The following is a 68229-nucleotide window of genomic DNA, read 5'->3' on the forward strand; positions in this document are numbered from 1 at the left end:
AAAAATCACCCTTTTCACTCCAAGAGTCTTACGGACGAGACACAGTGTTGCTCCTGGAGCGACGAGACTTTTCTTCATGCTCTCTTCAGTGACACAGTAACTGGTGACACAGTAACCACTGACCTCTGGTAGAAGAACCAGCACTTGTCTGATTAGTGGACGGAAACCAGTGGCAAGCTGGTCGTCGTACTGGCAATTTGGCGCTGAGTCAGCTTATGGGAAGCCGTAGCAACAAGTACATAGAATGAAAACTCTCCACACACTTAAACCACTGTGGTGATTTGGTCATTTTGGCATCCTTCAGCCTCGATATCCCACGTCTCTGTGGATGAGTTGTTATTTCGGCTAAAAACACCAAAATCAATGCACACATTTCTGTGAGACCTAATTCTATTGTGTTTTTAAGCTCTGATCTGTACATCAGATTGAACCCTCACCGTAAATCTAACTGTGGGGAGTCAAGGCCGTACCGTCAGAGCTCGAGTTTGTTGGTCTTAATAACACAGTTTCTCTCTGAACTGAACTTTTCCTTAAATGGCTCAGAGAACTCACATCGTGCAGTTCAACTCTGCTCAACACAAATTATTTTCCAAACCTTTGAAGAACACATCGTGTCTACAAAACAAAAAGTCATGAGCGGGCGCTTGGATCTTGCGAGACTGTTAAAAGGAAGCACAACAGAGATCAAAATGTCTGTTTCACCCTGATGTACTCCCAGGAACAAGTCACAACTGGATTTTATTTTGTGTGTCTGTGTGTGTGTCTGTGTGTAATGTTCAAACACAGACATGCGTCTGTTAGGGCCTGTCAGCAGCCACGTAATGAAAATAGCAACTGGAAAGTGACTCCAAATTAAGAAACTGGGCTGAGAAAAAGAGGGAAAACTAACAAGACCTCACAACCCTGCGGTCACCCCCAAGGGATGTCACCACCATCTCTGGAGACTGATGTTTGTTCGGGGTTTTACTTGCTCATGTCACACAGAGGATTGTTTTACAATTGATCCGTTGCATCGGAAACCAAGGTTTTCATCATCGTCATCATCATCATCATCATCATCATCATCATCATCGTCATCAAGCATATTCACAATACTGCTTCATCTACATGCAAATAAACCACATGAGCAAAAACTTTATTTTATTTGCACAACTTCATATATGTTATACATATTTTGCATACAATATGTTCTGATGATCTGTTACCACCTCAAACACTGCTCTGTTTTTCCTTCTGGTTTATTGGCATGTTTGTTTGTTTGTTTGTTTGATTTTGTTGTTTGGTTGATGTTAACGTTTTCCTTTCCAAATTCCTCCAGATCAGTGTGTAGCCTAATGTCAGCAGTTTCAATAAAAAGAAAAACAGATGTCAGACAGTGATACTGAGCACATATACACTATACAGTATTACCAAAAGTATTTGCTCACCTGCCTTGACTCACATATGAACTTAAGTGCCATCCCATTCCTAACCCATAGGGTTCAATATGATGTCGGTCCACCTTTTGCAGCTATTACAGCTTCAACTCTTCTGGGAAGGCTGTCCACAAGGTTGAGGAGTGCGTTTATGGTAATATTTGACCATTCTTCCAAAAGCGCATTGGTGAGGTCACACACTGATGTTGGTGGAGAAGGCCTGGCTCTCAGTCTCCGCTCTAATTCATCCCAAAGGTGTTCTATTGGGTTCAGGTCAGGACTCTGTGCAGGCCAGTCAAGTTCATCCACACCAGACTCTGTCATCCGTGTCTTTATGGACCTTGCTTTGTGCACTGTTGCACAGTCATGTTGGAAGAGGAAGGGGTCCGCTCCAAACTGTTCCCACAAGGTCGGGAGCATGGAATTGTCCAAAATGTTTTGGTATCCTGAAGCATTCAAAGTTTCTTTCACTGGAACTAAGGGGCCAAGCCCGACTCCTGAAAAACAACCCCACACCATAGTTCCTCCTACACCAAATTTCACACTTGGCACCATACAGTCCGAAATGTACCGTTCTCCTGGCAACCTCCAAACCCAGACTCGTCCATCAGATTGCCAGATGGAAAAGCATGATTCATCACTCCAGAGAACGCGTCTCCACTGCTCTATAGTCCAGTGGCGGCGTGCTTTACACCACTGTATCCGGCGCTTCGCATTGAACTTGGTGATGTATGGCTTGGATGCTGCTGCTCTGCCATGGAAACCCATTCCATGAAGCTCTCTGCGTACTGTACTTGGGCTGATCTGAAGGCCACATGAAGTTTGGAGCTCTGCAGCAATTGACTGTGCAGAAAGTTGGCGACCTCTTTGCACGATGCGCCTGAGCATCCGCTGAGCCCTCTCCGTCAGTTTACGTGGCCTACCACTTCGTGGCTGAGTTACTGTTGTTCCCAAACTCTTCCATTTTCTTATAATAAAGCTGACAGTTGACTGTGGAATATTTAGGAGCGAGGAAATTTCACGACTGGATCTGTTGCACAGGTGGCATCCTATGACAGTTCCACGCTGGAATTCACTGAGCTCCTGAGAGCGACCCATTCTTTCACAAATGTTTGTCAAAACAGTCTGCATGCCCAGGTGCTTGATTTTATACACATGTGGCCAGGCCAAGTGATTAGGACACCTGATTCTGATCATTTGGATGGGTGAGCAAATACTTTTGGTAATATAGTGTAGCTCCTCAAGCCCGACCCTGTTCACGGGTGCACCACAGGGCTGTGTGCTTAGTCCTGGACTGACCCTGTCAGTTTAACATATTTATTGACAGTGAATCTGTATTTATCAATGTAGTACTAATATTTATTCATTTTTCTTTGATCTATTGTTTAGTTCGGCTGTCAGTGATGCCACCCAAGACTGGCTTTGTAATGATGAAGTGGATGAGCTCAGCTCTCTGTCTGCCGGTGGCGCCGCTTTTAATCCGGTGACTCAAGAAAAGGTCTCCAGATTTTGTTTCTGCCTTTTCATCTCAGTTGCTTGTGGTCATAATAACGCTCCCGTTTTTGGAAGCGAGGCTTGTGGGTGTGTCAGACATGCCACGACTTTGTGTGTAAAAAGCTGCAAACGGAAGCTGCAAACGGAAGCTTCAAACTCAGCGAAATCTGAGTTGTCGCTTCGGCTGATCCGCGTCAAGACACACTGCCTTCAAGACGTTAAAACAGAACCTGTAAAACCTGTAACCTGTAAAACAGAACCACAGACATATGCACACCTTAACCACATTTCCATTTCTTATCAGACGTCTGGTCACATAAATCTTCCAAGTATTTGGAAAGTTTGCCAAAAGCTCAAAAATTCTTTATGGGAGTTTTTTTTTTTTTTTTTTTTTAACTCATCAGTAGTGAACTTCACCCAACACTCCACCACCTCCCAAACCAAACCTAAGATAAATTACTTCAATAAACAGACTTAAACCTTTAGCAAAGGACGTTCCTTAGAATTTTGCACTGATTTCTTTCTTTCTTTTTTCTTTTTTTAGCAATTATATTCCGGCCATGAAGTTACATTAACTTCATGGCCGAATATGATTAATTTCCAAGCTCCAGCTGAACATTTGCACTATACCTCCAACAAAATGATTTTTTTTTTTTCACTAGCAAGTTGTCCCTTCGAGGTTTTCTTGACAAGGAGCTGGCACACCTATGTTGATTTAATTAAACCCTTCATCCACTGCTTCCTTTTTCACAGCTGTAGCATTTAAGGATTGTTTCTATCTGGTGCTGAAACAATTGACGGCGTGAATGGAACACTCCCCTCCCCCTCCCCCATCCTCACCCCCTTACTGTTTTCTTCCCATGAAGTTACCATAGTCTCCAAACATTGTCCAAATAATCTGCTGTTTGTTTGCTGCTTAGCAACTGGCAGAGTGCAAAAGTGGCCCGTTCACACTTGAATCTCGTCCGTGGTCTCGATGTCGGACCGGTCTGAATTCCTGCACCTGCGTGCAGATGAATTCAGCCTCTTGCTACCAGGTTCCTCACCCTCAGCCTCATGTTTTCCACTCACTGCTCTCCTCTCTGATAAATGGTTGGTTGTCATAGGCAGCTTCATCATTCTCTCACGCAAATGTCATTTTAAAAAAACACTACATAAATAAATAGATGATGCACATGAAGTTCAGCTCATTAGACTTCAACAACAGCAAATTTTGCTATCCAGAGAGTGATCTGAAACTGCAATGGCCACATCATATCTGTTTTATCATTGTTTTGCCTGTTCAGTGTTCGCTATGGACGTGCAGAGAGACGGTTTGTTTTGGTGCGCATGCAGGACAAATGTGGATGAAATTCAAATTAAAGGTTGGTGTGTGTGACAGTTCTGAACCCATAGCCCCAGTTGGAAAAAGGCCCTTAAACATCACAGACTACTGGATACCTTCCTGCACCTGTGATTGATAAATGAAGGCCAACGGTAAATTTAGTGATAGGATAACTAGTGGCAATAAAAAACAACTATGTCATAATGTAACGAGATCTACTCAAGAGAATATTAATTCTGGGTTTGATCTGGATGTTCTGTGTTCTGTGTGAGTATTTAGAAATAAATGTACACTTAATTTGGTCTCAGCGGTGGTGTGTTTAATGTCAACTTTGGCAGTGAGAGATAAAAATGTTATTTCAAAGAAAAGCAAAAGGAAACTGCATGTGGAAAAAGTTCATCGGGTGGTGGCATTATTTTAAGAACACTTTTTGCAGAGATTAACAGTGTTTTTCTACTGGATTCAAATAGACTTTATGTGTGTTCCAGGAAATTGGTAGTAATAATCAAGATTAGACAGCACAGTTCAGTTTAATTCATTATGAATAGGAACCTTGAAAAACTTTTTCATATTTTAATTAGAAATCTGTTGTTATGGCTCCGGCTCTGTGGAAAAACAGTATTGTTAGGGAGAGGAAACACGTCTCTTTCTGTGGCACAGTGTTGCTGTTGGCTGCCAAAACTCAAACAAGAACAATGAGTAACGTGTTTTCACTGATAAAACCTTAAAAAAAAAAAGAGGCGTCCCAAACGTTTGATTAACTTTAGTGAGTGGAAAAACAAATGAAAACCTTGACAGCTTTTGTAGCAGGTCTTTGAGGAGTCGCCACTAGGCAAGCTAATGACAACAAACAAGCAACATCGAAGTGCGTTTGCATTCCAGCTGAACATGTCACCTTATATACAGCAGCTACGTCAGCAGACTGCCATTGGTTTCGGATGCCGAAACAATTGGCTAGAATTCGAAAAGCTACATAACAATCTTGCGAATTCTGACTTTGAGCCTCAGTCCACCGCTCAGACCATGACCGGGACAATCAGAATCTTTTGAAGAGAAAGAGACGGGATCGGCTGCCCTGGTACAAGCTACAGTGTCATTGCAGCTGGTCAATATTCCCACGTTTGAAGAATATGAAAGAGCTGTACTCAAGACTTTCGACTGGAGTTAAGCTAGCTAAGACGACACATGCCAACCTCCAGAACAGAGATCTGATTGGCTGGCTTGGATGTGACACATGGATGGCTTGTTCAGTCACCTTTTGCCAATATTTCACAAGGTGCTCGTTCCTAGATTGATTGATATGTGAAATAATTCACCAATCCGAGGAAAGCGTCAAATTTCATATTGAACAATGGCCGAACTCTGCCACCCTACATTCCTTCCCCGGTCCCTCGAACCAGGGCTCGTCCCCCTCTGATAATCTTCTGTCAATCAGTCCCGACTTTATACGACATTTCCATGCAGTTTAAAAGGAGGACAATCAAACAAAAAAGTTAATGAGTTCTTTCTTGCTCAACAGCTGACCTGTTCAATAAAGTCTTCGGTCCAGTCTCAAGGAGATTTTTCTCCCTCGCCCTCCTTGTCATGTTGCAGGGAATGAATCACAGATGTGAGTCTCTGCAGAGCAGCACAGACCTGCGAGGCTCCACGGCCACCACACCCTTCCACAGGCATTAGCTCATCCTGCTGCCGCAAGTGCAAGTGTGTGTGTGTGTGTGTGCGTGCGTGCGTGCGTGCGTGTGTGTATATTAAATACTCATCATACATAGCTGTAGGCATCAGCTGAATGCAGACTCCCTGCGACACTTGAATGTCTTTGAAGCAGTTTAAAGGAACAAAGACTTGTTGTATCAAACACTTCCTTATTCTGCATTTTCAATGAGTCAGGATCAGGATGTGTTACAGGTATTCCAACTGTGTGTGTAACAACAAGGGCGTGATAAGTGAATAACTGGCGCACACCTGGAATATTTCCGTGCGCGACTCTCTTCAACACAAGCAGGCGGCGCCAGTGCGGCTTTTATCTCATTTTGTAGCCAGTGCAGGTAAATGTTTAAAACATTTGAAAGTACACAATGTTGCCAACCCACACATTTTTTTTACTGGCTGATACCTCCCTCAGTCCACCGGACAAGTGTTTCGCATTATCACGGCCGCGCCCTCCCGCACGGTGGCCTTCTGTCGAGCCCAGAATCACAGCTGCAGTGCGCCATCTAGCGGGACGTTGCAGAAAAGATGTTGAGATACAGCACAAGGCGGGGAAGAAAGAGTGAGCCAGCAGACCACGCCCGCCCGAGAGAGCAGAGACCAGTCATGAGTTCAGCAAATATTATTTTTTTATTATTAGTGGATATGTAAGGAAATAAACCCAGAGGTGTGAAACATATGACCTTGATTGCCATTGCAAATTCATGAAATGAAACTTTTTTTTTTTGCTTTTTTTTTTGCTTTACCGAAGTAGCATCTGAGCCGTGAGCCTTTAGACTGGTTTTGTTAACCAAGGTTCCATTGCCCTCAAATCAGTTTTTATTGACTTTCAGATTATCTGAGATAGATTTTTGTTTTTTTTTAATGGAAATATAGGGCCAAACAGCTTGTTGAATGGTTAGAAAGGGTTATAACTACTTTTTTAAATTAAACTGGAATGGAAATGAGATTAATGAGATTGCTGTGAACTATGAAAATAGAAACTCTCTTCAAATAAGAATAACATTGTGCATGGTTGTATATTAATATCCCAATCATATCTGATTTACACTAAGAAACTACCAACATACAAATGAAGCGATCCATAAAAAAAAAAAAAAAAAAAGAATCACTGGAACTCAACCAGATTGAGAATTTCATTGCACCGACTTCTACTTTTACTTTTCCAGCTCTGCCTGCTGGTTGTTGTCAGCTTCATTCGTCCGTGCAGTCGCTGCACGTTGACAGCAGGCGACAGCGGAACAGCTGCAGAATGCATCTTGCATTGGCGGCTGACAGGATGTGGAGTGACGCAGCGAGTCGGCCACCGAAGAGGATGAAATGCTGTCGGCCCTGTTCCGCCGCCACTGTTTTTATCCAGGGTCATGCTTGGGGCGGGGCCCGGCAGTGGGAGGCGGCTCGGGTAGCCTATTAAAACTCGCCGACCAATGTTCGGCGGCTCTCACACGGCCACCTGCGCCTGTTGGTTGTCGTGTCACAGTCAAACTGGGTGTTGTTTGAGTCTCTTTGGACAACTTTTTGTTGGTTGACTTTCTTATCTTATTTTCACTGTGAAGTAAAAACTCCCTGAGAACATACTATGGATAAAGAAATTACCTGTGGACCTGTTGTCAACCTGTATCCTGGCAGTACACTCTCACCAACACATGGATGCATATTTCTGTTTTTCATCACAGATGCAGCAAAATAGGGATAATTGTTTTGAATAAGTAAAACAAAATAAATATATATAGAAATCTCTAAGGATCTCTTGAAATCAGATCATATTTTAAAGCATCTGTTAACCTGCAAAAAGAGGAAGCAGGAAGCCGAAACTGACGTTTGGAAGACGTGTTCTGCCCTGTTAGTGTTACGTATGGATCTTTGTATCGAATGTTTTAAAAACAAATAAGCCATCTTAAGAAAACATGTTTTCACATATCAATTCATTCCCATTTGTTATTAGCCCACTGTTTAATGTCTGAAAATGTTTAACCTGCATGGGCATCAATAATGTAAAATATTTATCACATATCTCTCTTTCAACCAGAAGGGATGTGTGCCTTACGAAACAAATTCACAACATAACAAAATTGAAAATTAAATTTTTAATCCCGCTATTTAGGGTTAGGCGGATTATTTTTTTTTTTTAGCAGTACTTTGACGTGGCATCGCCGTTAACGGTTAATAACTGTCAATAGCTGTTATCAACTGTTATTATCATTCAATGTGAGGCTTTTTTTTAAAAGCTGAACCAAGCAGCCACCATCCCATCCCTGCAGGTTGGCCCATAAAAACTCTTTATCGAGTGCTGAAGCATGCTGCTCGAGGGAGTGTCGCTGCGCAGGACATTCCTCGCAGCAATGCAAACATGCCACCAACTTGATTATTATCTATACTGACAGAAAAGTGTTTGTAGTAGACCAAAGGGTGTCGGTGTGGCAGGGAGACGGCGGGCGGATCTGCATTTTTGCATGCAGGTTGTGTGCGAGAGAACAAGAGACACTTTGCAATGGAGATGGGGGTGTGGAAGGTTGGGGGTGGAAGGTGGGGATGGGGGGGGGCATTCAAGTAAAAGCTGTTTTATGGGTCCTGTCGCACTGGTCGATCCATAGGGGCCAGTAGAAAACCTATTGCGAATAATGAGGCCGAACACAAAATGTTTTGAGGTATTTTGTAATTATCTGAAGTTAAAAGTTGCAATTGTAGTCTACGCCACAAGCATACTATTAATGACACTGCACCTTCTTTTTCCAACCTAAGGGGCTCCACCCACCTGACTCATTATGACAAGCAAATATAAAGTGCTTGTGAGGCGCCTCCCCTATTATTTGAGTTCTTATGTTGTGTATTAAGGGCAATTTGGGAACACCTCACCCAAAGTGACAGCAGGATTTAGCATAATGAGAAAATAAGGAGAATTAATAGAAAGACAAGATGTGGCATGGCAAACAGGGAGTCTCACAGCTAAAAAAATAATAATAAATCAAAAAAAACAATCAAGGCACTTCAAAAGGAAAAAAGAAACCATTAAAAAAAAAAAAAAATGTCTGATGTTTTACTTGTGTGACAATAAGGGCTGATTTTTTTTTCATCTTCACTTTTGTTTTATTACAGAAAATTCCTCTTTGTTAGTAAAACTTCTGTGTGTGTGTGTGTGCGTGTGTGCGTGCATGCGTGTGTGTGTGTGTTGTTATCTATCTATTTTCCCTCCAAATATATTTGTATGTAGAACACACACAAGCACATATACACACAGGGTCAATCTAGATGTTGGCTAGAAGTCGACCAAATCATAGCTCCTGTTTTGTTATATTTCATTCAAGGAACAGCTCAAGGAATGATGTTACCTATCATTCCTTGATCTGTTTCGACGGAATGCTTGTTTTCCATAGAACTTTTGGAGGAAGACCGAGGCATTGCATCGAAACAGGTCACGGTGTGATAGGTAACATCTCACAATCTACTTGTCTGTGATAAAAGAAAAACACAAACAATGTTATTAAAAGTGAAGAGATATTCTCAATCAAATGCTGTTTCTCATGAGAAATGTTTTCTTTAAACACAGGTTTGAATTGGCTCTTGCTGGTCCTGTTCGAGAGAGCTACAGTATGGCACTGGAGCTATAGAATGTGTGGCCTCCAGGGGAGAGGACAAGCCCTTCAATCAGATAAGAGTCACTCGGCCAGAGGAGACTCGCTGCCTGTTGCGCAAGTAAATTGCATCCAGTTTATCAGCGGCGCGTCAGGTTTGTGTTGAAAAGCAGAAACCGCCCGTTGAATTCATCCAGTGTACTTCTCACAACACCTGATTGTGATTGCTGTTTTGTTGGCGTACATTTTCATGCCACTTACATATTTACAAGTTTTGACATAAAATTCCTGAAGTAGCACATCAGCCATTCCACCAGCGACTAAAGACATGTTGCGCTGTGGAAATGAAGCTTTTTATGCAACTATGTAATTACCTTGTAATGCAGCGTTTCTGATGTTACATTAAAATGTCTATGGAGACACAAAAGGGGCAAACCTGGCGTTAGTCAGAGGACTTTTGTTTGCGCTGTGCGAGGCGCTTCTGTCAAACAGGAAACGGCACCTGTGTGATTTAGCAGGTGCCAATGAAAAATTCTTCCGCTCATTCCAGCGTTCATTCTCTGTGTTTAAGCCGTCGCGACTGACACGGAGGATGACAAAATGTGTTTACGCACAATGTGTTTGACACTTTTTTTTTCCCCCAGGCTTTTTATCCGAGTATCAGTGAAAAAGAACTCAGGTGTCTCAGTGCAGAGTGATGCGTCGCTGCCGGTTCTGCAAGTGACCTCTGGCCAGTCACTCGCTCGCTGGCTTGGTGTACGCAGGGCAGTGGCTCAAATAAAGCCCTTCAAATCTGAACGCAGTCATAAACTTGAAGTCCAGCGATGTTAAAAATTAAAATAACCTTGACCATCTGAAAAAATTCCCCTCATTCAACTTTTGGCCTCTGCTGTCATTAAAGTTGAACTGTCACTGCCGTGTGTAATTTCTGTCCCTCCTGCGAGTCATTTGACATGGCAGTTACACATAGCAGCTCCTTCTATAGCCTCATATTTCCCCTAAAGGGTTCACATTTGGCTTCCTAAAGCCTGTTTTTTGGGTTGTTTTGTTTTTAGCAACCAAACAAGTCAACACAACGTCACAAAGTGCAAACAGACATGGAAAAACAATTAAAAGCAGGCGGTTGCAAAGAATGTCTTGTTGTTCCTGTCGAGGCAATGAAATGTGGAATCACAAGTTTAACCTGAAAAAAAAAGAAAAGGGCAGATAACGGCCGCCCACCACTCACCACACCCGTGTTGATGGAGAGATTGCAGAAGTACCCTGTCACATCCATTCTTCTTTTGAAAGCGGCCCCGCCCACGCGGCAGCCTCCGCTGCCTATATAACCCCCAAGGAAGTCAAGGTGAAGCACTCAACTGCAGATCTACCTGCCCTGGTACTCATCCCAGACCTTGCCAGCATGTCTCTCCGCAGCAGATCCTACAGCCAGAAGACCATGAGCGTCTACGGAGGAGCAGGGGGCAGCGGCACCCGCATCTCCACCGCCTACGCCCCGGGCTCCGGAGGCTTCAACCTGGCCGACGGCCTGGACCTCCACGTCGGTGCCAACGAGAAGGCCACCATGCAGAACCTGAACGACCGCCTGGCCTCCTACCTGGAGAAGGTTCGCAATCTTGAGAAGGAAAACGACCGCCTGGACAAGCAGATCAGAGAGTGGTACCAGAGCAGGGTGATCACCACCCACGACTACACCCACTACTTCGCCATCATCGACGACCTGAAGGACAAGGTGAGAGGAAGAGGGTCTCTCCAGCTACAGGGTTGATTCAGAGCCTTCTGGAAGGATTTTTAAATTCACAGGTGATTAAGTGAGGGAAGGTTAAAGGTACTGTTAACAGTGTGCGTCCACTGGAGGCCTTAAAGATCCTTCACCATGCGCGTGTGTGCTGATCACTGGAGTCCAGTGTGATGACACAAACCCTCACTTAGGCTCCACCTCTTGAAGGCAACTATGAGGAAGTTTGATGTGTTTTAGATTATTTTGGGATTTCCTGGAGCAGCAAACAGGACCGTCAGCAGGATGCCTACTATTTTTTATATTGTCAGACTGAATGTCTGTGGTTTGGTTGGAATCCCCACAAACTCACCATGAACAGCTCAAGACACCATTTTGCACGGAGAAAGCCAACAGCAAGAGGTTTCCTTTGGGGAAGTCTGTATATCACTCCCTTTTTGCTACCAAATCATGTCAAATATGGCGACTTAGTCTGACTTAGCATATTTAGGAGTTGTTGGTCATTTCAGCTTGACCCTGCAAATCAGAATGTCAGGTATGTCTGACATGGTTAGTCTCCTCATGAAGCCTGTTCACCAAGTTACCTTTTATGAGTACTGCTTTTGTCCAAAGTCCCTCTTGCAATCCAATATGTTTGTGTGCGTGCATGTGCTCAACACCATGCAGATACTAAAATATAAAACACAATGCGGAAAAACAACCGACCAGATGATCAAGAAGAGCATAGAACATGTCTGAGATGGTCCCGACTGCAGAGTGTTACTGCTTTATTCACTGGTGCACACTGCAAAGTCTCATAGCCGTCATAGCAGGCTCACACACACCGCTGAGCAGCAACAGCGCTGCATCACACTGGTTGTTGCAGCAACCTCTAAGATAGCTACACAATAAGTATTGGTCAGTATTAGTTGTCCCGTACAGCCCTTCTGAGCAGACACAAACAACAAAAATCAAACAAACTCAAGCTCCTAACATTGCATTTTCTGACCCCCTGGACCTCTTTGATTCCCCCACGCAGATCCGCGTGGCATCCAGGCTCAATGCCAAGACAGTGCTGGATATCGACAACGCCAAGCTGGCTGCTGACGACTTCAAGATGAAGTGAGTGCACACCCTCTCTCCATGCCACTCTGACACGTTGGTGACACTTCGCATGCACCTCCGAAGCAGGAGCTCCAACTGCCGCGCCGTGCTAACCGCCCTTTGACGCCCCTCCCCTCCAGGTACGAGAACGAGCTGGCCATGAGGATGGCAGTGGAGGCCGACATTGCTGGGCTGAAGAGGGTGCTGGATGAGATGAACCTGGCCCGGATGGACCTTGAAGGCCAGTACGAGAGCCTGAAGGATGAGATCATCATGCTCAAGAGGAACCATGAGGAGGTGAGAGGTCACCTCAACGCTCTGCGTTTGTGTCTCGCAGGCGTGCCTGCTGTGTTAATGCACGTCGGCCATCCATCTCTCAGTTGGTTTCCATTCACTATGGGACTAAGCAGTCAACATCTGTCAAAGCCGGCTATTGTGGTCGCCTGAGCTTCACACATGACCTGCGTTTCACCCCTGCTAATAATAAGGACATGCCAGATGGAGTCCTTCCAACTCTTTACTTTCCCCACGGCACCCCCTGCCCCCTCCTCATACTTCCAAGTATTCTTCTCTGCCTCTGTCGGCTCCTGGCTACTGTTTATCTACAACACAAACACACCAACAATGACTAGGATACGCCTGTTTAACAAAATCTAATGATAAATCCTTTTGCGAGTCAAGTCACTTGGCTGATGGCGCTGTGCCTTGTTACCCTGTCCAGGAGTTGGCGCTGCTCAGGAGTCAGATGAGCGGCCAGATCAACGTGGCTGTGGACGCAGGTCCATCCACCGACCTCAACCAGGTGATGACCGACATCAGGGAGCACTACGAGGTCGCCATCAGCAAGAACCGCAAGGATCTGGAGTCGTGGTACCAGAACAAGGTGAGGAGGTCGCAAACGACTCGCGAGTTCGGGAGTCATTGGTTTCGGACCGTCGGCCTAAGTGTCTCACTTCTGTTGTTTGTCCGTTGGCCCCAGATGACAGCCGTGGAGCAGGACGTCAAGACACACACAGAAACTCTTGTTACAAGCCACACAGAGATCAAGGAGCTGAAGAGCACCCTCCAGAGGCTCCAGATTGAACTGCAGTCCCACCTGAGCATGGTATGGATCAGCTGGATAGTAACGTCTTGCGAAACGTCGCGCTGAGTTGTAATCGCTCCCTCGCACCTCCCTCAACAGAAAGCGTCTTTGGAGGGCACTCTGGCGGAGACCCAGGCCCGCTACGCTGCTCAGCTGGCATCTCTGCAGAACATGGTGACGAGCCTGGAGGCCCAGCTGTCGCAGCTGCACGCCAACATTGCCCACAACAAGCAGGAGTACGACATGCTGCTGGACCTCAAGACTCGCCTGGAGCTGGAGATCGCCGAGTACAGGAGGCTGCTGGATGGGGAGGACGAGAGGTGAGGCCCAAAAGTGGAAGGACAAACGGAGGAAGGGGAGAAGAACATGATGTTATGGATAAATGGAATTACCATGTAAGGATTGAACTTGAGACTAACGTTTTATCTTGTGTTTTTCCCCCTCTTACCAGCACAAAACAAGGTAAACATAGTTTTTTTTGGAAAAATACAATATCTGTTTCAGCACTGAATTAGCTTTAAGAAACTTTGTGTTTTTGGCTCATCATTGTCTCATTTTCTACTCCCTCAGTGGTCACAAAGGTCATCACAGTGGTGGAGACGGTCGTCGACGGAAAGGTGGTCGAGAGCAGCAAGACCGTGGATGTGGACGTGGATGAAATTGAGTCATAAATTGGAAAGCTTGGCAAAGATTAATAAAAAAATCAAGCAGTTGAATTAAACTTTTTTTCTTTTTTTTTCCCTTGTTCTGTCTGGCCATAATGACAAGCAGAAGTGTCTCTGAATTTCTATGATGGCTGACAGATTTTATTCTCAGAGGTCGGTCTTGAGAGTGTGAGCCACACGGGTCGTTTCAGGAGCGTCCTCTTGAGTGGTTTTATTCTATTCTTGTGGAAAGGTGACATTCTGGCCATGACCGGACTGAGGAGGGATAGGGGGGTGAGAAGAAAGTAGAAAGGGGAAATGAGTGGGTGGGGGGGATGATGAGAGGGATAGAGAGAGGAGTAGCGGAGGCAACTGGCAACAATATACAACTATTGTGTTAAAAGAGAACAAAAATCGTAAATTTGCATAGCTAATTGTCAGATAGTGGGCTTATTCAAATGATAAACTGATTAATCTAAAGAGAGAAAAGAAAGAGAAAAAATAAATATATATATACACATATACACATATATATATACATATACATACATACACATATACATGCATATACACACACATATACACATGTTCACATACATACAAATGCATATATACCCATATATAAACATACATGCGAGTACATATAATAATAATAATAATAATAATAATAATAGTGATGATAATAATAACAGTGTTAATAGTAATAATAATAACAATAATAATAATAATAATAATAATAATAATAATAATAATAATAATAATATACTCATGGATAAATAAGGCAATAAGTTATGCAACAATGTGCAACAGTGTACCCGCGCTTGTGTATAACTGTGTGTGTGTGTGTGTGTATACTTGCATGTGTGTATACTTGCATGTGTGTGTGTGTGTGTGTGTGTGTGTGTGTATGGATGTGGTGCTGTGTGTACCTGAATGTGGGAGTGGGTGTGTTTGAGTGTGTCTGGAAGTAGGCTGCTACTTAGTGCGGCCTCCGAGGTTGCAAACGCCCCACGCCAGCGACGGGCTGGGGGCGATCCCGGACACAGCACACCCGCTGCAAAGCCGGCTAGGAAGAGGCCCGGAGTAGGCCCCCGGGCCTGAGGGCACCCGCCCCACGAGGAGCCAGGGATGACAGGAAGGCAGATACCCCAAGAAGAAGGGACACCACTCGGGGCGGACAGGCAGCAGAACCCGGCCTCCGGATGGGGGCCCTGAAATAAAATTTTCTATGTGATGGGTTTTTTTCCTGTGTCTGCAGTGGCAACATTCTGTACTTGCACTAAAACCTGCAAAAACTTCCTTGTTTGAACACGCTTCTTAAAAATGTCCAGAGGATTAGGATGAAGTTATACATCTACAGCTATGATTTTATTCTATGTGACATTGCAATGTTACACAACAAACAATAAAACCTGTATAGACCAGTACCTATCAAAAGCTAGATCCGATTCTACATCATAGAACCATTTGCGTCACTATGCAGATGAGTCAACTGCGCTGACAGTTTTGAAACAATGATTGTGGTTTGGTTGAAGGAGACAGTTTTATAAGTGAAGACACTATTTAAACTAGCTGCTGTGTCACTTTACAAAGGTACAGCGTTAAAGCTGCATGTGATTGGTTTTTCAAGCATTAGTTGATGGTTTTTAAAAGTCAGTTTTCAGTTTTTATTTAATGACAAAGGGCATTAAAGCACCAAGCCATTGACATGGTGCCTCCAGCTGGTCTGCTGCAATATTATATAACTTTGGTTGCCTGACCAGCACCCTATCATGAGAACACACTAATATGGTAACTTGCTCCCTTACTATTTTTTTTTTTTTGTGTGTGTACGTGGCCTCTGGGTTTGACATGACAATAACTCCATAAGCATAGTTATGAAACCATTAAATCATTTCAATACTGTGCATCATAAAAGTTGCACCGCTACAGAATTTCAAGACCCATCTGAATTACATTATTTTAGCTTGTAGAAGGCAAAACAAGGCACAGTCACTGTGTGAGTTATGTATCTATTTGGAAACATATTGACAGATAATTCAATTTATTGATTGGCAGAACTAACTGTTGTCAGAATAATGATGACTTAAATCTGAATGTAAGTGAAGCAAAGACAAACAAACAAAAAAACAGCAGGACCAAACAGTCTTTAGCAAGCCAAGACGCCTTTATTGATTTTAAGGTGTGCAGACATCCTGGGTTCAAATCCTGTCCCCTGAGGAGGACAAAGAATCAGAGGTGCTGCAAAGGGAGAAAGAAACATACTGTTTAAATTAAGTCAGACTGCAGGTGAAAGACATAGAGTTCCAGAGCGGGTTGCGTTTAGAAGAATGACGTTTCAAGGTCATTTACCTCCTGTCCGTCCAACAGCCTCTTTCCTGCACGTTATGTAGTGGAGGTAGTGGTGGACATCACCCTGCCGTTTTCAAGGCTCTCTGTGACCACATACACTCTGGACGTGGAGGAGGACGAGGATGAGGAAGTTGCGCTGCTGAAGAAGGGAGACAAGTGCATTGGTTGAAATTGTAAAAAGTCACAGAAGATGACAGTTGCAAATCGACATAGCGGCTTGTGATTTGATTTTTTTTTTTTTTTTTCTGAAGGTGATTCACCTCCCCTGTCCATCCAACAGCCTCTTGTACTCTGCGATCTCCATCTCGAGACGGGTCTTAATGTCCAGCAGCATTTTGTACTCGTGGCCCTGTTGCTCGATTTGTGCGCGCAGGCACATCAGTTGCTCCTCTAGGTTTGTGACTTGCGTTTGGAGGCCCTGGAGCATCATGCTGTACCGCGCTTTGGTGTCTACCAGTGTGCCTTCCAGGGTGGATTTCTGCAAATAGGAATGTAAACAAGGGAAGAGACTGGGTGTGTTATCTGGTTTTGAACCATGAAAATTGCATCTTCTGAATAGTGGGGAGGTGGGCAAAGAAAATCTAGATATTTCCACAGAAAAAAATATTCACTCACCATGCTGAGTTGGGACTGCAGTTCGATCTCCAGGCCTTGCAATATCGTACGCAGCTCATTGATCTCGGACTTGGATGTTTGGAGGGTCTCAGTGCTCACAATCACCTCCTTGTTCAATTCCTCTGTCTGTATTTTTTTCAAAAATGAAAATAAGTGTCTCATTATTGGATATGACACACAAGTATTGTGCAAAAAGTATATCAGGAAATAATCCACCCTGCCTACGCCCTATGACAGCTGGGAGAGGGTCCAGCAGAACCCCACCGCCCTAAATGCAGGAAGAAGCTAGTACTGAAAATGCATGGATGGACCAATGGATTTTGGTCAACTCTCACCTTTTGTTTGTACCAGTCTTCAAGTTGCTTGTTGTTCTTCTTAGCAATGCCCTCATACTCCTCACGGATCTCCGCCATAATTTCGGCAAGATTGACCTGTGGAGCAGCGTCCACCTCCACACTGATCTGTCCAGACATCTGACTTCTGAGAGCTGCCATTTCCTATGGAAAAAGAGGAGATTGATTACAAGCTCACCTTGACCAAAAAGTTTAAATTATTTACTACAAGTGAGATTTAATTCTTAGGGCAATGCTCAGATTGGTGGCAGGCGCCACAAATCACTGGTTCATGCACACCTCTTCGTGGTTCTTCTTGAGGTATACAAGCTCCTCCTTGAGACCTTCAACCTGCATCTCCAGGTCTGCTTTGCCCAGTGTCAACTCATCCAACATTCTCTTCAGAGCTGCGATGTCTGACTCCACTGACAGGCGTATGGCAAGCTCATTCTCATACCTGCATGGCACCAAGCGGTTAGAAAAGAGATTAGACTTTCACACATCATCCACAATCAGCTCTCCTATTTTGAGCACCTACTTTGCCTTGAAGTCGTCTGCTGCCAGTCCTGCATTATCTATGGCTAGACAGATCATTCCATTGGCTTTTCTGGCATCCTGGATCTGCAATCACACATCGATACAATGTCTACAGTCCAAGGTTTCTACAGTACCACATGCATCACTGAGGAACAAAGTGTGTATTTTACCTTTCCCTGGAGCTCAGCGATGGTGACAAAGTAAGCTGAGTAGTCACGAGCAGCAGGGGAGGTCTTGCTGTCCAGGAATTGGCGGATCTTCAGCTCCAGCTCAGCGTTGGCCTTCTCCAGGTTGTGCACTTTCTCCAAGTAAGCGGCCAGACGATCGTTCAGGTTCTGCATGGTGTACTTTTCATTGGCTGCAATATCGACGCAGCCAACAATGCTTGAACCAGAGCCTCCGCATGCTGCTCCTCCGTATCCTCCACCAAATCCTCCGCCGTAACCTACACCGCAGCCTGCACCACCTGCAGCGCCGTAAGTGTAGGTGCGGCAACCTGAACCAATTCCATAACCACTTCCACCGGCCACTGAGATTTTTGATCCCATGCCACCTCCAACGCCACACACACTGGAGGCGTATTTCCTGCCTGCCGGCAAGGTTCCAGCCCTAAAGCTTCCGCCGGAACGGGACTGAACGCTGTAGCTGGAGACCGATGCCATTGTGAAAGCTGCAGTTGATGAGTTTGCCTTCTGCAGACAGATTGAGATGGACTGAGATGAGGAGATTGTGCCTCCGTCCCCTTTTTATCCTGCACTGTTTCAGCCTCCAGTGTGGGTGGAGGCGAAGTGAGGTGAGGTAAAGAGCTCAAAGGGTGGAACATTATCCCAAATGCTTGCCCCGCCTCACGCACCATACACTCTGTTCTTAGTTTTGAGAAAGTGGGATTAAAATGAATTACACATTCATCAACCGTTAACGCCCTTAAAGTAGCAGGTGTGCTGGAACCTCCCCTTGCATTAGGCCTGGAGTAAAGCTGAGACTAGTCACTGCTTCATCACTAATCCAACGTGTTGAGACAAATCGGAACATTCAGCATTCATCAACGATCAACTTGGGAGTCATTGGTCAAAACAAAGTACCATTGTTTGGTCACTTTAAACTGTACTGCTTACATAACCCCAGCAGTTAGTTCACTCATTTATAGCAACAAACTGTTTATTTGAGTTTAGATTAGTTTGCAATATTTTTTTTAGATATATACTTTATCTCTATCTTTATTGTCCCCATGCAGGGACATTGTTTTCACATTTACAATACGTTTCACAATTGCCGTTCTATGAAGTGTTGTAAACAGCTTAGTTTTATCAAACAAATATACAGTCTCCACACAACTGTTATTTAGGTCAATGTTGACAGGGTTCAACCCCACTTGTTACACTGAAATCTGTTGCCAAACATTTGGTGGATCCCCTGAAGCATCCCAGGAGAGATTGACAAGACTGACGCTTTCAGTGAAGTGTGCAAAGGTTTTTGGTGTTAAAGGAGCTGTACTATTTATTTTTTTATTGGTCTTGATATTTATATTTGTATTTTGAAATAGTGCTGTTGTGATAATGTAAATATTTTTAGCCGATGTCAGACATCATAATACTGTAGTAAATGAGTACTGGCTGAAAGAGCCCCCTAGGAATCTTTGCTTGGGGTCCCACCTAGTTTTCTCTTTTTTCTACACATTAGTATCTGCCTTGTATTCATTTTTACAAGAATGATGTTTCTATACTAACAAATATCGTGACATGTTGTTTTAAAGGAGCTTTATCTGTCATTGTTAAACTCAGCTGAATCATCTGGTCAATTCCCACGGGTTTTCAGCTTTGCCAGTGTTCTGACATGTGAGTTGTTGGTACTGAATCAGAGCCATAACTCTTGAGAAACACTACCAAACCCTGCAGCGGTGATCAGGCGCATTACCAAGACAACAGGCATAGCAAATACTGCAAAATCCACAGGTTAAACTGGTTTTTTGCTTCTTCTTTTTTTCCCTTAAGCTAACATTGCTTTCTCTGAAACATGTTTGTATTTTCTTCAACGTGTTTGTTCATTGTTAAAGTCTTTGCTTATTGACATTATCATTCTTCTTCTTCTTTTTCTTCTTCTTCTTCTTCTTTTTCTTAAAATTCGAAATATAACATATATTCATCTTATTGGTGGTCATAAAAATGGCTGTGTCAAAAAAGCTGGTGCGCAAATGTGGAATTTTTAACGTGGCATTTATGGAAACATTAATTGACGCAACTTTATTTCTTGATGTTGTGGTGCCTTCCTTATACACATTTTTAGTGAGTGTTTAGTTCACAACTGGCACTCTATTAAAATACATTTGAAGAAAAAACATTTTTTCCTAAATGTTTACTAAAGCCCTAGACGACCGCAAGGCCCAAAAAGAAGAAAAAACAACCAACTTTGTTTTGTTTTTTTGCAGCTAATGAAAATGCTCAGTAAATGTTCACAGTTCTGCACTGTAAATTCACACAGTAGCATATGTTAAGGGCATCTGTACAGTATCCCCACCCACCCTCCCTCCCCAAAAAAAAAACACAAAACAAAACTAAAACTGTTTATGTTAAATTGTTCAATTTAATTGTTAAATTAAACAAGCAAACAGAGTAGGCACCTTGGTAAAATTACTCCATAGAGGACCCTCAAGACAGAACACAAATGAAGGGTCATAATAATCATTCCCCGGGCCTCCCCCACAAGGGGGCGCAACACCCCACCAGGAGATGGTGCCACCCTCTCTCACCTATGGCACGATCCAGCCCTGCACTAGAGTAAAGTCACTCCAGGCTGTGCTACACTCATGCTGCTGGCAGTCCCACAGAGTAGTGCAGGTGAAGTAAATCGAAGTGAAAGGGGGAATAGGAAACCTTGCAGCACCTCCTGTAATTCAATGCAAGATATGCAACCTAGCGATGTGGTCACACACTGTTCTTGCTTGAGTCGATGGCAGGTTGGCAGCTATTCAAAACTGAGAGGGAAGTGAAACCGAAGTCATCCCACCTTACAAGTTTTCACTTTTTTGTAAACATTTATTGCCGCTGGATTCTCAAGTAGCACGGCTAACTAGTTTTCTGTTAATTATATTTTTATAGACAACAAAAGAAGGTTAACTTGGCCAAGGATAAAACTCATGACCTTCCAGTCTCAGGGCACTCTCATACTAGGCCATTTAACTGGTTTATTTGGGACAAAGACACACAAAAAAACGTACACAATCTGATAAGAGGCTTTAATTGCTTGCTGTTTGTTACAGACAAAGTTGCACTTGCTCCATTTTTTAGCTTTATTATATGCGCTGTACACTGCGGGTGGAGGACATAAACACTTTGGAGGTGGAGGCGGCGGAGGTGGAGGAGGCGGAGGTGGAGGAGGAGGAGAAGCCCGCAGTGCCGACACTGGAGGAGGGAAGACAAATAGATGGGTTGACATTTAAGAAAAAAGAACAATTTTTAGATGGACGTATCAGCTTGTGGTTTATTGTGGTTGTTTACCTCCCCTGTCCGTCCAGCAACCTCTTGTACTCTGTAATCTCCATCTCAAGACGAGTCTTAACGTCCAGCAGTATTTTGTACTCCTGGCTCTGCTTTTCAATGTCAGAGCGCAGGCACATCAGTTGCTCCTCCAGCTGCGTCACTTGCACTTGGAGGCCATGGAGCATCGTGGCGTACCGAGTTTCTGTGTCTGCTAGTGTGATTTCCAGGCCTGATTTCTGCAATCGAAATAGAAATGAAAGGGAGCGTTAAGTAAATTTTTCTTTTTCAAAATTTGAAAGTTGTATATTTTGAATAGTGGGGGCCAAATGAACTTAAAAAAAATGTCCACAATAATCATTTTACCAAGCTGAGTTGGGACTGCAGCTCAATCTCCATCCCTTGCACTCTGGAACTGAGCACAGTGATCTCGGACCTGGATGTTTGGAGGGTCTCAGTGCTGACAACCACTTCCTTGCTCAGTTCCACTGTCTGCATTTAAAAAAAAAAGAAAAAAAAAGAAGATGAAAATGATGTCATGTAATGGATCTTACATACAAGTGCTGGGCAAAAGTAATTTCAATTCTGTCAGGAAACGACCAGGTTTTTGGTCAACTCTCACCTTTTGATTGTACCATTCTTCAAGATGCTTGTTGTTCCTCTTGACAATGCTCTCATACTCCTCGCGGATCTCAGCCATAACTGCAGCAAGATCAACCTGAGGAGTAGCGTCCACCTCCACACTGATCTGTCCAGTCACCTGGCTCCTCAGAGCTGCCATTTCCTATTGAAAATGAGGGGATTGATAAGAAATAATATTTATTTAACTTCAAATTGGATTGAATTAAAAGGCAAATGCTCAGATTGGTGGCAGGTGTCCTATGCATACCGCCACATGGTTCTTCTTGAGGAAGATAAGCTCCTCCTTGAGACCTTCAACCTGCATCTCCAGGTCTGACCTGCACATTGTCAAGTCATCCAGCAGTCTCCTCAAAGCTAAGATATCAGCTTCCACTGACTGGCGCATGGTAAACTCGTTCTCGTACCTGCATGGCAAAAAAGAGGTTAGACTCTCAGGCATCATCCACAATCAGCTCTCCTACTTTGGGCACCTACTTTGCCTTGAAGTCGTCTGCTGCCAGTCTTGCATTATCAATGGACAGACAGATCAATCCATTGGTTTTTCTGGCATCATGCATCTGTAATCACAGAAAGGTCAGGTTGAAGGTTTCTACAGAACCACACAAATCACTGTGGACTGAAATGTATATTACCTTTTTCTTGAGCTCAACAATGGTGGCAAAGAATGCTGAGTAGTCACGAGTAGTAGTGGTGGTCTTGTTCTGCAAGAACAGCCGGATCTTCTGCTCCAGATCAGCATTGGCATTCTCAAGGTTGCGCACTTTCTCCAAGTAGGTGGCCAGACGATCATTCAGATTCTGCATTGTGTACTTCTCATTGGTTGAAATACCAACGCAGCCTCCAAAAATTGAACCAGAGCCTGCAGAGATGGCTCCTCCATATCCCCCTCCATATCCTCCACCGTAACTTACACCACAGCCTGCACCACCTACAGATTTGTAGCTATAGCTGTTGTAACCTGAACCAAGTCCATAGCCACAACTTCCACCTGCTACAGAGATTTTTGATCCCACACCACCTGCACCACCATACACGCTGGAGGCGTATCTCGGTCCTGCTGACATGGTTCCGCACCTAAACCCTCCTGAACTGGAGCGAGCGCTGTAGCTGAAGGCCGATGCCATTGCTGCTGCTGACGAGTTTGCCTGCTGCGGATAGATCAAGATGGAGTGAGGTGAAGAGATTTGCCTCCGACCCCTTTTTATCCTGCCCTGTTCCAGCCTCCAGTGTGGGTGGAGGTGAGGTGAGATAAAGAATTTAAAGGTTGAAACATTATCCCAAAACAGTCACCTTGCCTCACCCACCACACACTCTCCTCAAGTCTGTTTTTATTTTTGGGAAGGTTGGATTAAAATGAATTACGAGTTCATCAACCGTTAATGCCTTTAAAGCAGCAGGTGTGCTAAAAGCTGCCCTGTTCATCACTAATCCAACATGTTGAGACAAATTGGGCAAATTTCGCATCAGTCATCAAAGGTCAGTTTGGATTCATCAGTTGACCTAATTAGCATGTCTTTGTTCAATAGAGGAAAGTGCAGAACCCAGGGGAAAGATGTGACCTTCTATAAGGGCTTGCACTCTCAACACAGATTAGCCCCAAACCAAATCAAACCATTTTAACTGGGACAAAAACAAACAACCCATTTTGTCAAAGGCCACGGGGAGCTTAGGAGGAAGATGCGGTTGCGCTCTGGAAAAGTCAAACAACTGGAGTTGCCCATCAACCTACCAAGATGTCGTGGTTCTTTTGGAGGAAGTCGAGTGCATGGAGAGAACGTGCAAAGCCACTCAGAAAGCACCATGTCAAAATTCAACCTGCAAACTGCTCAGCTTCAGCCTTCTTCAGGTTGTGCACTTTCTCCAGGTAGGTGGGCAGACAATCATTTAATTCTAATTCTTATTTAATAAGTAACTGCTGACTATAATTCATGCAAAAACTAATTTTAAAAAGTTTAGTTAAGTTTAGATTAGTTGAGTTAAGTTTAGTTTGAATCAGAGATTCCCATTATCTGCGTCAATGGCAGCAGAAAATCTCTACAGTATGTGTATGAAGTATCAAGGTTGTCTTTATTGTCCCTGAGTGTCTCACAGATGTTAAAAAAAAAAAAAAGAGTATGAATATTAAACAAAAAAATCACATCAAAAACAACAATTTACAATCTTAACAACTGTGCTTTACAACAGTTTTATTAACATATATATATATATGTATATATACATAATATATATACATAAATGTTTTATATGTGTGTACATATATATATATATATATATATATATATATATGTGTGTATATATATATATATATATACATATATATATACATATATATATGTATATATATATGTATATACATATATATATACATATATACATATATATACATATATATATACATATATATACATATATATATGTATATATATATATATATGTATATATACACATACATATATATATATATATATATATATGTATTATATATATATATACATATATATATATACACACACACAAGGAAAAACCCACAACGCTACCTCAGCAACACCATTTGTCCTAATATTACACGTGGTTGCTCTTTACTGAGCACATTTAATACGAACTGTTACAGCCACTTTTCATTCTCTCCTCCAAAATCAATATCAGCACTGTACATAAATGTTTAGATGCATAGAATTGATATTTTTGTGACATTGTCTCAAACCCTAATGTTTGAGTGACTCACACATTAGGGTTGGGCTCAGGTGAATCACCAGGCCAAATCCCACGTGTTTTCAGCTTTACCAGTATTCTGACATGTGAGTTGTTGGTACTGAATCAGAGCCAAAGTATAAGAAATACTGCCAAACCCTGCAGCAGCCATGTTCAGTCACATTACATATGTATAATATACATCACATAATAAAATGTAAAATATGCTTAAAATAGACAACTGTCTTCCTTAAAATCAAAATATATTACAAAATCGACTGATAATTCCGTGATCAGACAAATATTAGACAAATATTATATATTCCTACATAAAAGTGTTTGTCAGATAATTCCCTATTGTTCGTTGTTGGAATGTGTCATACAGCTAAAATGAAAATTATCCAATATCATGTCAATATGAGGTCAGTCTTATTGGCCAGTAACCCAACATCTACAGCGAAACTTGTCTGGGCATATAAGCAGCTTGTGAACTTTCATGAAAAAGTAAAGTAACTCCAGACTGTGCTCTGCTTCTGCTGGCACTATGACAGAGGAGAGCATGTGAAAAAGGAGGAAGTGAAAATCTTGCTCCCCCTGTCTTTCAATGCAAGATATGCAACAGAGCAGTGTTGGCACACATTGTCTGTTCTTGTTTGTTTTTTTGTTTGTTTTTTTGTTTTTTTAATTTTGTGAACTGGACCTTGAGTCTGTTAATAAATAAATCTAATCTAATCTAATCTTGTCTGAAACAAGCTGCATTTAAAACCTGAGGAGGAAATGAAATTGATCGATGCCACCACATACTGCAAGCCCCAACCCTGCTCACCAAAGTAAACAAAGGACTGATCTACCAAGACTGCCTGATTGCCTGAAAGACTGAAATTAGCTTTAAACTTTCTAGTTTACTTTACATTTTGTGCCAGTGATGACAAATACGACATGAAATACATGTTACTGCCCTTGCTTCAATATCTTTCCCAACCAAGACAAACAGAAAGTACAGGAATGGTCTGATTAAGTTCTAAAATAAAACGCCCTGTCTCTCACATATATACAGTATATATGCTTCACAAACACATTAATTGTGTATGTGAGGGACTTTGATGATATTTGTAAGAGGTTATAATAATATAAACAATAACATGTATGAGACTATAATTATATATGTCAAAGACAGTGATTGTGCAAGAGAGAGAATGACAGTGTGTGTGAGAGAGAATGATAGCGAGCAATCGAGCTCAGATACACAGGACTCCTCTTCGGCCAATCAGCACTTACTTTTGTACACATACGTTGATGGACCGGTGTAGGTACAGAATTTCAACTCACTACTATGTTAACTGGCTACCTTTGTTTACTCGCATCTGTCGTTGTCCTAGCTACAGCGGATGTTAGAACCAGGAAGTGATTTCACTTGTTGCCCTTGCCACTGCTGGTATGTAAATTATTTCTTCAAAGTCGCTTATTTCACGCACTTGTCCCGTTTTCGTAGCATATATCACCCTAAATAAATGTCACGTAACGTAGTCGTGCTTGGAACCTTGTGTAGGCTCATTCCAATAGCGTCAGTACCTGGTACCCACGTTTGTTCTGATAATAAAAATGATAATAATAAAAAAAAAACAATATGTGTGTTCCATTTAATGGCAAGCCGATCACCAAACGACAGTAATAATAAACTTCACACGCGTAAGAAGAGCAAAGAACACACGGACGATAACAATAATATATGTATTTTATTTATTTTTTTACTAAAAAAAAAAAAACAAAGCTGAGGACCCGACAAAGGCGGGGCTTGAACCCGCGTCGCAATGACGAAAACTAATAAATCTAGCATTTTAGCCACTACTCCACCGACGTCGTCTCGATGAACTTGCTACTCTGTGTTATGTTGTTTTATGGGGTTGTTACGTCCACCTGGTGAACCCAGTTGGTGGACAAACACGAGACAATCAGGAAATCAAACGAGTCTCAATGAAACTGAACAAAGGATTTATTATTATAAATGAACACAAGGTGGGGGAGGATGGGGCAGGGTGACTGTGCCTAAATAAATGAAATCAATATAACAAAAGTAGGCCTGCCTGGCTGAACTCTAAAGAAAAACAAATAAACAAGATGCCTCACTGGCTTATCTAAAAAAAGGTCTCTAAAAACATACAAGTGTGGCACAACCAATAAACCTAGTGGGATAACAACAAATCAACTACGTGCGTGCAAAGTGTATAGGGTACCCCAACTTACCTACTCCCTCAAACCTCCCACCACGAGTCAGACAAAGAAAAAGCATGTGTCTGAGCAAACAAATCAAACAGCAGGAGCAAGAGGACTGGAAGGCCGCAGACCTCCATTTTATCAGGTAGCCTCCGTCCTGATAGGCCAGCTCGAAAGACAGGCCAATAGGAGGCGTGGCCAGGCAAGCACCTGAAAGGAAAAACACAAAGGGGCGGGGTGGGGGGACAAAAAAACGCACGCTGCCTGCTTGACACGTAACACCCCCACCCATATAAGTCCAAACATAATGTTTGGAACAGCATGATATACAACTACAACGCACGTGACATGGCATCAGCCAGAACATTCTCAGATCCCTTTTTATGGTGAATCTCAAGGTTGTGGTTCTGAATGATCAGGGACCAACGCATGAGACGTTGGTTTTGATTATGCATCCTATGGAGGAACACAATGGGGTTATGATCTGTGAAGTGCAAGGACTTTCCTGGTGTGAAAACGCCCCAATTCGCTTTCTTTGGTCCGGACCAAAATACAATGTATCTTTTTGGTTTGGTGTGGTTCCTTTTCACATTGCAATTTTCGCAAGAGTCCCAGGATTTGACAACAAACCCACATGTGTGCAAAGATCGTGCAAATCATTGGACAAAACTGTCCGGGGTGGGGTAACACGGTAAAATACGGAAATTAAACAATCATGGATCTCCAGCGTGCTGTACTCGTTGTGCTCATTATGTTTGTTTTTTTCCACACAAACATAAGTGTTAGCAGGTAATTTGGAGCATCAGAGGCTTTTGATGCAACGTCGATTTTATGAGGAGATGTTTACCATTTTGTGACAACAAAGACGTTTGGCAAGAACCGCCTCCTCATTGCTACACGTTGAACCACGACTCATGTTAGCCTGACGGTCCGACGACATGCTACTAAACTTTCTACTATGCTAACCAAAACATCATTTCCCATAATGGTTGTGGCTACGGAAGCCTGTGACGTGTAAAATAGTGTGTGATTTCACAACTGGTTCAAGCCACGGTGCGGTCGATCTCACACATCAACCAATGGTTCGTTTGGAAGCGAACCGAGACCACCTCTCCGGCGAGGTCTTGGACCGGCTGTTTGCTCCGGACCAGAGTTCACTGGTTTGTATTCACACCAGCCCAAAAGGTCCACAAAAGGGACTTTTTTGGTTTAGTCTGAACCAAACAGGGCAGGTGTGAATACGCCCTAAGTGTGTATCTAAAGATTTAAAGATGTTTATTATGACTGTGTATGATACTGTGAATATGGATACTGTGAAAATGTATAGTGTATTCGGTAGTTTTGTCGGAGACGGAGCGAGTTAAAAGAGTATGCTCCGCCGCCATGTTGAGCCCAAACACTGTAGCTGTAAAGTCTGAAACAGGGACAAGAGATTGAAGCCATTCATTTGTGTAATCCGAAGATTTAATAACATTTATTTTGTTTATGACTTGCTAAGCAGGTCAGGGTTTTTTTTCTTGGTTGGAAACTTGGAGCATGGCGTGCACACACGTGCAATTTGTTTAAACATATTCATGTCAATGATTATATGATTATGCATATTTATATCAGTGAGTATGTAATTAGGCACAAGCATCTATTATCTGTAAAATTACCTTCAAAATTACTATATCTTTTTTGAACCGAACTGAGAACTGAGAAATTTGAATTTTGAACTTCAATCATAACTGGTTGAATTATTTTGAGCTGAGTCGCACTGAATCTTTTTCTATTGAATTGAACTATTGAACTCACATTTTGGCTTGAAATACTTGAGTTGTTTTAAAGAGTCAAACTTTTTATTTTTGTTCATGCTTTAAATGTCCTTGGAGTTATTGTGGTCCACCGAAGAAGAAAAAGAAGAAGAAGAAGAAGCAGGAGGAGAAGCAGAAGAAAAAATGAAGGAGAGAAAGAAGAAAAAGAAGCCTCGAGGTTCTTGCTCTTTCCCTTAAATATCATCCCAGACCAGAGACACGTATAAATTACATATTCAACAGATTCATTGAGATGCTCTTCTTATTTGGAAACCTTTTGGCCATCAGGGGTTATTTTCCGTGATAACAGTAACATTAGATCACCTAGACCTTCGTACTTCTCACACTGAGAAACACAACATTTCAACAGGAAGTCAGGTAAACAAAAGGCAGAGACAGTCCCCAAAGGCATACCAAACAAACTCAAGGCCATGCCTTTTGACCCCCAGGGTTTCCTTTCCCGTGACATGTAAATCGCGTTAGTTAATTACAAATAACAAGTGACACACAGCAAGTCTGGGGCGACAGTACAAACCGTGGCTGTTGTGTGCAAAACTGGCCAGCTGAGTGAAAACCTCACATTTCATTGTTGTTGTTGTTTTTTATTATTTGGGAAAAGTATCCCGCTGGATTCCAAAGGTTTTTACTTGTCAGAGTTGTTTTGAACCTTGCACAAAATTTAGACTTGGTCAAATCACATTACAGGTTCGCCTGGATAAATTAACTTTCCTAAACTGAAGTTCATTGCTACCACAACCATACTGACTGCAAAATCCCCACGCAAAGATATTGGTTCGGTGGGGGATTTGAACCCAGAACCTTCTTGTCGTAAGGCCACAGCGCTAACTGCTGCACCACTGCATAAATATGTTTTCTTATTATTTATTGCCTCCTTCACTTGTTCACACGCATGCCCGCAAGACTTTGCTTCGGCCCTTGTTGAAAGAATCAAACAAGTCCAGCCAAAGTCCACTGGACCAAACCAGCCACAGAGGGCCCTCTAATCTCGAGGGAACAGGAAGTAGGAAATGGAGGGGAGTACAGGTGGAGACACGCTGGGACTGACACGGATCACGGCTCAGACTCCTGCCCAATTTTTTGTGATATTTTCTGCAGGTCCAACCAGTAAAAACAGGTAATGTGTTTATTTAGAGGGATATGTATGGCATGACAGGAAGTGATTTGGCATTAAAATATTGATAATATTATTAAAATTATTAAAGTAATATGATTTATTTTAAAAAAGACTGTAGGAGTTTGTTTTTTCAACAATGGCCAACAGATGTACAGCTCAAAGAGCATTTTAATTTGCACCGATGCACACTAGCACCTCAATTTTGACCAGGTACATTAATTGCACCCTGTCCCCAATTAGCCAGGTGAACTCAATCAATGAATAAAAGCTGCAAGCAGCGTTTGTGGGACTGAGCATATGTGGCGGCTGCTTGCCGACGACGTCCACCATCGGCCTACTCCCCCTAATTCCTGCTGATTCCCCCCACACCTGCCGATGCCCCCTGACAGATGCCGATGCTTGCTGATGACCCCTGACGCCTGCCAGCGCCCCCAACACCTGCCAACCACTTCCGACGCCTACAGTCCCCTTCAGAATCCTGCCAAGCCTTGCCAATGCCTGCTGATGCTTGCCGACCTGTGCCGACCCTTCCCTGTCGACTCTTCCCAGAGTTTTGAAGCGTGTTTAGTGGGTGAAATGAGAACTTGAAGAGGTCTTACTAATCATACATGTAAGAAAATTATGCACAGTATTTTTTTTTTTTTGAAAGGCTGTTGAATGTAAACTATAGGCCTTGATGAGACAAACACGTGGGTTTTTGAATGATGGCAGTACCACCTTCCAAACAGCAACAGCAGCCATTTATGTGTGCGTTGCTTAAAAAAAAGAGGAATAAATAAAAAGGCAGAGGGAACTGCAGCAGCTGAGTCATGTCTTTCCCCCACAGAGCTCTGTGGACACAAGATCCTTGCTTCTGGCCTGCAAGCACCAAAATGAAATCATGTGTGGTGAATTCTTCCAAGTGGATCCGAGATGTGTAGATGTTGAAGGAGTCTCCGTTGACACCGACTTGGTTGTATAAAAACAGGTTTATTACAAAGAAGTCAGAAAGGGGGGGAGGTCTCGTAGTCGGTGTGAACAACTCCAATGATCTAATGTTAACATCACCTTTTATACCCTGTAATACAAGATAAGCGGAAACGGATGTTGGGGAGGGGAGTATGCATCTTATGGAAAGCCCCTCGCTACCCCGAAAGGGGCCTCAACGTTTCTTGGCACAGGAATTACAACAGTGGGAATGTACTGGACTGGTACGATGCGTTGCCTCTGTTTCACTCACACCAGAGCAGAGTGCATTTTTTTCTGTCCGTGGGTCTACCCCACACATTTCACTTTCCAAGGGTCCAGGCGATAGGTGGAAGGACGTAGGTCCGTTTTTGACAAAATGCCTGTCGACCAAAGACTGGCAACGAAAGGAGCGGGGACATTTTTACTCCCTCTCCCTGAATGTGCATAAGACTGATTTTCGACTGGAAGCACGGGCTCTTCGCTGTCTGCACCTGACGGAGACACGCGACAGCGACCGCCACGACACGAGTTTTGCATGTTTCACTGACACATCGCAGCTGCCCGAGGAACTGAGTGAGGTTCCCTCCTCACTGTGGGCTGCTCACAAATACGATGTGGGACTGATCAAAGGTGCCGAACCGGTGAAGATCACACCCAAAAGTGATATTCAGCCCAACCAGCCGCAATACCTCTGAAGCCAGAAGCTGTTGAAGGGATCACTCCTGTTTTTGATTCTCTTCTCGAAGCAGGTGTCCCATGCCCAGACTCGCCAGTGCGCACGCCCTTGTTCCCTGTCAAAAAGGCCAGAGTTCCTCCTGAACGTGATGACTGGAGGTTTGTTCAAGATTTGAGAGCAGTTAACGCTGCTGTCCACGCCAGGGCACCGAACGTGCCCAACCCACACACGATTTTATTGCAAATTCCGACTGATGCAACGTGGTTCACAGTTGTTGACCTGTCCAATGTTTTTTTCAGCATTCCTATTGACCCGGATAGCCAGTTTTGGTTTGTTTTTTTTTGCCTGGTCAGAAGCGGCTGAACACGCATTTACAGCCGTGAAAAAGGCCCTGCAGTCGCCACCCACTTTAGGCGTCCCCGACCCCACGAAACCGTTCGTTCAGGCTGTTGATGAGAGAGACGGATGCATGACTTCTGTTCTTTTGCAGAAACACAGCACTGACCTCAGACCTGTTGGTTATTTTTCAGCTAAGCTCGATCCGGTTGCAGCGGGCCTGCCAAAGTGTCTGCGCGCCACAGCTGCCGCTGAAGAAGCCCTGTCAGCATCCCGCAACATCGTGGGATACGCGCAGCTCACGTTGTTGGTACCGCACGCCGTGTCCCTGATTCTAGCAGAGCAGCGCACGTCACATCTCTCTGCCGCACGGTACCTGCGTTATCAGACCTGTTTGCTCGAAATGCCGAATGTGACTGTGAAGAGATGCAACACATTTAACCCAGCATCTCTCATGCCTCTCCCCACCGACGGAGAGCCACGCGACTGTATAGCAGAGCTAGAGACAATTTGCTCCCCTCAACCCCTTGCTAATGCTGATTCTGTTTTCTACGCAGATGGTTCAGCGTTCCGGGATGACAAAGGCGCCAACAGAGTTGGTTACGCAGCTGTCTCCGACTCGGAGGTCATCTGTTCTGACTCCCTTCCATGTCACCTCTCAGCACAAGGGGCAGAGCTGGTCGCGCTAACTGAAGCATGCAAATGTGCTGCGGGCAAGTCTGTCACAATCTACACAGACTCCCGTTATGCGTTTGGTGTCGTTCATGACTTTGGGGCACTGTGGAAATGCAGGAACTTCCTCAAGTCAGACGGGAAGCCGGTGTTAAATCATGTGCTTATTGCTGACCTCTTGCAAGCCGTACTTTTGCCCTCCCAAATAGCAGTATGTAAATGTTCTGCTCACACTAACCTACGTGACCCTGTCTCCCAGGGCAACGCTAGAGCTGACGCAGCAGCGAAGTCAGCTGCAAGGCTGCCCGCACCCTCGTCAGCAGCAGCACCGACGATGACAGCCTCAGTTGAGGAGGCTGATGCATCACTGGCTGAGATGCAGTCCCGTATAAAGGAGAAGGCCGCTTGGCGTTCCGCCGGCGCACGCTGGGACCGCGTTACTGACATTTGGGTAGGACCAAACAGTAACCCGTGTCTGCCAAAACATTTGTTCCCGCATTTTGCTAAATTGACACATGGGTTAGACCATGTGTCAAAGGGGGGGATATTGGAGTTAATCAATCAATTTTGGTTCACTAGAGGGTTTTCAGTCGTAGCACAAAAGCATTGTGAAGCGTGTTTAATCTGCCTCTCGCAAAATGCAGGCCGACCAGTCAAGATGGCAGCAATAGCAGCACACCCGGCTCCAACCAGACCGTTTGAACACGTCATGATGGACTTTATCGAATTGACACCGTCAGCAGGGAAAAAGTATTGTCTGGTCATGGTTGATATGTGGTCGAAATGGGTCGAAGCGTTCCCCAGCGCCACACAATCAGCCAACGACGTGGCCAAGGCCTTGCTGACTGAGATAATTCCTAGATAGGGAATTCCAAACAAAATCTCCAGCGATAATGGGACACATTTCAAGAACAAGGCGCTTAATCAAATCGGGAAACTGTTTGGCATTGACCTCAGAAAACATTGTGCTTATCACCCTGCCAGTGGTGGGGCGGTGGAGCGTGAAAACTAGCAACACACTAGCAAATTAGCCAAGTGTTGTGCCGCCACTGGCCTGCCGTGGCCAAAAGCTCTTCCCATTGTCCTGATGTACACGAGAATGAGGAGACGCGCACGCGCTAATCTCAGTCTTTTTGAAGTTTTGTTTGCAGCTCCTCCCCAGATTGGGATGACTACAGGAGGAAAGGCACTCCCCTCAACGGCCTTGTGTGAAGATACAATACTAACCTATTGTTCCAACCTTGCATCCGCTCTAGCAGACGTAAGGCGTCAAGTGTCCGCTGCTTTACCCCAGGTTGCGATGGGACCGCTGCACTGCCTGAAGCCTGGCGACTACGTCCTGGTGAAGGACCTCCAGAGAAAGAGCTGGAGAGCGAGTCGCTGGCTAGGGCCATTCCAGGTGCTCCTGGTGACACAGACCGCCGTCAAAGTCGCTGAGAGGGCCACCTGGATCCACGCGAGCCACTGCAAGCGAGTCGTCGCCGGGGAGCGGACAAAGGCACTTCAGAGGGAGGAGGAGAGCCACGGGCCGGATCATCACCTGTCGCTGTAGGACGCCGAGGACGCCGGGAGCTGACGAGTGAAAGGTGAATCAAAACGCTTCACTCCAACGAAAGCAGCAAGATGGCACCCATTCCGCCGGCCAGGCTTTTGCGGCGTACGGGGCACGCTGGTCTGTCTGGCCCTCATCAGCTGGATCATCGTTTTCACAATCTGGTGCTTTGAACGCACGGAGAGTGCACCACACTTTACACTACACCCCACATAAACCTCAGTGTAGGTCAACCAGGACGGGCTGACCGACACAAAAGATGGGCCACAACTGACATGCCCACTCATTCCCTGAAGACTCCTGCACACGCGTATGCAACCAACCTCTGGTGGCATTACGACAACTCTGCGGCACGAGCTCAAGGACATGTGAATTGTTTTTTCTGTTCACGCATGCCGCACTCGACTGTTCAACCATCGTTCGGAGCTATTGCTCTCGGGAGAAGAACTACACTGTGTATGCATTGAAAATGATGCTACGCTGTAAAATGTAGTACAGGTGCAATTTCAGTTTTCAGGAGTGTTTTTAGCATACGCATAACAGTAGCTTAGAGGTTAATGTTTAATGAGTGTTATTTTTAGTACAACTGTAAGTTTGTATTACCATGTGCCTTGCAGATTCCTGCCTTTGCGATCACGGGAAGTATAACAGTCCGAGTTATGATGTTTGTGTCTGAAGCCAATGGTGGACATGAATTGATGTTTGTGTGGATATTTTCACTTGTGTGTCCTGTGATCAAGAATGATCAAAAAGCGGGAATGTAATGGAAAATAAGTATTCTTGGCATCCCCTGTGTAATCTGTCATGTCTCACTGTATAACCGTCTCGAGACATTCTCCTCGTGGCCCACCAGGGTGACGTCACTGTATGTCTCCTCGAGACATTCTCCTCGTCGCCAGCCAGGGTGATGTATTCATTGTTTTGTCTCCTCTCATCCTCCCCTCCTCTTTCCTTATCTTATCCTCTCCCGGTCCACTGTATACGAGACCTTCTCTTTCCTTTCCTCTTTGCACTTGCACTCGCATTCATTTGAGCTGTTGCACTTGTTGCATCTGTTCTGTTGGTTGTACTGTGTTTGTGCCTCGGAGCTCCAATCCCTTTTATTTGTCTGTTCATTAAATTACTTATTCTCCCAGTATTCCTGCATCGGCATCTTCGCTCTTTTCCACAACACCTTTTATACCCTGTAATACAAGATAAGCGGAAACGGATGTTGGGGAAGGGAGTATGCATCTTATGGAAAGCCCCTCTCTACCCCGAAAGGGGCCTCAACGTTTCTTGGCACAGGAATTACAACAGTGGGAATGTACTGTACTGGTCACGTCCGCACCAGACTCTGTAAAGGAACAATAACGCCTTATGTGGAGAGATACAGCAAGGTCATCAGTAGTTCAGATACTACGCATGCATTTAAGTTCAAGTGAGCCAGAGACACAAGGAGTGTGTGTTGGAGCACCCTACCCCTCCCTCCCCCCTTGTTAATCGCTGCAGCCTCAGGCTGCACTTTGAGCTGAGATCGAGAGTAAAGGTTTACGTTAGCTCCGTTTTTGAAACCTGGGAAACAAACGCTTCTAACTCGGCCAGTTCTACTTTTACAGTAAAGATATCGGCATCATCGTTTAGCTAACGTTTTCAGGAATCTAACTGTGTAACCAGATCGACAAGAACGGTGTAGGTGTGGCCAGTGAGTGAATGGACAGTCCGATTTTGGGGGGGGTTCAAACAAGTTGAAATATCTCACTTCCTGTTTGTCGAACAAAAAAGTTAGCACATATGGGATGTAGAGATTGACCAGAGGAATGCATAGGTTTTTGTTTGACGTCGATTCGACGTTCCTAGGTGAAGCTAGGAGCATTTTAGTTTCCGGGGGGATGATTTTGAGTGTACTGTGACTATAGGGGGCCGTAAAATGAAAATGGTTGGGATCTCAAAAACTTACTTGATCAACTTTTTTTCATGAAGGTCTTGTCTGTGTCATACTCCATTTTCAAGCCAAAAACACTTACGGTATATTCGCAGAGGGCGCAAACACCGGTCTGCAGCCAGACCCCTCTCGTCCGGTCGGCAACGGGAGTGAGACGGGCTCGACTCGGCCGGTGAACGACGAGAGAATAGTCAGCCACGGCAATATTTGAAAACATGTATGAGGACTGTGAGTGTACTGTGACCTCAAGCAACATTAGTTTTAAGACTATTTGCAACGTACAACCGCTGAATCGTGTTGATGAACTGTTAGCAACCACCGCTAACTCCGTGCTCTGCATGTTATGTGTGTTGTGTTCGCTGGCAGCCAAACTGAAGAGGCAGCGATTTTGACTCGCAAGTTTCACTCCTTATAGCGATGTTCACGCTGCCAGCATGGTAACATCGGTTGTATAGAGCTCTTCCTGCTTTGTGCTTGGTGTGGGCTTAAGTTGTGCAGATATTCTTGTCTAATAATAAACGACTCTATGACTGAAGTGATCGTTTCAGCGTACATATTTTCTCTGCTAGGACAGTGTTTTGATACAAGTCAACAGTATGAAACGAAATCATTCTAAGCCCTATTAAAATGTCTTGCAAAAATACAAAACAAAAACACGGTCAGTACACAAAGTAAAATATATTTCCGGGGACACGGAAGGCACAAAAAACGTCCAGGGACCTTCGGTCCGCCTTGCGGCCGTAACTCAGCCCCCGCTGGGTCCGTACGAAGCTGGATTAGCCGCTAAACAGCTGCTAAAGAGTGAAGCCTTCGTGACGGTAAGTGTTTAAATTGTGCCTGTTTCGTAAAGTTTGCCGTTTCCTCTTCACTCCCGCACCGGCAAACTGAGGAAGTGAGGCTCAGCAGCAACGAAGAGTGTGACCCCGGGCGGGGGCGTACACCGGCAAGGCTGGGGGTGGAGTGAAGTGAAATACTTGTTCATACTCGTGTTACTACTCACCTCGTGGCCTCTCGCCTCGATGTCCTCAATCTATGCCGAGGATCAGGAGCAGCTTGTCTGCGCCCTGGAGTCATCTCAAAGCCCCGAAACCGAAGCTGGCATGTGCAATGACGGCGCTCCTTCCCTTCGCCAGAGCTCCCGGATTGTAGAGAAAAGATCTCCGGTCCCTTCCATCAAAGTATGGCCAATCCCGAAGATCCTCGAGTTTCTTTTTGCCAACAACGTCGCCGCTCCAAACGGCGCGGCACATGAAGAGTTGTCGCTCTTCTCCTGAGTTGCTCCGGGCTGCCGCAACCTCCAAGCGATCATCCTTCCGTCGCTCGAAAGGCATCAGCGAAACGTAAGAACACCTCCAACCTCAACCCGTCGGGATCTAGCGTGACCCAGCTATCCAAGAAGGCGAAAGCCCCCGATACAGCGACCAGTTCCGCAGTCTCGAACAGCTCCATCTTGGCTGCGCTGTCTTCTATCCAAACTTCTCTCTCTGGTATGGACACAAGAATCCAGTCCCTAGAAGCGTCAGCTGCGGCTTCATCCCGACCACCGTTCGTTTAAAGGAATTTCGTACCAACTGCAGGTCCTCCCTCGCGTGTCGATGACGTCAGCACCGTCCCACCCAACGAAATCCCAATCCCACGCAGGACCTTGGGAAGTGCAGTTTCCTTTCCTACCGGCGTTCCCTTCTATCCGCCTGCTGCCGCCATCTCAGCTAACCTCAGGAGCCAAATTTTCGCAGGTAATGACATCAACCTCGTGAAAATCCTCCTGTGTTCGGATTTTAGCGACAAACATGTCGGAGAATGCGGAGACATTTCTGTACTATTAAAAGACAGTGACCCTAGGCTCTCCAAGACTCTGACCTTGGCAGAATTTATGGTTGCCTTCGACGTTTTTAGAGACGTCATCTGTGAGGTCCACCCATCGCGCAGAGCTGAACTGGACACCTACATTGCTATCATTGCTGATCTCGCCATGACCTACGGCGGGATCCTGTTCTATGAATATCATAAATCATTTTCGGCTAAATCCACCATGTTTATCCAGAGGTTTAACCAAAGGCTGGACTGGTCCGTGGTCGACCTGGCTCTGATTAGCCTGCACTGCACTGGCCATCAAGCACTTTCGTGCTCTATTTGCGCTTCCTTTGCACATTCTTCTAATTTCTGCCCTAAATCGGTGGCTGCCGTTGCTAAATCAGAAACGGAAAAGAAGGTGACACCTTTCTCTTCTGCCATATGCTTTCATTTTAATGAGAATGTGTGCAGATTTGTGAAGTGTAAATATATTCATGCTTGCAGCTTTTGCGGGGACGGACACCCCAAATGCGTGTGCCCAAGACGAGCACACCTCGGAATGCAGAGAAAATAAAGCCTTCTACTCCTGTGAACGTGCCAGCATTGAAGAAGACTTTGAGAAATCCTCCCAATCGCTGCTTCGTCAGTTACTTAATAACTGGACTCTTTTTTAGCTGGTCTGTCTTGGCTTCCCAAAACTTATTTTATTTGTAAAAATTCACTATCAGCATTTATGGAGCTGGAGATAGTTGACTCACTGCTAGAAAAAGAAGTGAGGAAGGGTTTTCTGACCGGGCCATTTGATGCTTCTCCTTTTTCTGTCATTCGCGTCAACCCCTTAGGCGTCGCTACTCGTAAATACTCAGGTAAAAAAATGTCTTATCATCGATTGACACAACGATAAAGCCAATAGTATTAATAGTCTGATGCCATTAGCACCATTCTCTCGGTGCTACACTTCCATTGATGACGCTATTCATCTCATTAAAAAAGCAGGTCGAGGCGCATGGTTATCAAAAGCAGACATCACCGACGCTTTTAAAGTCATGCCTTTACACCCCTCTCAGTGGCGTCTCTTCGGCGTTGAATGGAGGGATAAGCTGTACTTCGCAGTTCGGCTAACCTTCGGGTGTGGCAGTAGCCCCGAAATCTTCGACACTCTTTCCAAGGCTCTTTGCTGGATACTTTTAAATGACTGTGAGTTACCATTCATGCTTCACCTTCTAGACGATTTTTTGCTAATTGATTGTCCTGATTCCAGGCCGAATCACGCAATCGATATGCTTAAAAAGACTTTTACTACCTTAAGGGTTCCCCTAGCTGAAGAGAAAACATGCAGTCCAATTAAAAACATTGAATTTTTAGGAATCGTGCTAGATAGCAACCTGATGCGGGCATCTCTGCCACTTTCACCATATTCTCGATGCCCAAAAAGCTATGTGCCTTTAGGAACTTCAGTCTCCTATGTTTATCTACATGTATAGGTATAACTATGCGTAATTCGTGATGCTATGATAATTCTGTTTATTATTATTATTATTATTATTATTGTTATTATCATTATTATTATTATTACTGTTTTATTGTTATGCGACTTATTAAACTAAATTTATTAGAATATTGCTATATTATATTCCACTCCGACTGTATCTCTTTCACCAAGCTGGTTGTACCGCACCAGCTTTAACTGTCTTTACTTCTTACCTTATAGCTTTATTTAGTTGCTCGCTGTCGACAATGGCCTGATTTTGCCGGTACAGCTGGTTGGGGGGTTCGTAGTAGCTGCCGCTGGGCTCCCTGCATCGCCTTTCACGATGGCTCGTGAAGGGCGGGAAGCTGCCCTTCCTGCCTCGGGCTTTCCACGCTTGCGTGGAAAGGGTGGGGGGACCCCAAGCATAACCATACTGCCAAACCTAACGTGTTGATTAAACCTAACGTGTTGATTGTGTAATAATATAGTTTATTTTTGACAAAGTGACCCTGTCTGAATTGTAGTTTTTAATAAAAATCAACTCGCGGGCCCGAAAAACACAGTTCGCGGGCCTGATCCGGCCGGTGGGCCGTATGTTTGACACCCCTGATCTATGGCATTTTTTAGGGGTAACAGTGTGCTATACTCATAAAACAAACAACCTCTTACAGCTTAAGGAGCGCTATAAAAATATGTTATCGACACACACACATATCTGTATATTCATATGTAAATTTATGAAAATACAGTATGTATGTATGCATAATAAAAAATAAAGTCTTGACCAATCAAATACTTTGACAAATGGAAAAGGTCTACTTAGCTGGCAGCTGGTGTCATCGGGCAATCGGCTGGAAACCAGCCATGTGTGCAGCTGGCACACCGATGTGCAGTTGATTGTGTGTTGTTGTTTTTTTGTTTTTTTTTTACAGCAAACGTGAAATGTTTCAGCATCGCTGTTTATGACACACGGTATGTAACGGGAATGCTTCACAGGATGGCATTTTTACATTGATTTTTATTTCCTCACATTCACAAGATAAACGTTAACATTTGCCTCAGCCTCACTCTCTGTTCCGTGCAGATACTCAAGATGGCAGCAAGCTGGCTGGGACTGCTGTGCATGGGAGTGTTTTACCTGGCGGTGCTGGCAACTGGCATCTGGGCGTCCAGGAAGGCCAAGCTGGAAGAGAGGAGATGCCCAGGGAGATCCAGCGAAGTTACAATGGTTGGAGGGCGGAACCTGAACATCTGGGTCAGCATCCTTACGATGACAGGTAGAACTAAAAAAGAAAGGGCAGAAAAAAGGATAGTCCTGTTTAGAAATCATCATTGCACTACTGGCCTTCAAAGAAACCTTTGAAATAATGTGACTTGTTTGAATATTTTACAGCCACTTGGGTTGGAGGGGGTTATATATTGGGCTGTGCTGAAATTATGTACAATCCCACCAAGGGCCTGGTGTGGCTCATTGCTCCAGCTGGCTACTCAATGAACATGGTCTTAGGTAAGTTGGGCATTGAAAAAAAAAAAAAATATATATATATATATATATAATGCAACACAATTTTTCACTGCAAATGGTTTCCAAGTTTTGTTTTTGTTTTTAAAATGTTCCTACCTGCTATTGTTTGTTGTTGTGTGTCTCCAGGGGCGCTCTTCTTTGTCAAACCCATTCGCTCCAAGAACTACGTGACCCTCATGGACCCTTTCCAGAACAAGTACGGCAACACCGTGGCTGCCATCATCTTCATCCCCTGCATCATCGCTGACCTCATGTGGATAGCGTGTATCCTCGGTGTTCTGGGTAAGTCAGTTCTCTCGCTCTCCATCCATCCATCCATCCATCTGTCCATCCATCCTACTCGTCACATCCACTTGTTTCATTCTAATAGGAGGGACTATAAGTGTTGTCATGGAAATCCCCTCAAACCTGGCCGTGGTTGTGTCTGCTGCCGTGGCGATCGTCTACACGCTGATGGGAGGACTCTACTCTGTGGCCTACACTGATGTCATCCAGCTCTCCTTCATGTTCTTTGGCCTGGTACAGAGATTAAGTCTTGACAAATTACCCACATTTATCAGAGAAGTGGCAGATTTATTAATTTATTGTCTCTGTTGGTCTATTGTTATTGGGACTGGTACTCCTTTACTTCCTCCTTCTCCCTGTTCTTCTTCTCCACAGTGGTTTTGTGTGCCTTTTATTTTGACGAGCCCCGCCTCTGCTAATGCCACTGTTGCCACAGTGACTGAGATCCATCGTGAGCCGTGGATCGGCAAGTTGGAGACAGAGGATGTAGGACGCTGGATCGACGAGTTACTACTCCTGGTAAAGGACTAAAGGTTTGACTATATATTTGCACTTCCCGCGCTCTCACTTCACAATTTTCCTCAAAGGGCGTTGGAGGGATCTGCTACCAGGCGTTCTACCAGAGAGTTCTGTCCATGGCCACTGACACCCAGGCAAAGATCACGTGCTACACTGCAGCAATGTTGTATCCAATCTTTGGCATCCCGTCAGCCATCGTTGGAGCTGTAGCTGCATCCACAAGTACCAAGACTCACTCACTGAACATCCTTTTATTCACCACTATTGTTACATTTTTTCACATTTTAGACACATTTCAACTGACATTTGCTTTTAATTTGCCAGACTGGAACCAAACCACCTTTGGGTCTCCCAGCCCCTATGAACAGAGCAAAGCAGGAATAATCTTGCCAATTGCCCTGCAGCATTTTTGTCCGTTCTACGTGTCAATGGTGGGAGTGGGAGCCCTGGCCGCCGCTGTGATGTCATCAGTGGACTCTGTTCTTCTGTCTGCCTCCTCACAACTGGGAAGAAATTTCTTCAAGAACGTCATCTGCAAAGAGGTGCAGCTCAGATAACGGCATTTGTCAGCCGGCAGCGTCTCAGCACGAACCCTGCATTCTGACCCTGAAGTGTCATGCATTTCTGTGTGTAATGACTGTACAGCTCAGCATCAGGTGCAAAGCTTATTCAACTAAATTGCCCAACATTAACTTTTTATGTCAGTTACCAAATTTATATGGATAGAAAAAAAAATCAGCAACGATCTTTTACGACGTTACAGGTTCTCACCCTAAAAAGCATCTGATTTGAACTGTTAGATTCAAACAACACAGGATGAGGTGTAAATTTCCTTGTGCGCACATGTATGGAAAACTGGTAGATGTTGGGTGGTATATTGTGTAATAATTAAGAAACAAAAGTAGTTAGGTGCCTCCACTTAGCAGAATAATATAAGACTGTAAATTCTACTAAGAATAATAAAAAACATAGACCGATAGAAGATTTTCCAATACAACTTAAATGTATTATTTTCCTTCAAATCACACACATTCCAGGTAGGCACAATAACAGTTTGTGTAATTCAAAAAAAATAATAAACACTCAGGGCAAGAAACAAAAACAAGGAAGATGTAAGAAAGTGAAGAAAAGAGATGAGAAAGTGATGAAAGATGAAAGATGAATGATGGCTCTGGTTGAAGACGAGATGACTGAGGGAATTGAGTTCGCTGAGGAGATGCACACGTGGCCCGACACAGCGTCAACACGCACCATTTTCCACCACGGTAGTTGCTATAAATACAAAAAGGTCCAAGGAACACGCCAGTTCCCTGCAGTATGCTGCTGTTACTCACACCCGATCGATAGACTCTGCATTCATGTTGATACGATGAAACGCCAGTATACACTTTTTCTTTTTCGCTCTCCACGTTCTTCTCCCGTCTCAGTCTCTGTCTATTCACCTTGCTCACCGGAAATCCCACCCCAATCTCATTCTCCCGATTGGATGACAGTAACAGTGCAGCACAAATAACCAATAGAAAGACTTGAATCAAATAACAGACAGGTAAATTAAAAAGCAATCGCTCTACACTGAAACCAAACTTATAAAAAGCGTGGTACATTAACAAACATATATACCTTTTAACATCAATTGACTATCTTTTTTTTATAATCGTGTCATCACACTCAAATGAATTACATTCACATGAACATATTTTAACAACTTATTTACCTTTTTATCTATTTATTCATCTATTTATATTTGACCTATTTATTAATAATGAATTCTGCAATTACTGCACACAGTAAAAAATGACTTGATTCTTGAACTGTGAACGTCTTCCTCTTGCAGGCCTCGGAGAAAGCCATCATCCTGGCGGTCAAGGTGTCGGTCCTGGTTTGCGGCGTGCTGTCAACGGGGCTGGCCATGTCGACAGACTACGTTTCTCTGCTGTGGATCATCAGCTCGGACGTCTTGTACTCCATGATGGTGCCTCAGGTGATATGCGTCTTCTACTTGCAAGAGAGGGTGAACAGATTCGGCGCCTGCTTCGGCTGCACTTCGGCCCTGCTGCTGAGGATCCTGGTTGGCGAGCCGATGATTGGTCTACCGAATGTGCTGCACCTCCCGTGGGACAAGATCCTGGAGGACGGTCAGCGGCAACACTTGTTCCCTTTCCGCACAGCCATCATGCTGATCACCATCGTCATTATTGTGGTGGTGTCACGCCTTGCTGCGTGCCTCTGTGATAAGAGGCGTTCGAGAGGCACGGTCACGGCTGACCATGAAGACATATACCACTTGGAACCATTTGGACCAGTCATGGAGGAAGAGAACGATCTCAATGTAGAGATGTCTGAGCTGCCCCTCCAAGAAGCAACACAGAAGGAACCCACGACACTGTAGCTGCTTTGACTTTGAGTTTTGAGCCAATTTAATTTTTACTTACCGTTGCTTTGACCAAATCAGTAGAGTCAAGGAACGCGGCCCACCTATGGAGCATCTGGACAGAATCAAATCAAATCAAATAGAATTTTTATAGCACTTTTCATACAAGAAAATGCAACCCAATGTGCTAAACAACAATTAAAATAAAATAAGAATAAAGATCAAAAAGAGCAAATAAAATCTACCCGCCTCCTCCCAAAACACATACAGGTTATCAACCCCCTCACTCCCACCCCACATCCCAGAGAACAGTCAGTAAATTAAAAATCAATCAATCAATCAATCAATCAATACATTTAAAAATAAAATGGCAGGGCACTGAGGGACCGTAAGAGGAAACAGCCACCCTGGGGGATCATCCACACTGAAAGGGTCCCCAGAACGATGACACCCCTCTCAGTGAGGAGGCCCCCTCGCGAGGAGGAAGCACTGGCGCTATATATATATATATATATATGTATGTATATATATATACATATATATACATATGTATATATGTGTGTGTGTGTGTGTGTGTGTGTGTGTGTGTGTGTGTGTGTGTGTACATATATATATATATATACACATATATAGCTGAGTGTGTGGTCTTTTCCCGTCGTACTTGCTGCCACGTTTTGGGACTGCGTGTGTGTGTTTGTGTGTGTGTGCTTGTGAGCATGTATTTTCTTTTTTTAGTGATCATCCTGGTTGCCTTTGGTTTAGGTTTATGATTATTATTCATTGATTGATTGATTTTTTTGTTTAACCAAACTACTTTCTACTAGTTCAACATTTTGATTTGATTTGTTTGTAAATCTTAAGTTTTTGTTTCTTCGGGTTTTCTGGGTGTTGTTTTCAATTAGGATTGCTTTTCCATTTTTCTGAGCTCTAAATACTGTTCCAATGTTGAATCCTACTGTCAAACGATGTGAAATAGTCAAATAATGAGGTTCATGCATTTGGACGTGAGCCCTGCAGGTTGTTGGGCATGGTTCTGAACGCTCTGTTTCACCAGTGTTTTTTCGATGTGAGGGAAATTAAATTTAAAAAAATACAGAGCGACTGCCGAGCGACTACTGAAGCACCTGAGACCACAACCGTTGGAGTGGAACGAACAGAGAAAATGTTGGAGGTTTGTTCAGCCTAGTGCAGATGCGATGGAACACCGGCCAGGTGGGCAACCGGAGGGAGACGGGCTCGACTCGGCTGGTGAACGACGAGAGAATATTTGACAACATGTCTGAGGATTGTGAGTGTATTGTGACCTCAAGAAAGTTTAGTTTTAAGACAATTTGCAAAGTACAACTGTTTAATTGTGTTGATAAACTGTTAGCCACCACCACTAACTCCGTGCTCTGCTTGTTTGCTGTGTTCGCTGGCAGCGATTCTGACTCACAAGTTTTGCTCCTTATAGCGATTTTCGCGCTGAGAGCATGTTAACATTGGTTGTATAGAGCTCTTCCTGCTTTGTGTGGACTTAAATTGTGCAGATATTCTTGTCTAATAATAAACAACTCTGTGACTCAAGTGATTGTTTCAGCGTCCATATTTTCTCTGCTCGGACAGTGTTTTGATACAAGTCAACAGTATGAAACCAAATCATTCTAAGCCCTATTAAAATGCCTCGCAAAAATACAAAACAAAAACACGGTCAGTACAAAAAGTAAAATATATTTCCGGGGACACGGAAGGCCTTAACCAGTACGAAGCTGGATTAGCAAGCCTTCCCAATTAAATGACTTAAAAGAGACGAAAGGTAATTTGGTGAAACTGGAAGACAAATCCCCAGGTCCTTGCTTATTCACTTCCAGCCCGCCCTCTCTTAAGCATGTACGACAGTTTGACTAATTATGTGTGAGCCTTTGACTATGTATGTAAAACAGTTCGAATTATGGCCCATGTGGCAATGGGCAAATCATTTTGAACCAACTCTTGGCGTTGCCCAAACAAACAGCCTCGGGCGCCATCTGCTGGACGAAGTTACTACTCGTGACATTTCGTCGTGTTCCGCCTTGAAACTGAAAAGAAAGAAAGAAAACTCGACAAGTGCGACATATCATCTCTCATTATTCTACAGACCTGTCTCTGAACCTGTCCTGCGCCGTGCACTGTAGAAGAGGGGAATGAGATTCATTTTGATTTGTATCTCAGATAGCGGAAGCGTATAATACATTTACTGTCATACGGCTTTCAACGCCGCTGGAGATGGTGTGCGCGCGCACGGCACCATCCAACGTACTACCGAAATGGCCGGAGAACTTTCCGTGTCATTCCATGGATGCGCCAATGTGCTGCTCCCTAGTGGCCAAAAAAGTTTTTACGGAGCGCTCCTCCAGGGTTTGATCCATCGCGGAGAGTATACCTCTGGCCTCCGCCTCCTGTGAAGACTGCTGGGAGGCATTTTAAGCTGCTCTGCTGCAATCAAGAAAAAGCTCCCGTCAGAGATCATATATGACGAAGGTCTGTTGACCGACACGTTGCTCGATTATTATAAGGAAGAGAGTTGAGCAGTGTGCGGGAGCTTTTCCTTGATATTGTCTGACTCCTGGGTGTCGCCTCTCTCCGACGCACCTGTTCCTTTGGAAGTGCTGAGATTCCGTTATGATTTTTGGAAGCTGCTCTGCTACAGAATTTAGAGACATTCCAACATACGTATCTTTTTTTCTGTTTTGTTTTGTTTCTGTTTTTACTTTGTTTTGTTTTTTGTTTTGTTTTTCAAGTGAGACGTGTTTACTGGCAGTGGGGTTTTAAAACTTGTTTTACTGGATTCTCAAGCAGGTTCAACACATATTATGTCAGACAATCAAACATGCAAGTAGCAGATGTAACTATTGTCTCGTTAAGGATGGTTCATGCAATTTTGATGAGAACCTTTGAAAATCCGATTTTATTTTTTTATTTTTTTGTCTTTTAATGCTTTTCCTTTGTGCTATGGACCATTGTGTCCTTAATAAAGTTTATTATTATCATTATTATTATTATTATTATTATTATTATTATTATCATTATTATTATTATTATTATTATTATTGTTGTTGTTATTAATAATAATCATTTTGTGACTGTGTGGTGACTGTGCCTCAGGAGGGTTGGCAGTTCAAATCCCGCTCCATCCCAGTCTGTCATTGTGTCCTTGGGCAAGACACTTAACCCTAAATTGCTCCCAATGAGGCCGGCAGCACCTTGCATGGCAGCAGCAACCCATTGGTGTGTGAATGGGTGAATGCCATTGTAAAGTGCAGTCCATTTACCATTATTATTATTATTGTTATTATCATTGTTATTATTATTATTATTCATTGGAACAAAAACACACAAGATAAAACAGCACATTCTGGTAAGAAGCTTTTATTGCTTCTGCAGGTTTGTTGAAGACATGATTGGTTGAGACTTTGCGCTTAAACCTTTTTGTTTCTGCAGAAGACACATTATGCAGTGGTGGTGGAGGAGGACACCACCTTGCCATCAGAAAGCTCTTGTGTGACCACAATCACTTTAGTGGATGATGAAGAGGAGGAGCTGCCAATGCTGGAAAAGGGAAACAAATACATTGATTTTGGTTTGTTGTTTTTTTTAAGTCACTTTGAATACAATTCGAGGTACGTATGAGCTTGAGGTTTATTCTTCTGAAGGTTATTTACCTCCCCTCTCCATCCAGCAGCCTCCTGTACTCTGCAATCTCCATCTCAAGACGGGTCTTAATGTCCAGCAGAATTTTGTACTCCTGGCACTGATTTTCAATGTCAGCGCGCAGACACGTCAGTTGCTCCTCCAGGGACGTCACTTGCACTTGGAGTCCCTGGAGCATCATGCTGTACCGTGTTTCTGTGTCCGCTATTGTGCCTTCAAGGGCGGCTTTCTGCAAAAGGGCAAGAAGGAGGACAGACTCTGGGTTCATTATGCAGAGCATCCGGTGTCATTTTAGCAAGTGAGGATTAAAAGAAAGTGTGTGAATTTCAAATTGTTATTTACCATGCTGAGTTGTGACTGCAGTTCGATCTCAAGGCCCTGCAATGAGCGGCGGAGGTCAGTGATCTCAGTTTTGGACGTTTGGAGGGTCTCTGTGCTGACGGCCACCTCCTTGTTTATATCTTCGGTCTGCAGAGGGAGAAAAAATGGAGGGAGAAAATCATACTTTTGTTCTTGTGACTTTGAAGGAAAACGTCAATGCAACATAAATTTGTTGGCAGTCGTCGCAAACAGCTCGTCGGTCCACTCTCACCTTTTGATTGAACCAGTTCTGGAGATCTTTCTGGTTCTTCTTAGTAGTTGTCTCGTACTGCTCACGGATCTCAGCGATAATAGCATTGAGGTCGACCCCTGGTTGAGCGTCGACCTCCACGTTGATCTGTCCTGACACCTGGCTCCTCAGTGCTGCCATTTCCTGTTCAATCAGAGACAGTGATCAGAAGCTCTTGGCTCTCACCAAATGTCCTTGTCGTCGTACATTTTTCCAGCAATACATTAAAACAGTTGTTGTGCGAGTCCCAGGCGGCATGTACGCACCTCCTCGTGGTTTTTCTTGAGGTACACAAGCTCCTCCCTGAGACCTTCGATCTGCATCTCCAGGTCTGATCTGGCCAGCGTCAGCTCATCCAGCAGCCTCTTCAACCCGCCGATGTCGGCCTCCACGGACTGACGTAGGGCGAGCTCGTTCTCGTACCTGCATGGCAACCAGAGGTAAGACTTTTTTTGTTTTACCTCTCGTCCACATGATACTTTTGCGCAGCCGATGTTGCACCTACTTTGTCCTGAAGTCATCTGCTGCCAGTTTAGCGTTGTCAATGGACAGGTAGATCCCTCCATTGACACGGGTGGCATCCTGGATCTGTGACACGGTAAACAGTTAGATAGAGATGACATTCTTTTGGATGGCACTGAAGAACCACCGGAAGTGTGTGTGTTTTACCTTTCCCTGGAGGTCAGCGATGGTGTCATAGTAAGCTGAGTAGTCACGAGCAGCAGGGGAGGTCTTGCTGTCCAAGAACTCGCGGATCTTCAGCTCCAGCTCAGCGTTGGCCTTCTCCAGGCAGCGCACCTTGTCCAAGTAGTTGCCCAGACGTTCGTTCAGGTTCTGCATGGTGTACTTCTCGTTGGCTGACGTCTCTATGGTGCCACCGAAGCCTCCAGCGCCACCGAAGCCTCCAGCGCCACCGAAGCCTCCAGCTTTGTAGCTGTAGCTGCTCACGCTTGCACCCCCTGCGTAGCCAGAACCTCCAGCTGACATGGAGATTCTGGGTGCAGAGCCTACTGCATACATGCTCCGGGCATATCTTCCTCCTGAAGATCCTCCACCTCCACTTCCACTTCCATATGTGCTGCTGCGTGAGTAGCTGCTAAATTGTTGCGACATTGTGACGTTGAAGAGCTAGCCCGCTGTGGAGAGACGAACGCTGAGTCGGACTGAGATGCACCGGTCTGCTTGCGTCCCCTTTTTTATATGCTGCAAAGTTGGAGCCTCCGATGTGGGCGGAGGTGAGAAGGGAAAGGTGGAGGGCGGAACACGGAACAACCTGCAATGCTTGCTCAGCCCCTCCCATGGCACGCACTTATCGTCAGTGTGTTGCGTGCCGAGATGAAGTGGGATTAAAGTTAATCCTGTTGCATAATAATTCACTTGAATTCATTGAAATGTCGGCTGCACAAAAAAAAAAAAGTTTGGACAGAATATTCTTATTCCTTTTCTCCAAAGATAGATGTGATCCACGTGAATGTTTCCGGGGAGGACACACTGGTGAGGAGCTGCACCCATTAGCAATGCCCTCGGGTTAGTTATCTTGTCAAAGCTTGTCTCTTTTTTTTCACTCTCTCTTTGTTCTGACAAGTAGTGTGATCTGTGTTGACTCAGAGCCACGGTGCTTGCAAAACGCTGGCCAAACCTGTTGCATTTCCATGACAACAGAGCAAACACTGCCAAAATCCACCGGTACAGTCCTCACTTCTTTTCCTCATCTATCAGCCAACTTCACTATTTGTGGCGCATGCATTTGTTCTCAGTTCTCTTTTTCATTGTCTATGCACAGACTATACAGTGTATAGTTCACGTTGCACAGTGCCCATGTAGGTATGCAAGCAGATACATGCGTACGTTCCGGCATTGTGACACGGCAGAGATTGGTGACGTCATTCGATATCAGGCTCTAAAGGAGGCCATAAATGGCCATGCAAAAAAGTTCACCCTGCATGTGTTTGATGGCTCTTTTATTTGGCTTGGCAGGGATCTTCGGAATGCACATCGTGCCCATGCAAGAACAAGTCCCCGCTTTGTTTGTTACTTTGTCGGCCTCTTCCTTTCTCTCTGCCTCTATCGTCTCAAAGTTTGAAAAGCGTTTAACTCAGGGTCATGTTCCTTAACTGCACTTTTATTTTCGGACAGTTTTAGAGCTCAGTCTAATGTCTGACACAGAAGAGAGCCAAATTGTGCACGGATGCAAGGAGGGTGAACTCATTTTAGTCCGAGTCATGGGTGAATAGGAATGTTTAGTCGTACCAGGAAACTCGTGTGTTTGTGCCCTCAAATGTTGACAAACATGTTAACTGTGTTTTTCAAATGGAAGCTCTTTTCAGGTCTTTAAAAATGAGTCAGAGACAAAAGTCTAATTTATCTTTAAAAACATAAATCAAATTACTCTGCCTTTTGTACAAATTCAGGCACAATTTCACACTCTTGGTTTCCACTTTCTGAATAAATCGTTTTTAGGTCTGGTGTAATTTAGTTACAGCTTCTCTAAAATATATTTTATCCTTCTTATTTCTTGATACTGCAGTTCCTATAACTCACTGTCAAGTTTTGTGGAGAGATTTTACAACTTTCGGGGCGTGGCATGAAGATCGCCACGCAGAGTAGTAAAACGTGGCACGCGGAGGGGTCAGCATTCCAGCTCCCATTTATGATTCCCCTCTGGTTACCTTTCCGCCATGAGGTAATGCATGGCCCAAACTAATTGAACAAATTAAACAACAATTAGTCAATTACGTTCATATTTGTTGACTAAAGCGACAATTGGAAATCTCTGCAGTCTCTGAATGCATTTTTGGGGATTTTTGGATTTTATTTTATTCCAATCACTTTTACAGGTCGACAAGACTCCGATAAATGCTTACCAAAAAAATAAAATGCAGACACTCTGCGGACTCGTGTGAAGGTAGCCTGAAGCATGGCTTTGACAGTGACACGTAGCGTTACTATGGGAATCTATTGTAGGAACATACAAAACATGCCCGATGACGCCTGAGGTTTTAATCTGCCTCTTTTATATGAGCTTTACGCCTTATTGTTGTTGTGTGCTTCACTGATTTCATGATTATTTCTTTAGTGTAGCCTTGAGTGTAGACTTTTCATCAAATAAGGAGACTTGGGTCAGCTGCAGCCTGCTGGTCCAAGACTCCTTGTCCTAACTTCCACCTGGGGGACTTGAAAGACTTGCTGTGGTTGGATGTGCAATCAACTTTAAATGAAGAGGATATCAGGGTTTTTGTTGTGTTTTTTTGGCTCTTTCTATGTTACTGTTTTAAATGTACATCTCAGCGGCTCCACAATGAAGAGCGCTTTCCAAAGATGCACTTTGCATTTAGCCAAGACAGCCGTCATAGCAAAGCTTTTAGCTTTAAAAACAAAAAGGAAACAACAAAAAAACAGAAAAGTTCCAGCACATTTTTATGTCATGACATCTGATCAGTCACTAGTGGTTGGAGATAAAAGCTTCTTTGTTGATTTCAGCTGTCTCTCGTTTGGCTTGAACGGGTCTGCCAAAGTTTCATAGTGAGTTTTTACGCCTTGCACGTCAGAGGGTAGTAGAGTGTGGGAACAGGCCTTGAGGCAGACACTCACCTGTTTTACAGGTTTATAATCTGTAGAGTTTATTGGTTGTGTCATTTTTACATTTTGAAGTCAATGTAAGTTTTTGAAACCCATTAACCATATAATGAACATCACAGGGTTAAAGTGTGGGCACGCGCTTGTGTGTGTGTGTGTGTGTGTGTGTGTGTGTGTGTGTGTGTGTGTGTGTGTGTGTGTGTGTGTGTGTGTCACTCTTGCACTCTCAATAAAAACACATGTAAAGACATGATGGATTTGAAAAGAAAATACAATTTTTTGCAGAGTGGTCCACACCCAGCAGTATTGCAGTAGGCAGTAAACGTGGACGGCGTGGCAGTTTGTATGAGCAAAGTGATTTATAGCGGTGGTATGTGTGGTAAAACAAAGGTGTGACTGCGGTTTCTGACATGGGAAACGTAAACGACAAAACCGTTGGAAACGATAAGACTCGGAGCAGCGTTTCAGTGATTCAGTTTTTAAAAGTCTCCTCCTTGTGGTTGGTGGCACAAACCAAAGTGCAAACAGTGGAAAACAAAATTGTGAGGTGAAAAGTGATTGAAATGGTTTAGGTTTTGGGGATCGGATGCAGTTCACAATCGCAGCAAGCAAAGTGGATTCACAGGATTCCTTAGGGGCTGTATTTTGGACCGGTCCTGTTTTCACTTCACTTTCAGCTGCAGGGCAAGGCCATTCACACTCACAGTTAATATTCACTCTTACACTGATGATACACAAGCAAACCTTTCTTTTGTCCACGTCGATCCAGCTCTGACAGATTTTTTGTTTCTTTTTTTTTCCCTGCAAGGCAGGATCAACATCATGGTCATTATATGATCCAGACTGGGCAAATGGCGCTGCTTTGTAATATTTGAAGTTCTTATTATTGGGTGTAACCAAAAAATGCGAAAAACAATGAGTCAGCTATTTTTTCAGACGTGTTTTCAAAGTTTTAATCCTCTTTATTGGCAGTCATCACAGTGGAGCATCTGTTTCATAAATGCGTCAGCTGACACCTCACAAACACTAAAATGAGACTGACTGAACCCTAACTTGGGTTACCATCAATGACTTCCAGTTGGCTTTACAATTTACCTTATTAAGATTTTACTTGTAATTTTGAAATATTTCCATTTTGATCTTGCTGCCCCCCCAAAAAATATATCTGTATTTGTATATGTGCATGAAAGTGTGTGTGTGTGTGTGTGTGTGTGTGTGTGTGTGTGTGTGTGTGTGTGTGTGTGTGTGAACATATATATCCACATTCTTACATATATGGGTGGGTATGTTTGTATACATTTGTGATTACACGCACATATCTCTCTCTCTCTCTCTCTCTCTCTCTCTCTCCATATATATATATGTATATATATATATATACATAGCTATATATATAGCCCTGAGGTAGTTTTTTTTCCCCTCAGAGCTGACTTTAAAGCAAAACTTTAGAAAAATGAATAAAAATGTATTTACCTGCATGTGTGTGTGTGTGTGTGTGTGTGAGAGAGAGAGAGAGAGAGAGAGAGAGAGAGAGAGAGCGAGAGAGCGAGAGCGAGAGAAACAACTGGGGAGGTGAGCGACAGGGACACAAGTCACTTTTCAACTTGCAGGGCTTTTACAAAGAAATTGTTGATTTAAAAAAAAAAAAATCCCTTCCTGTTAGGACTGGTGTCACACATTCTGTGGAACCCGGTGTTGTTGGTTTGGTTGGCTTGTGAGTTGCCATGTGAGGGATCTGGTTCCCTAGATTCTGTGATAAAAGCAGGAAACATGCGGTGGAGATGTGATGTGACACGTTTGCAGCATTTTCAAACTGTGCGTGTGGACGACAATCCAATCCAATCCAATCCAGTCGACTGCACTGGTGATTTCAGATGGAGGGCGGGCCGCAGGTGCGTCTTGAGTCCATGCCACATCAGTCATTCCTGCACAATCAGCCTCTGTCTTCGAGCTCATTTTATTTCCAGTTTGGACTGGTTCATCGTGCTGTGCCCTGCGGCATCGAGCCACTCCCTCCAGTGTGAGAGCGTTCTGGAAAGTTACAGGAGAAGACCTGCTTTGACATTGATGAATGTGTTTCATGTATATGGACTTCCTTGTTTTCTCTTTTGCTGCATATTCACTCCATCACGAGACCAAATTTTTTTGTGCCCTTTTGGTCAAAGCACCCACGAGAGGTCAAACATGACACAAGTTGTTTTGTTGGAGTCAAGATAAGAACTCAGTACTCTTCTGTTAACAGTCTGTTTTAGCCCAACATTTTGCTAGACAAGCTGCACATTATAATCTCTGTGTTTTTGTTTGTTTTATTTCTTAATCTTCAAAACTAACTATGTGACCACTAATACTCTCTCTAGGGCATAAATACATGTATCATGCTCAACTGAACAATACTCCCAGATCTTTTTGTTTAACCGGAGTTGCCCTCATACCCTCTGCTGTGCTGGCATCGCTCGCACCTGGGACCCATTTCCATCGTCAGTGACCTGCATATATTTGCTGTGGGGTGCTGTGTGCAAGCCATTTGGCCATCAGGACGGAGTTTTGCTGGTGGCAATGCAATGTCAAAGTCTGGAAAGTGAGGTTTTTGTGCTCGATGATTCATTTATTCTGTTTCTTCATATATACAATACATCTATTCGTTTCAAAGGAATCCGCGATGAGTGTAAAATCGCAAACCTTCACTTGCTGAAACGCCGCCCTGAAACAGGGAAATCAATGTTGGATTGGACTGTCGGACTGTGCGCATGCATGTGAACAAATTCAGTGTTTACCTTTCAACGGGACTTTACGGTAGTTTGTGCACAACATATTGCAGTTTCTCAAAGAGAGGCGGAAATGTCTTTGCCACCGCAACATTTACGTTTTTAATGGCGTCTCCGAGTTTTGAGCAACGACCTCTATTCCTGCTGCTGAAGTTGCCCAATCCACCGCAGCTGCCACGAGACGCCACTCCATAGAGCCGACAGTGACATCTGCTGGCTGCTAGAGTAAAGTACGACACGATGCAAAGATTGTTATATTATATTAGACGTTGCTTTATTCACTTGTTCATAAGGCAATTTAGGCGGGGGAAAAAACAGAGCGCCTCAAACTGAAACCCAACAAAGGGGGGAAGTGTAAGGGAAAATGTTTACAAATGACTTGAAACTCTGTTCTTTTGCAACAAGGTGTGTTGAGACTCTTTTCACCTATATGTGAAGTATTATTTTAGCTTTAGCTTTGGTTTTACCTGATATTATGGTCTCCTACATATATTCATGGGCATGAACAAAAAAAACCTGACATCTCCATCGTGTGTTAAAATGAAGTGTAATCGTGTGTAAAATGAAGGAAATAAAAGAAGGAAACAAAAAAATGCACCCCACAGAGGAAAAAAAACCCACTTCAATGTTCTCTGCTCGTGTATTCACTATACGCACACTCCAGAGGCAAATAAGCAAAATCAAGAGGCCGGAATTAAAGCAAAATGGCGAATGCTCTATTCCACTTTTTCCATCTGAGTGTCAACAACAGACGACACCACTTTGCCGTCGATGACCTGCTCCGTGATGATTGTCACCCTCTGCTCCACTTTGGGCTTCGGCAGCTCCACTTTGGGCTCTGCAAGAGAAGGAACAGTTTGTTTTTTTGTTTTGTTTTGTTTGTTTGTTTTTTTGGGGGGGAGGTTCAGTAATGTTCAGTTTAAAAACGGCAGCAACATATTTCCTCACTGGTTTGGTCAACCACAAAGGGATCCTACCTTCCACGATCTTGGTGACAACCACCCTGTGGAGACAGGATGTAAGACGTTAGCACGTTATTGTAGCGAGGGGGGGAAAAAAGGATCCTTCCACTTTTTCTAATCTCACTTTTTCTCCGTGTAGGACGTTTGGAGGTCCCCTTCCAGCAGCCTCCTGTACTCTGCGATCTCTATCTCCAGCCTCATCTTGATGTCCAGCAGCAGCTGGTAGTCGCACTGCTGCTGCTCCACGGAGAGCTTGAGCTGCTGCAGCTCTGCCTCCAGCGCGGTGATGGTTGACTGATATTGGCTGAGCTGGACGCTGTATCGACAGTTCACCTCCTCCAAGTTGCGCTGCAGACACTCAATCTGCGGAGGGGAGGCCGGAGACGTGTCAGGGAAGCCCTCTGAGTGCCACGGAGGGGGGAGATGCTTCTGTCGTCACTGTACCTCCTTTAGGGTGCTCTGCAGGGAGATCTCCAGCGTCTGGTAGGTCCTCTTCAGGTCAGACAGCTCCGATGAGACCGTCTTCACCTCTGTTGTGCTTGTGGCGATTTGCGACTGGATGGTCTGCATCTTTTGGACACAAACATGCACGCAGGGAAACGGTGATAACGTTGTACATGAGTAAATAATCCCCCCTCCCTCCACTCCCACCGCTCTCCCACCCCACTGTTGTGGCATCCTGTGAGTTCCACACCTGAGAGTTGAACCACTTCTCTTGGTCCTGCTTGTTCTTTATCATCAGGGCTTCGTACTGCGCCCTCATCTCCTCCATGACCTTTGCCAGGTTGACCTGACTTGACCCAAAGTCCATCTCCACGTTCACGTCGTTCGACACCTGAGTCCTCAACAGGCGCAGCTCCTGCAAAAATCAATATCAAAGAGCGCGCGCGTTAATTGCTTGTCTCCACCAGGTGGAGCCAGAGCAAAGCGACCAATTTAAGAAAATCAACGGCCACATGACGGGTTTCAGTTATGATGGTCACGTGATTTCAGGCGAGTCCCACCTCCTCGTGGTTGCTCTTCATGTAGGCCAACTCCTCCTTCAGACCTTCAAGCTGCAACTTGAGGTCACCAGTGGAGAGGGCCAGGCTTTCTTTGAACCCTCGGAGACGATTGATATCAGCCTCCGCATTCACCCGCATGGTCATCTCCATATCATGCCTGAATGTTCAGTCTTTCATATTAATTTGTTTGTTCCAGAGTCTTTACAACGTTCCATTTATAAATAATTACACCCAAATTCAAAAATTGGATTCAGTGGAACCTACTTGCTTCTGAAGTCTTCCGCAGCCATCTGGGCGTTGTCAATCTGCAGAGTGATGCTCTGGTTCTCAGTGTATCTCCTCAGGATCTGCGAAATGAACCCTTTTACTTTGTGATACTGAAAGTGCTTGTGGCTGACTTGTGTTTTTCCCTCATCACGGGGAATCTGTTCATTCATGCGCTGACACTGGTGACCCGTACCTGACAACGGAGGTCAGTGATGGTGGCGAAGTACCCGGTCAAATCTCTGCTAATACCGGGAGCTTTCGTCTCATAGTACTGCTTGATCTGCAGCTCCAGCTTCCTGTTGGCTGCCTCCAGGGAGCGCACCTGCACACACAACCAATGGGCTGATTGCCGAGCAATGACAGTCTTCCTTCTATTAATTGCAAGTATATCATAAATGATAATATCATACACCACTACTGCTATTGTTTTGTTTTGTTTATTTTTTTTTTTTTTAAAAAAAACATTGTTGTTGTTCGATCTATACACAAAAAAAATGAAGACGATATGAAGCGACGAGAATCAGTCTGTTAAGATGATTTTGAAGAGCTGCAGTTGTGTTATCTTTTTTATTTATTTTTTTTTTAGTTCAAAAAAAGATAACACATACATGCACATCCGACTGACAGCCGAGATTCTCCGCCAGTGTTGATCCAAGACAAATAATCATTTGCTTCTAACGACCTGACAGCTGACAGTCTCCCTTGTTCCACACGACAGACTCCAGATCCTGTCAAACCTGATTGGTGTCAGCGGAGCGTTAATCAGTCGTCCAACTAATGCTCATCGAATTAAATCTATCGGCAAAAGCCTTTTTATTTTCGCAGCAAAAACGTGTCGAATGCGTCCGAACGTGCTTTGAAACTCTCCTTACTTAAATGGTGACGTATCAATCTGGTTGCGTGGATTGTAAACACGTGCGTCCGGACGCATGGACGCATCATCTGTCCGCGCGCTGTTTGGAGAGAACTCCTCAAGAGTAATAATAGCAACTATATTAATCGTCACTGCTGCCGACTGCTGATAGTCACTGCTCACCTTGTCCAGGTAGCTGGCCAGGCGGTCGTTGAGGTTCTGCATGGTCGCCTTCTCGTTGATGGTGATGCTCGAACTATCAAAGCTCGTCGGCAGTACGGAGCCTCCGGCTACTCCGCCTTCGTACCCTGCGAACATGCTGGCCGCAGACGTCCTGGACATGCGACTCTGTCCGGCTCCGTACAGCATGCTGCTGCTGCTGCCGAAGCCGAAGCCGCTGCCGATGTAGCCGGTGCTGCTGGAGGAGAAGTTGCGTTTGCTGGTCTGGCGCAGGCTGATGCTGGAAGTCATGGTGAAGTCGGGTGGATGCGGGGTGGATGCGTGGCGGTGCGGTGGAGTCTCCGAGGAGTGAGGCCGACTGCAGACGAGCGATTTTTATAGAGGCCTGCCGTCCCCTCCGGAGTGATGCGTGGTATGCGGAGATAATGTTTTTTGGCGGTGAGCGGGAGGCGGTTCTCTCCAGCTCCATCTGATGTGGGAAGATGACACGCTCCTTAGCCTCACCTCCGATTTAACGAGTCCTCCTCTCACTCACGACAAGCTTGACGGGCCAGACATATTTTTTCATTAACCACAAGTTTGAAAGGCTCGGGAAGACAATAACACAGACAGTCACTTGAGTGTTTGTTTCTTTTCTTTAACTCATCGCTTAAGTGCAACAGACACAATAACCTCCTGCAGTGTCTCTGATAGATTGCTACAGACCGGTCATGAAGCAATAATTCACATCACAAGATGGCTCAATGATGTGAAACTGGGAAAGTATAGAAACTATATCAAAGACACACACACACACACACACACACACACACACACACACACACACACATTCTTGACTGTTATTCTATTCATTTTTAAGCGAGCGGTTAGTTTCCTGAAGCGATTGTCACTTATCATTATTGAAGTGATTGGTATTTTACTATGCCCTTAGCTGCAGTTAATGCTCGGCATGCCAAAGGTTGGTGTGGACAGTTTGGTTAAAACCAACTGCAGGCTCTGCAGTAAATGCTGATCTGTGTTTTTCTGGAGGAGGAGGGGGCGCAAAGGATGAAGAGTGGAGGCCGATATGGTAACGTCTGGCTGAAGAGCAGTTGCAGCAGGTCTGGTACTGGTACTAGTCCTGGTTCTAGATGGGAATTAAAGACATTCACCAGCACGCAGCAGCCATGAGCATCTGAACGTGCCTGATAACGTTTGACTGCAGACCTGAGCAACAGGTTGCAGATGCGTGTCACTGATGGGCGTGTGCGACTCGGTCTGGTGGAAGCATTACTGTCAAGACGGCATGCTGTTTTGTCTCGGATGCGATTATGAGAGACAAAAAAAAAAAAAAACATGTCAGGGAAGTTCAAAAGGGCCACTCCCTCCAAGTGATCTTTTCGCTGCCGTCTTATGGTTTCCAAATACCTTCTCAGATTTGCTTATTAACAATCCTGCCGCCTTGTCTGCATGATGATTCACTTGTGCGTTCGGCTTCCTTGTGCCGCACGATCGCAACGTTGAACCGATTGTGTAACATCTAATCAAAAGAAACTATTGTTACCGTGATTCCCTCAATGTGCTCCTATGATGTACAATTATGACTTCATCATTGATTAATAGAAAAGATCAATTAGGACAGGATAGTATAGATAGTATGTTTATGCAAACAGTAGTGTTTGCATAAACAGCAGCCAGAGGAATATTCCCGTTTACTAGTTCATCAGCAGACACACATGTACACAACGAGAGTGATAGAACTGGCCTGCGTTCACACAATCCCCGTTTTCTGACGCCGCACGTGATGTGTACTTAGAGTGTACTTTTGAGTCAAATGAGAAAGCATCCATGTTTGTTTTGTTTGTTTGTGAATTTGTTTTGTTTCCTTTCATGCCAGCAGATCTCTCTGAAAGGTCACACGCTGGGCGTTTTAAGGCTGTCGATTCAGGTAACAAATCTACAAATCTATATAGTATGCAAACAGTGCAGCCAACCGCGCTCCCTTCATTCCTGCAAAAAGGGTTTAGCGTGCGTCATCTGGAGGGTCTGGGCCGCAACACACGATGTTCATGATGTCAGTGTGTAAACGGCACAATGGAGAGGACTGTTCAAATACCAACTGCCATCGAACCAGGACGTTCAGTGCTCGATACATGGATCAGACGCCTGCGTTTGTGGGGTTTGAAACTAACAAAAACACTGTTTTGTTTTGTTTTTTATCCTAAACCATCAGACATGTGCATCCAAAAGTTTAGAGGACGCCAAATGAAGTTCATCTATAAAACTATTTTTATTTATTTATATTTATTTATATTTAAGTACTGTGTGCACTGGCTTGACCGCAGTCACGGTGCAGGCAAATGAGATCCGTGTCCCACAGGGTCTGTCAGACGGTGCAGCTGCATTTTATGATTTGCACTGACTGTCATTGTGAGATTTGCTCAGTTATGTCACTAGTAAAAATCTCAAAAATCTTAAAAGTCATCCTCAGTGTCACATATACCCAGGCATGTGAAATCTGTTCTCCACATTTAATCCATCTCCCGAGGAGCTGCCACTGATAGGACCTGGTAGGTTCGAGTAGGACCTGGCAGGACCTAGTAGGACCCAGTAGAGCCCAGTAGGGCCTAGTAGGAACCGGTAGGACCCAGTATGGCCTGGTAGGGCCCAGTAGGACCTTGTAGGGATCAGTAGGACCTGGTAGGACTGGGTAGGGCCCAGTAGGGCTTGGTAGTATCTGGTTGGGCCCAGTAGTGGTTCGATCCCACACCTCCGGGTGTCAGGACGCTCTGCCGCTGAGGCCACTGAGCTGAGTGTTGTGTCATTCAGGCTTGTTATAGCGGTGAGTCAGTGAGTGTGGTTGTTTAGATTTATTTTTGATCTTTGTTGACTTTGTGGAGGACCAGCAACACGCCGCCGGGTGTGAATAAACTCACTCACTCTGTCACTCCGCCTCGTGCAGGATAAACAGTGGCTGATAGCGCAGGGCCGTTAATGGACGGCCCTGCTCGGTCACTACGTCCAATAGCAGGAAGCCCGCTGACCTCTTCCCTGCGCCCGACCTTTAGTGGCCCGCGACTCTGTTGGATCTGTCATGTAAACACATTGATTCCTTTTAGCCTTATCGCTCCGTTCCAGGTGAGAAAAGACGGCGGTGGCTTTGTAAAATCTATCGTCCCGTTGCTTCCACGTCCTGCCGACACCTCCGTCAACCAATCAATGGTTGTTATTTGCCTTCAATTTCAGGCTGCATCACCGCAGCCAAACTTCAGGTATAAAAGGATCCAGAGGACCTGCTCACGGTGCACCACAACCATCGGACGTTGCTGCCTTCACACACACACACCCACACAAACTCTCACACACACATCAGGTAATCCCTCTTATTCTGTCTGTATCATGTGTTTTCATGTCGACACAACTGTGATGTGTTTTTTTTTGTCCTCTTCTTCTTCTCTCGCGCTCAGTCATGTCTGGGAAGGTCATCGTGATGTTTGCAATGCTGCTCGTGCTGCTGGTGTCCAGCGCAGCTTCTTCCTCTCCTTCCGGGGAGGCCGGCGACTCTGAGGCGCTGCAGCGGCTCCTGGCCAGCAGGCGGAGGGCGCCGAGCATCGGCGAGCCGCCGGCACCTCGGGCACCTCTTGCCACCCGTGCAGAGCGACGGGCGCACCTCTCTGACGAAGAGCGAGAGATTGTCACCAAGCAAATCATGCAAGCCATCTCAGGTATGCTAAGCCAGTTGAAGGCGTGTTAAAGGTTGGTGCTAATTGCTCCATTTTTCATTGGAAAAACTTTGATTTCTGTGTAAACGGGCCCAGAGCCAGGATTCCTGTCATTATGTCTGTGTCTTCCTCCTCGCCACTCCCAATTTGGCAGAATTTCTTTTTACGTACCTAAAGTACATGTTGAAATGCTTTGTGCGCAGAGATTATGAACTCAGACTGCATGGCTGATCGGGACTACCAGGGCTGGTTGGACTTTGGGCGCCGAAACGCGGAGTGAGACACAAAAATTGGCGGCGGCTGCAACAACTCATGATTCAATCTTTTTATTGCTGTGGTTTTGTTTAGTTTTTTTGTTCAGATTTATTTTTTTTCTACAAAATTATTGGTTATTGTTTCTTGCTGAATCTTTATAAATAAACTGACGTGCAGACTTATCAGAGTTTGTGTTCATTAAAGTGTGTGAGCTTTATTGCAGCAATGTAGAACTTAAAAAAAAACAAGACCAAGATTGCAGGTTGGAGCTGAGAGGCAAATTTTCCATGAATTGGAATTTCAGGCATTTTTTTTTTTTTTTTTTGGTGAAATTTAATTTTAAGACTGAAAATATGTACAAGAAGGTCCAGCTGTGGTTGGAATCCAGGCTTCAGTAGAAACTTGTCGGATCCAAGAAGATCAGATGTCTAATAAATTTGTCATCTTCCAGACAACAAAAACACAACAATGACTTGGTGGAGGTGTAAATACACAACAACAAAAAAAAGGTTGCGATAACTGTTCTGGATAGAAATGCAAATGTTTTATTGACAGACGCACTGACATAAATATAATTGATGATGTTCAGACAGAGCAGAGCAAACCGTAGTGCAGAGACAAAAAATAATGGTTTGGTTGATCTCAGCCGGAACAAATATGATTAAAACCTGCGTTTTTGGATCACTTCCCTTCTGTTTCCACAGTATCCTATGCCTTTTTGCTACAGCAGATAGTTCGGAATTACGACTCTTCTACACAACTATAAATAAAAGTATCCTCCGAAAACCTCCTAAGAAGGTTCACTTCACATCCTGGCAATTTGAAAAGTCACCCAATGAACATGGAATACAGCAGACTTGTGCAAAAACAAAACGAAACAAACCAAAAAAATATTTCAGTCATCACAGAACAGTATATACAGACACTGGTTCATTGGTTGGATGCAAGCTGGCAGTCAGGATTTGCTTTTGATGAGAAGTTCAGATTCGCCCATGAGACTTTTACTAACTGCTGCTTAAAGCAGGTGAAGAGCTACAAAGGACCAACACTATCATGATTATTCTTCTGTTCAGTCATTGTCAGTTTTACCTCCCAGTGTGAGGTCAGCTCCAGCATCAACACCTGCAGTGTTTCAGTCACGGTATCGAACAACATCGCTTGCATGACTTGTGATTTTCTTCTTGGCAGCGAAGGCGCAGGAAGACCAGGGTGCGTTTACAGAACTCTTCCGTGCCAGGGCGTCGTTGCCATGGTCATCGTGGCACTCTGAGGCTTTTAACTCTACTTAGAGTGGAATCACTGTGTCTTCAAGTGAAAGGTGTGTGCGAAGGGGAGTGAAAATGCACTGGAGCAGAACCAGGAAACACAGCAGAAAAATTTGGTTGTGTTTTTTGGATGGTGTGCCATGAGAGGTTGCTGCAGGTGGCACTCAAACCAAGTGGTGATCAGGAGACAGTCCTGAGATGAAGTTCTCACACACACGCACACACACACGCACACACGCACACACACACACACACACACACACACACACACACACACACACACACACACACACACACACACACGAACGTACAGAATCAGTGCTATCGTACATTGATTAATAGAAAAGAATTGCATCTGTAACACCACAGACAAGCTAACGCTAAAGTATGGCTCTATCGCATTCTGCGTCTTTTTTTTCCGCCTTGCACCTGATGTGCACAGCAGGGGGAGTCGCGTGGCAAGAGTCACTGCAATGCGCGGCAGACGAGTGCGGCCGCCCCACTTCCTCTCTGGTGGCCCGTCACTTGCGGCCCATCATCCCCCAGGCCGCCACCCGGTGTAACCCCAGACTCTGAAGCTTCTCCACTAGGTTCAGACTGAAGACACTCCGTCGTCCCTCTCGGCTTCCGTCGTCACCTTCAGCCGCGCCGTGCTGCTGCTGCTGTTGCTGCACACTGGGTTGGGGGTGGAGTGAGGCGGAGATGCCGCGCTGCTGCAGCAGCTGCAGGAGTCCCAGTGATGAGGTGGTGGTTGTGTTTGTGGTGGCGCCGGTCCAGCTTCTCCGCCTTCCCAAGTAGTGCTGCTGAAGCGGCGACGAGGCGTTCAAGAGCTCACAGTTCCGACAAGGTGGCAGGCCGAAAGGGTAAAGGCTGCAAAGACAGAGGTGGGGGAATGACCTTAGCATCAAACCAAGCCAGCAGATTCCAAAAGCAAAATGTTAAGGTTTTGATGGGGGTGGTGGGGGAGTTGGCGGGCAGGCAACAGTGACGGTTAGCTGACAGTAAGCTGGTGGAGAAGTGGAGGTTAGAGTGGTTAGAGCGGTGAAGACGATGCTGTGGTTTGCTGAAAGGTCAAATGTATCACAGTCAAATTATGCCGTGAGAAGAACTGACGAGTTGGAGCAGACGCAGTAAATTTCCAACAATGACATTTGCAGTTAGTGGGAGTGGAAGGTGTGTAGCCGCCTGAGCGCACACATCCAAAACATCCAGATTGAAATGATGCAAGTTATATCAGGTTTCTGTCCAAACCCAGCGCTGCCACTTGGCCGGCCACCAAAACCATGACACGAACCGAGAAGCCGTTTTCAGCTAATTGCGACCTCAGAGGGCCGAGGCCAAGTCGCCCTGTGGCTCCTCCGACAGTGAGAAGCTTCTCAAAACCCCCAAGGCTCGGTGTGGAGTTAAAACGCGTGCACTCGTCTCCATGCTGTGTGTTTAAATTGATGTTAAAGTTCCAAACTATCAACTCTTACTTTAGCCCGAAGGCTCCTTTTAGAGTTGCAGGAAGAACCTGGACAGGCGTTTCCTGCAATGAAGGAAACATGTTGAGGTGCAGGTGGACTGAACGCATTGATTGCATTTCACGAAAAAAGAAAACCTGCAAAAAAAGTACTTAAATAAAAAAAAAGTTTGGGTTAATGTACGTGCAAGATTTTTCTCAGTGGCAGGGTTGAAAATGAAACATGTTAAAGGCCCAGCGTGTGAGATTTAGCAGCATCTGATGGCGAGGCAGCATTTTGCAGTTACATTTTCCCCAACGTCCCAGTTAGTCTCACATTTTTTTTGTGTCTGCTGTGATGTCATAAAACCTACAGTAGAAACACGGCGATGCAGCATTTCCCGCCTTCTGATGATGCAAATGCACCGGCTCTTGAAACATTAATGCTTATTATTTGCACCACGTATCATCGTTATTGAACCTGGGACTTGTTGGTTTTTAATCATTTCATTCCACGTCAGCAGATCCTTTAAAATTTCTCACGCCGGCCCTTTAAGGCACACGTACACACAACAGCAAAGGCAGCGGGCTCGGAGTCGTTCCTGCGTTAAAGCTGCACACAGCGAAGACGTGAACACTCTTACCTAGTGGAGAAGGAGGGGATGAGAGGGGAGGGTTGGAGGACCTGGCAGGTGGTGATGGTGTGAGTCGGGGAGGTGTGAGGGAGGTTCTGGCCGGATGGAGAGGCTGTGAGGTTGATGGCGGGTGGCGGGGAGGGGAGAGAAGGCTCATTAAGCTACACGTAAGGGCGACTAGAAATGATCTAAATAGCAGATAAAACCTCCCGCACGACAGCGTCGGGGTGGGACCAAGCAGGTGAAACGCAGGAGTCATTTTTTAGAAGGGTGGAGATGAGAGTCTCACCCATGCCATGAGCCCCGGGGAGGTGCGACAGGTCGGGCTCGTCCTCCTCCAGGTCATTCAGACTGTACACGTGCTGGAAGTCCACCTCCAGCTCCCTGAAGTCCTTCGTCAGGACCCCTGGCCGAGGATGCAGGATGCCCCCAAGGTTGGGTTTGGCCAACTGCTGCCACTGGTGCAGCGTCACCGATCCTGGTTAGGAGTGAGAGAGTGACAGAGAGAGAGAGACAGAGAGAGAGGGAGAGAAAGAAAGAGAGAGAGAGAGAGAAAGAGAGTGAGAGCGAGAGAGAGAAAGAGAGCGAGAGAGAGAGAGAGAGAGAGAGAGAGAGAGAGAGAGAAAGAGAGCGAGAGCGAGAGCGAGAGAGAGAGAGAGAGAGAGAGAGAGAGAGAGAGAGAGAGAGAGAGCGAGAGCGAGAGAGAGAGAGAGAGAGAGATGGTACTATGGCCCATTCCAAACATGCAAAAAGAATTAGGATCTGAAAATCAGTCCTTTAAAAGTTCAGAACAACCAGAGTGAAGGAGTAAGTGTTGCTGCTGCTGTTGCTTATGTCATTAGCTCCAGTTTACTGACCCAGCTTCCTCTGCTCATGTTCCATTAAAAGTTGGACAAACAGAAGCACTTTTTGTTTTTTTGTTTTTTTGTTTTTTAACATTTCTCCGTCTAAAGACGAAGAGCAGGTGCCTTCGTGTTTGCCAGTGTTAATTGCAGTGTTGTGCAACAGAATCTTGGCTGCCGCTCAACAAGACCGTCAGCCTTTTTTTCTTTTTCAGGTTGTCGGTTCGTTTCTGCCTGAATCTTCACCAGCGACGCAGCCTCATGGCCGTAACGACTGGACAGGAAGTCGCTTACCTTCCAGTGGCTTGACGATCTGCAGGCGGTCGGGCAGGTAGGACCTGGATCCTCCCGAGGAGCCGCAGGAGTGGCGCGAGCTGCCGTTGGAGTAGTTGGTGCCGGTGGAGGCGGCCGGGCTGGAGGTCAGGCTGTCGTTGGGGGTGAGGAAGCCGCTGGAGCCCTCGCCCTCGTCGCACGTGGACGAGGCCAAGGCGTGCAGCTTGCGCTCGCGCTCCACGTCGAAGAAGGGCCGGTCGGAGGAGTGGCTCTGCTGGCGGGCCGACAGGCAGCGCAGCGCCGCCTCCAGGTCCTGGCCGCCCGGCGTGCCCGGCTGGCCCAGGCGCTTCGGTCCGTTGGGGCTGCCGGGTTCAAACACAGTGGACGTCAGTCAACTGACCTGCCAGTGTTTCGCTTTTCAAAAACTCAGAGACAAAAATGTGCTTTTTTTTGTGCTTTTGCAGGAGGTCATAAACAAACTATATTTTCTGGCTCTCTGAGGAGTTTTTAGTTCATTGACCTCATGATGCTGCTGCACTCAGGTCAGGCATAGGAAAAATAATGTATGTATGTTAAGGTCTTTATAATTGGTGGATATTTTATTGTACTGCAATGCTGTAGAAAAGCCCAACCAGGGACTGGAGTTGAGAATTAGCATTAGCTCTATTAGCTATCAACTTGATATGCATCACAACAGCTGCCAGCTTGTATCTATGTTGGAATTTATTGTCCCTGTCAAAAAAATAGATTAATAAAAATAAATTAATAAATGTCAGATAATGTGACCTCTACTATGACGCGCTTCAACCTTCAACAGCTTTTACATATTGTGTTTCTCCTACATCAAACCCAAAAATTCAGTCCCTGATAGTGCACTAATATTTCCACTCAGAATCAGAAAAGCCACCCTTCAAATTAGTATTTAGGTGGATTTTTCAATTTTTTTTTTTGTTTACACTGCAAGCTTGTACGCTGCATCCAGTGAGGAGGACAACAGTGCAACAAACAAAAACTGGGGTGGACAAAAAAGCTTTATCAAAAAAAATAAATAAAAATCAGTGGGCATGTGGGGAGCATGAGGGACACCCAGACACACACCTGCTCTCCCCCCTCTGGGCACTGCTGGCGCCAGGCTTGTCTTCCAGGGTGACACTGGCGTTGTCAGAGCCGTAGAAGCTGGTGCGCGGGGTGCTGTTGCAGCTGGAGAGGGCCGACACGGGGCTGGAGCCCGGCAGGCCCGGCGAGTGGCAGCGGGAGCGCTGCCTCACGGACTTGTTGGCCACCTTCACCGTTTCAAAGACACGCCACGGGTGGTTCCTGCCGCGAGAGACAGCACACACACACACACACACACACACACACACACACACACACACACACACACACACACAAGCAGGTTACACCTCTTCTGACATCTTTCTGTGTGCTATATTTCTATTGCAAAAAAAACATGCATGTATATTTCTATTCTTTTCATTCTGTTTGTCATCCAGGAGAGTTCTCAGAATGTTGTTGTGGTTGCATAGTGACGGTAAGAAAGTATTGGGGAGTCAGACTGAACTGGTTGTTTGAAGGAAAAGCAGATAAAACATCAGATTTGAGGATAAAATTGTAAGAAGAATTTGAAAGGCCTCACAGTTTGTTCATCCCACTTCAAGCAGTTTTTTTTTTTTTAATGCATTTACACTGTGTGTGTGTTTTTCGTAGGGCCATATTCACCACAGCTTTCCTTTGCTTTTAACTTTGTTTCTTTTGTTTATTTAAACTAAAGGAATTTAAACATTCAAACTTCTCTTTTGAGGACACAGCCAACGTGGATCCCGTTCAGTTCAGCGTCCCTTCCTCAAAACACTGATGTGAACTGTTAAAACCGGATCAACAGCGTGAGAAAAGGCCCGCCAGGAGGAATTACAGAGGCCGAGCAATGATGAGTCACTGTCAGCTGAAGGACTGATACCCGAGTGAAGAAGATTGACTAACCTTTCACATACTGTAATTATACGTACATGCATA

General features: G+C 44.7%; 8 protein-coding genes across 13 annotated transcripts in view; 3 read left to right on the top strand and 5 right to left on the bottom strand.

Annotated features, from left to right (window-relative positions):
- The first annotated feature begins 10859 nt into the window (after window positions 1–10859).
- On the top strand, window positions 10860–14096 carry krt98 (keratin 98). 2 transcript variants are annotated; one of them, XM_076038827.1, is made up of 8 exons: window positions 10860–11244; window positions 12269–12351; window positions 12474–12630; window positions 13055–13216; window positions 13313–13438; window positions 13517–13737; window positions 13869–13879; window positions 13988–14096. In XM_076038827.1, the coding sequence occupies exons 1-8, from the start codon at window positions 10915–10917 to the stop codon at window positions 14086–14088; spliced, it is 1191 nt and encodes a 396-aa protein (XP_075894942.1). In that variant the 5' UTR covers window positions 10860–10914; the 3' UTR covers window positions 14089–14096. The 2 variants fall into 2 exon arrangements, with proteins under 2 accessions (XP_075894942.1, XP_075894949.1); XM_076038834.1 differs by lacking the exon at window positions 13869–13879.
- A 2110-nt stretch (window positions 14097–16206) lies between these two features.
- LOC142896827 (keratin, type I cytoskeletal 13-like) lies at window positions 16207–18652 on the bottom strand. Of its 2 annotated transcripts, none has more exons than XM_076038767.1 (8): window positions 18068–18652; window positions 17899–17981; window positions 17661–17817; window positions 17364–17525; window positions 17029–17154; window positions 16674–16891; window positions 16414–16549; window positions 16207–16302 (listed from the first exon to the last, which is right to left on the bottom strand). In XM_076038767.1, the coding sequence occupies exons 1-7, from the start codon at window positions 18557–18559 to the stop codon at window positions 16447–16449; spliced, it is 1341 nt and encodes a 446-aa protein (XP_075894882.1). In that variant the 5' UTR covers window positions 18560–18652; the 3' UTR covers window positions 16207–16302; window positions 16414–16446. The 2 variants fall into 2 exon arrangements, with proteins under 2 accessions (XP_075894882.1, XP_075894872.1); XM_076038757.1 differs by having other exon boundaries at window positions 16414–16552; window positions 18068–18650.
- Window positions 18653–21115: 2463 nt separating this feature from the next.
- On the bottom strand, window positions 21116–49381 carry LOC142896848 (keratin, type I cytoskeletal 13-like). 2 transcript variants are annotated; one of them, XM_076038791.1, is made up of 7 exons: window positions 48867–49381; window positions 48703–48785; window positions 48464–48620; window positions 48180–48341; window positions 47930–48055; window positions 21392–21609; window positions 21116–21295 (listed from the first exon to the last, which is right to left on the bottom strand). In XM_076038791.1, exons 1-7 carry the CDS (start codon window positions 49308–49310, stop codon window positions 21187–21189), a joined length of 1299 nt encoding a protein of 432 aa, XP_075894906.1. In that variant the 5' UTR covers window positions 49311–49381; the 3' UTR covers window positions 21116–21186. The 2 variants fall into 2 exon arrangements, with proteins under 2 accessions (XP_075894906.1, XP_075894915.1); XM_076038800.1 differs by lacking the exons at window positions 21116–21295; window positions 21392–21609 and adding exons at window positions 47290–47485; window positions 47599–47816 and having other exon boundaries at window positions 48867–49378.
- On the bottom strand, window positions 21728–23272 carry LOC142897815 (keratin, type I cytoskeletal 13-like). The gene is made up of 5 exons (XM_076040403.1): window positions 22645–23272; window positions 22487–22569; window positions 22260–22416; window positions 21993–22154; window positions 21728–21862 (listed from the first exon to the last, which is right to left on the bottom strand). Exons 1-5 carry the CDS (start codon window positions 23134–23136, stop codon window positions 21728–21730), a joined length of 1029 nt encoding a protein of 342 aa, XP_075896518.1. The 5' UTR covers window positions 23137–23272.
- Window positions 40282–44412, top strand: LOC142896819 (high affinity choline transporter 1-like). The gene is made up of 8 exons (XM_076038744.1): window positions 40282–40495; window positions 40612–40725; window positions 40870–41025; window positions 41114–41262; window positions 41404–41547; window positions 41616–41769; window positions 41872–42089; window positions 43382–44412. Exons 1-8 carry the CDS (start codon window positions 40312–40314, stop codon window positions 43934–43936), a joined length of 1674 nt encoding a protein of 557 aa, XP_075894859.1. The 5' UTR covers window positions 40282–40311; the 3' UTR covers window positions 43937–44412.
- A 5406-nt stretch (window positions 49382–54787) lies between the features above and the next one.
- LOC142896837 (keratin, type I cytoskeletal 19-like) lies at window positions 54788–58194 on the bottom strand. Its single transcript, XM_076038778.1, has 9 exons — window positions 57808–58194; window positions 56965–57093; window positions 56769–56851; window positions 56505–56661; window positions 56195–56359; window positions 55945–56070; window positions 55625–55863; window positions 55516–55541; window positions 54788–55376 (listed from the first exon to the last, which is right to left on the bottom strand). Exons 1-9 carry the CDS (start codon window positions 58093–58095, stop codon window positions 55255–55257), a joined length of 1335 nt encoding a protein of 444 aa, XP_075894893.1. The 5' UTR covers window positions 58096–58194; the 3' UTR covers window positions 54788–55254.
- Window positions 58195–61250: 3056 nt separating this feature from the next.
- On the top strand, window positions 61251–62282 carry LOC142896913 (uncharacterized). Its single transcript, XM_076038851.1, has 2 exons — window positions 61251–61508; window positions 61709–62282. The coding sequence occupies exons 1-2, from the start codon at window positions 61253–61255 to the stop codon at window positions 61783–61785; spliced, it is 333 nt and encodes a 110-aa protein (XP_075894966.1). The 5' UTR covers window positions 61251–61252; the 3' UTR covers window positions 61786–62282.
- Window positions 62283–68229, bottom strand: part of hap1 (huntingtin associated protein 1) — a 12119-nt gene continuing 6172 nt past the window's right edge. The window contains exons 10-14 of one of the 3 annotated variants that reach the window (XM_076038846.1): window positions 67315–67533; window positions 66238–66578; window positions 65391–65579; window positions 65111–65213; window positions 62283–63895 (exon numbers count right to left, since the gene is read on the bottom strand). In XM_076038846.1, coding sequence (XP_075894961.1) covers window positions 63547–63895; window positions 65111–65213; window positions 65391–65579; window positions 66238–66578; window positions 67315–67533 — 1201 coding nt within the window. In that variant the 3' untranslated portion in view covers window positions 62283–63546. Of the gene's footprint in view, window positions 63896–64500; window positions 64554–65110; window positions 65214–65390; window positions 65580–66237; window positions 66579–67314; window positions 67534–68229 lie in introns of all 3 variants that reach the window. The other 2 variants (XM_076038844.1, XM_076038845.1) reach the window with 2 other exon arrangements.

The sequence above is a fragment of the Nelusetta ayraudi genome, unplaced genomic scaffold (genome assembly GCF_046127955.1).
Source record: "Nelusetta ayraudi isolate G7.1 ecotype Tasmania unplaced genomic scaffold, CSIRO-AGI_Nayr_v1 ptg000004l, whole genome shotgun sequence".
NCBI classification, from domain to species: domain Eukaryota; kingdom Metazoa; phylum Chordata; class Actinopteri; order Tetraodontiformes; family Monacanthidae; genus Nelusetta; species Nelusetta ayraudi.

Excerpts from the sequence above, each read along its gene's own strand:
- krt98 (XM_076038827.1), top strand. The coding sequence starts at position 10,915 with ATGTCTCTCCGCAGCAGATCCTACAGCCAGAAGACCATGAGCGTCTAC. Across the intron at positions 12,631-13,054 it reads TCAAGAGGAACCATGAGGAG|GAGTTGGCGCTGCTCAGGAG; the intron begins GTGAGAGGTCAC and ends TACCCTGTCCAG. Across the intron at positions 13,217-13,312 it reads AGTCGTGGTACCAGAACAAG|ATGACAGCCGTGGAGCAGGA; the intron begins GTGAGGAGGTCG and ends CGTTGGCCCCAG.
- LOC142897815 (XM_076040403.1), bottom strand. The coding sequence starts at position 23,136 with ATGGCATCGGCCTTCAGCTACAGCGCTCGCTCCAGTTCAGGAGGGTTT. Across the intron at positions 22,570-22,644 it reads TTGTTGAGCTCAAGAAAAAG|ATGCATGATGCCAGAAAAAC; the intron begins GTAATATACATT and ends CTGTGATTACAG. Across the intron at positions 22,417-22,486 it reads GCAGACGACTTCAAGGCAAA|GTACGAGAACGAGTTTACCA; the intron begins GTAGGTGCCCAA and ends TTTGCCATGCAG.
- LOC142896819 (XM_076038744.1), top strand. The coding sequence starts at position 40,312 with ATGGCAGCAAGCTGGCTGGGACTGCTGTGCATGGGAGTGTTTTACCTG. Across the intron at positions 40,496-40,611 it reads CAGCATCCTTACGATGACAG|CCACTTGGGTTGGAGGGGGT; the intron begins GTAGAACTAAAA and ends AATATTTTACAG. Across the intron at positions 41,548-41,615 it reads TCGACGAGTTACTACTCCTG|GGCGTTGGAGGGATCTGCTA; the intron begins GTAAAGGACTAA and ends TTTTCCTCAAAG.
- LOC142896848 (XM_076038791.1), bottom strand. The coding sequence starts at position 49,310 with ATGTCGCAACAATTTAGCAGCTACTCACGCAGCAGCACATATGGAAGT. Across the intron at positions 48,621-48,702 it reads GCAGATGACTTCAGGACAAA|GTACGAGAACGAGCTCGCCC; the intron begins GTAGGTGCAACA and ends GTTGCCATGCAG. Across the intron at positions 21,296-21,391 it reads TTGCTGGACGGACAGGGGAG|TGTCGGCACTGCGGGCTTCT; the intron begins GTAAACAACCAC and ends TCCCTCCTCCAG.
- LOC142896913 (XM_076038851.1), top strand. The coding sequence starts at position 61,253 with ATGTCTGGGAAGGTCATCGTGATGTTTGCAATGCTGCTCGTGCTGCTG. Across the intron at positions 61,509-61,708 it reads AATCATGCAAGCCATCTCAG|AGATTATGAACTCAGACTGC; the intron begins GTATGCTAAGCC and ends CTTTGTGCGCAG.
- LOC142896837 (XM_076038778.1), bottom strand. The coding sequence starts at position 58,095 with ATGACTTCCAGCATCAGCCTGCGCCAGACCAGCAAACGCAACTTCTCC. Across the intron at positions 56,852-56,964 it reads TCACTGACCTCCGTTGTCAG|ATCCTGAGGAGATACACTGA; the intron begins GTACGGGTCACC and ends TTCATTTCGCAG. Across the intron at positions 55,864-55,944 it reads TGCAGAGCACCCTAAAGGAG|ATTGAGTGTCTGCAGCGCAA; the intron begins GTACAGTGACGA and ends TCCCCTCCGCAG.
- LOC142896827 (XM_076038757.1), bottom strand. The coding sequence starts at position 18,559 with ATGGCATCGGTCTCCAGCTACAGCGTTCAGTCCCGTTCCGGCGGAAGC. Across the intron at positions 17,982-18,067 it reads TCGCTGAGCTCCAGGGAAAG|ATCCAGGATGCCAGAAAAGC; the intron begins GTAAAATACACA and ends GTGTGATTGCAG. Across the intron at positions 16,892-17,028 it reads TGCAGTCCCAACTCAGCATG|AAATCCACCCTGGAAGGCAC; the intron begins GTGAGTGAATAT and ends TCCTATTTGCAG.